At 46.6% G+C, this 72089-nt stretch overlaps 1 pseudogene; it reads left to right on the plus strand.

The window, feature by feature from the left end:
- Positions 1–15084: 15084 nt before the first annotated feature.
- Positions 15085–34545, plus strand: LOC141021880 (uncharacterized; annotated as a pseudogene).
- Positions 34546–72089: the final 37544 nt, after the last annotated feature.

Here is a 72089-nt window from a genome sequence, read left to right on the forward strand (position 1 = left end):
GGTGGACCGCCAGGTAGCGGAGGTTCGCGCAGACCTGAAGGGAAGGTATGACTTGAAGTTGAAGCTCGCAGGTACGGAGGATGCGGGCAGGGCTGCTGCCCTCAGGCCCAGGTTGGACGAGGCTGAGAGGCGTGCGGAGGCCACGGCTGCCGCCCTGGTCACGGCGCAGGCGGACTTGGCCTCCGCCCGCGCCGAGCTGCTTTCTCTTCGGAAGCGGGTTGATGACGCCGAGGCCGTCGCACGGCAAAACAGGGAGGAAGTGCTCCAACGTCGGACGCCGGAGCGCGAGCATGCCCCTATGCTTCAGGATCTCCGGAACAGGGCTAATACCGCCCTGGGCTACATCTCCGACGAGAATGCACCTGCCCCCCATTCGAATGACTATGCCAGCCACCTGACCTTCTTCACCGACCTGGTGACGCGCCTGGAAACCCGGTCTGACAGGGCTCGCCGGCTCGTGGAGGAGAGAAGTCGGGGCCTGCTCGGGCGTGCGTTCTCTTGTGTCTTCATCCACCTCAGGAACACCTTCCCCGACTTCGACTTCGACGCCGCCATTGCCCCCGTACCGCAGGCCGTCCAGTGCAATCTGGCGCGGTGGGTGGAGGACAACGTGGATGCGCTGGTCAGAGCCTTTGCCTCTGATGACGACGCGGTGGTGGTCGCCGCAGATGAAGGCGACATGGTCGACGACGGTGACGGAGGCGTCGCCGAAGGCGGCGACGGTGCCGGCGAAGATGGCGACGACGCGAGTGACGCGTTCGAGGGCGATGTAGCGAGTGACATATCTGGTTGATCCCAAGTTCCCCTGTCGTTTTACCCTGTACGCAAAAACTCGGGCGTGGCCCTTGGAAAACTTGTAAGAGCATTTTGAGAGGGGGAGCCCCTCATGTAAGCAAGTTGCAGCCTTTACTTTCCTATGCAGTATTGAATTTGTGCCCTCGCGGACTCATGAGCCCAAGGGCGAGTTTCCCGTTGTGGTTTACCTTAGTCAACGCCGGCCTCGAGCTGGGTCACGAGGCTACGAGTTTCTGAGAATCCTGCGGAGCTTGTCGACCTGTCAGAAGGGGCCCCGCAAGAGGCAAGCGTCAGTTGCAGCGTTAGCACGCGCTCGGCGCACGTGTGCTTCGCGCAGTCCCGCTCGCGAGGGGCTCGTGAGGGGAAGGCGACGGACATGAGTCCTAGATAAAACGAAATCCAGAAAGCAAGAAACTGCTCGAACGAGAAGAGGCACCCCCCGCGCGTATCGACAAAAACTCGGCTTCAACTTAAATCCAGATCCAGAAAGCAAAGCTAGAGGAAGAGAGATCCAAAGCAAATGGCCACGTCCGGCACCTAGTCTAGTCTTCTGGTCTTCAAGTCTTCTCACCAGCGCGGAGCTAAGTGCTGCCACTAGGCGTGGGAGGGAGCCCCAGGGCCTGAGACCGGCACCCCTGAGACTCCGGGGCGTGTACATCCCCAACTCATTATTATGTGAGAGTGTCACGGGCGGCGAGCTTCACAGGCACTAGGCCTTCTTCACAGGTGCCGGCCTTGCTTCATATCGCCAGACGAGAGCCCCGCCTTGCGCCACCCTCGACCACCTTTGAGCCGACCGGCTACCAGGACGACACAAAGGGGGAAAAGGGGACGCCATCGGTGCCCTCGACGACCACGGGTCCTCTGCCGGGGGAAGGCTCGCCGGCACCTCCCCGGCAGAGGGCCTACCTCCGGGTGTCCCCTGGCTTCGCGCGCCGTGGGGAGGGGCCTAGCTCCCGACCCCTCTCCAGCAGCCCCCAATGTGATCCCCCTACTGGCAGGGAGGCCGCCGAGCTGGGGCCGCCAGCCGTTGTGGTGATCTGTTCCTCCTGCGAGTCATGGTTAGCGTAAACTTGCTCCCGAGGGATTAGGGGTACCCTGTAGTTGTCGTTGCACATGTGGTCGTGGTGGTTCCCCGGCGGCTCCTGGAAGGCCTCAACTCCCAGCGCCTCTTCTTCCCAACCTTCTCCGATGAACGAGCCAGGATCGTCCTCCCGTGCGTAATCCCGGTCCATCATGCGGGGCACGTAGGCTTCCGGGGCCGTCACCCCGAACACCTCGCCGTAGTGCCCCACACTCCATGTTGCCCGGCCCAGCGTGGCGTCCTGAGGATGATAGCGCGGCATCCCACTTGGGCCATGGGAGGCGACGCTTGTGCTCATGCTTGCCGCGGGCGGCATGGTGGCGGCAGAGCCCCCGGCGCCGCCGGCTGTGCTGGTGTTGATGAAGCCCCCTGGCACACCTGATGGCGCGTGGTTGCGGCGGGGCCCGCCGTGAGACCCTGTAGTGGCCTGAGGAGGAAGCTGATGACACAAGGGCAGTGCTCCCGACGCTGCTGCATCCAGCAGCTCGGCAACGGGTTTCAGCAGTGCATCCCGGCCGCTCTCGATCAGCCGGCACCGCAGCAGCTCTCGCGCCACCGTGAGCGCTGCTCGCATGTTTGCCTGCTCCCGCCGTGAATGCGGCGCCGTCGCTGCGGCGTGGCTTGCTGCCCTTGCAGTGGCTCGCACTTGCCGCGGGGTGAGGGTGGACGACGCTTGGCCGCGCCGCTCGCGCCCCGCAGCGTTGGATGGCGCTCGCGCCGCCTGGAGCGTGGGGTCGAGGGCTTCATGGGCAGGTGGCGCCGCCCGGGCCGGCCAGGTTGCCCAGCGGTCGGAGTCAGCCCTTGGGTCGCCGGACATCGTGGCCGCGGAGCATCGGCAAGTCAATTGGCGGAGAAGAAGCTCCGGCGCACCCCTACCTGGCGCGCCAAATGTCGGATGTGGGGTTCCGGCAAAACCCTTAAGGTTCGAACTCTGGGGTGCGCGCGAAGTCTTTCCATCCTACCGATCCACGCCCTAGCTCACTAAGATCTCGCGGACGAACTCGACGAACTCACAACACAGAAAGACACGAGATTTATACTGGTTCGAGCCACCGTTGTGGTGTAATACCCTACTCCAGTGTGGTGGTGGTGGATTGCCTCTTGGGCTGATGATGAACAGTATAAGGGGAAGAACAACCTCCTGAGGTTAAGGTGTTCTTGTGGCTAGGGTAGGCTCTCGATCAGATCAGATCAAGCTGAGATGCCCCTACTGTGGTGGCTAGTTCTACTTATATAGGCCCTGGTCCTCTCCCCAAATATTGAGCGGGAAGGGAGCCAACAACGATGGGCAAATTTGAAGGGGGACAGCTAGTACAAGCTATCCTGACAAAAGTGGTCTTCGCCTGCGAAAGGCTCTGGTGGTGACGCCGTCTTGGGCTCCACGATGACCTCCGTCTTGCCGTCCTTCTGGTCTTGGTCTCATTGCACCGATATGGCAACCTTTGCCCGATGCCTCGGTACTCCTCGCCTGCGCTTGCCTCCTTAGCACCAAAGAGGAAACAAGGACGTTGCGCGCGCTGGCGCCCGCCTGGTGCAGGTCGTCATGGCTCACGTCACGAAAGCCTCGTGAGGTTTTCCCCGCCTTGATATCTCTGTTCCTCATGAGCCTGCCTGACTAGGCCACTCTTGAGGAGGTCTTGTGTCGTCCACCTCGCGAGGCTTGGCCTCTCGCGAGGGTCTTGGATGCCTTGTTGATGAAGATGGGTCATACGACCCGCTAACTTAGCCACGCCGCGGGCCGCAGGCAGGCAAGTCTGGGGACCCCCGTTCCCAGAATGCCGACAGTAGATATTGGAGGTTATTGCATTGCAAAACAACATGCCAAATCATTGGCATCTCCGAGGTCGTGCCCTCATCAGTTGGTATAAGATTTCTGGGTTTATTACGGTGCAATTTTTTCCATCAATTTATTGGCATATATTCTAAAACTGCAATGAGGACACAATACTACTCGGACGATGAGATGTCACAATGTGAGAAGGACCCATTGCGTCCAGTTCCATGGCTTCAAATCTACACAAGAGTGATGGTGGGGCCAACTACTTGTGCTACAATGTTGGATCCGTCTTTGAAAATAAATTCGGTGAGTAAAACTTTGGTCGATGGGCTAAAGATGGCAACGATTGAACATCCAGAACCATATAGACTTTTGCGGCGAGGGAAATTTGTGGCAATAAAACATCAAGTAGAGGTGCATTTTCAAATTTCTGGACTTACGGATTCAGTTTTGTGTGATGTTCTTCCTTAACATATGTATACATGTAGCTTGATACTTGGTCAATCTTGGACAAAAAAGAGGGAGTTGCAGATTGATAAAAGTGTCCTTGGAGGAAATTAAAGTTTCTTTTGAAAAGGAAGATTGATGACCCACAAGTATAGGGGATTAATTTTAGCTCTTTTCGATAAGTAAGAGTGTCGAACCCAATGAGGAGCAGAAGGAAATGACAAGTAGTTTTCAGTAAGGTAATGTCTGCAAGTGCTGAAATTGTAAGTAGCGAGTAGTTTGATAGCAAGATAATTTGTAACGAGCAAGTAACGATAATAGTAACAAGTATGCAGCAAGGTAGCCCAATCCTTTTGAGGCAAAGGGCAGGCCAAAATGGTCTCTTATAATAAGCAAAGCGTTCTTGAGGGTACACGGGAATTTCCTCTAGTCACTTTCATCATGTTGGTTTGATTTGTGTTCGCTACTTTGATAATTTGATATGTGGGTGGACCGGTGCTTAGGTGTTGTTCTTACTTGAACAAACATCCTACTTATTATTAACCCTCCCGCAAGCATCCGCAACTACGAGAAAAGTATTAAGAATAAATTCTAACCATAGCATTAAACTCTAGGATCCAATCAGTCCCTTACGGAGTAGTGCATAAACTAGGGTTTAAGTTTCTGTCACTCTCGCAACCCACCATCTATTTACTACTCCACAATGCATTCCCTTAGGCCCAAATATGGTGAAGTGTCATGTAGTCTACGTTCACATGACACCACTAGGGGAATCACAACATACATACCATCAAAATATCGAGTACATATCAAATTCACATGATTACTTGCAACATGATTTCTCCCGTGACCTCAAGAACAAAAGTAACTACTCACAAATAATAAACATGCTCATGATCAGAGGGGTATTAATATGCATAATGGATCTTAACATATAATCTTCCACCAAATAAACCATATAATAATCAACTACAAGATGTAATCAACACTACTAGTCACCCCTTAGCAACAATCTATAGTTCCGGTAACAAGATTGAATACAAGAGATGAACTAGGGTTTGAGATGAGATGGTGCTAGTGAAGATGTTGATGGAAATTGCCCTCCCCAAGATGGGAGAGTTGTTGGTGATGATGATGACGATGATTTCCCCCTCCGGGAGGGAAGTTCCCCCGGCGGAATCGCTCCGCCGGAGGGCAAAAGTGCTCCTGCCCAAGTTCCGCCTCGAGACGGCGGTGCTTCGTCCCGAATGCCTCCTCCTTATTTTTTTAGGTCAAAACCACTTATATACCAAAAGATGGGCACCGGAGGTGGGCCGAGGAGGCCACAACCCACCAGGGCGCGCCAGGGTGGGGCGCGCCCAGGTGGGTTGTGCCCACCTGGTGGCTCCCCTCGGGTACTTATTGGCTCCAATATTTCTAATATATTCCATAAAAAATCTCCGTGAAGTTTCATCCCATTTGGAGTTGTGCAGAATAGGTGGCCTGACGTAGCTTTTTCAGGTCCAGATTTCCAGCTGCCGGAATTCTCCCTCTTGGTGTGTACCTTGCAAATTATGAGAGAAAAGGCATTAGAATTACTCCAAAAAGCATTATTATGGATAAAAACATTATAAATAACAGTAAGAAAACATGATGCAAAATGGACGTATCAACTCCCCCAAGCTTAGACCTCGCTTGTCCTCACGCGAAAACCGAAATCGAAAAACATGTCCACATGCTTTGAGAGAGAGAGGTGTCGATAAAAACAAAATACGGACATAGAAGCATCATGTTGATTATTATAACAGCAACAAAATTTAACATAGGACTTTTATCATAGAACTTGCATCATATACTTCCTATGAATAAGAATAGTTCATCACACAATCAAAGTATAAAGCAAAAACTCTATTAGAAACCAACAAACTATGTTCTCAGTCAACTTCACAACTACAATTCATCATCTTTTCTGGAAGAGTCACGTGTCGGAGCCTTTAAAGCAAGTCCACATGCTCAACCATCATATAGTCTTCTATGATTGCTAACACTCACCTCGTACCCATGAGCAAAACGTTTCAACCGGACACATAGAAAGATAGGGGCTTATAGTTTTGCCTCCCAACATATTCAACTGGACATATGTGCCTAGATCTTTCCTCACCGCTTGATGCTTGCCGAAAGGGAAAATAAAAAGGAATAGAGGGGAAACTTTGACTCTTTGCATAAAAGTAAATACATAAAAGTAAAAGATAGGCCCTTCACAGAGGGAAGCAGAGGTTGCCATGCGCTTATTTGTTTGCATGCTCAATCCCTTAGTGCAAGAGAACGTCACGTTGTATTGCCCCTTAAGACGACAACCTTTATTATGTAGTATGTCGCTTTTATTCTTTGTCATCCAAGTTCGTACAACGCTCAATTTTCTCTTACACTAAATGATCTTACATATTTAGAAGCAATTTTTATTGCCTTTTTGCACCAATGACAACTTACTTGAAGAATCATGTTCAATCCATAGGTAGGTATGGTGGACACTTGAAAAAGATTTGGGTTTAAGGGTTTTCGGATGCACAAGTAGTATCTCTACTTAGTACGGAATTTTTGGCTAGCAAAGATAGGGGGCAAGCACCACATGTTGAAGGATCTATGACAATATGACATCTATGTGAATATAAACAAACATAAACCATTAAGTTGTCTTCCTTGTCCAATGTCAACAATTTTGGCATATAATATTTTGATGAGGGCTCACAATCACAAAAGATTTCTAGGATAGTGTATTTATATGTGAATCTTCCCTTCCCTTACTAATTTTTTCATGAGTTGCATCATTGACTAATGCTATGTTTGTCAATCTCTAATAAAATTTTCTTACTTATACTTTTCCTTATGTGGTGCTATCACCTACCATAGGATTAGTATATGATCAAATTAATTCATTTCCTTTCTTTTATTTATTTCCTTTCTCTTTTTCTTTCTTTCTTATTTCTCTTTTTTTTTTCTTTATTTGCAACATGAAAGTAAAGACAGCAAAAACTCATACTAACTTTATTAGAAAATTTGCACACGATAACAATGATAGATCACTAAGCAATCTCTCAAAGAAGAAAGGATCGAACTAAACTTTATTTCATCTAATGCAAAAGATCGAAGTAAGATCAGTAAAAGCAAAAAGATAGTGGGATGATATGATACCGGGGCACCTCCCCCAAGCTTCGCGGAAGCCAAGGGGAGTGCCCATACCCGATACTCCATTCTCCTTTGGTGGTGAAGAAGATGGTGGTGGTGATGAAGAAGGTAATTTGCCCTTTGCTTCCTTCAGCTTCGTTTCGACCTTCATCAGCCAAGCACCTTCTTCCATGAGGTTGGAGGAGCAGGAAGACATGATGCTTAGCTTGATAAATCTGACCAAAAGTAGCAAGAAAAGAGAACAGAGGATTTTCTCCGCGATACGGTGGTTAACAGGTTCAGGAAGTATATATAGAATTTTTATTTTGCAAGACAAGCATATAGAAGAAAAACGGAGTACGAGAGGTGTCCCAGGTGGGTACAACCCACCTTGGCGCGCCAGGCTTGTATTGTGCTCACCAGGGGACACTTCCTGGTAGTTTCTTTATTTCCAAAATTTTGAAATATTCCAAAACTGATAAAAAATAATTTTGCAGATTTTTCGGAGTCCGTTTACTTACCGTATCACGTACCTCCTTATTTTGATGATTCTGGAGTGTTCCGGAAGGACTCTTTTATAAGTTCTTCCGGTGTCAAAGTTTGGATAATATTGCTTTCGACATTAATAGGCGTACATGAGATATAATGCTTTATTCGTTGCCCGTTGACAACCTTCAAAATTATTTATTTTGATGGCACCTGACCGGTAAACCTCCTCGATGACATATGGGCCTTCCCATTTCGAGAGGAGCTTCCCTGCAAAGAATCTCAAATGAGAGTTGTACAAAAGAACATATTCTCCGACTTTAAACTCATGTTTTTCAATTCTTTTGTCATGCCATCTTTTAACTTTTTATTTGAATAACTTTGCATTTTCATAAGCTTGGGATCTCCATTCATCTAACGAGCTTATATCAAATAACCTCTTTTCACCAGCAAGTTTGAAGTCATAGTTGAGTTCTTTAACTGCCCAATATGCTTTATGTTCTAACTCAAGAGGTAAATGACAAGCTTTTCCATAAACCATTTTATAAGGAGACATACCCATAGGATTTTTATATGCAGTTCTATAAGCCCAAAGTGCATCATCTAATTTCTTAGACCAATTCTTCCTAGACCTATTGACAGTCTTTTGCAAAATTAATTTTATTTCTCTATTGCTAAGTTCAACTTGACCACTAGACTAAGGATCATAGGGTGATGTAATTTTATGGTTAACATCATACTTAGTAAGCATCTTATGGAAAGCACCATGAATAAAGTGTGAACCACCATCAGTCATTAAATATCTAGGGACTCCAAACCTTGGGAAAATAACTTCCTTCAACATTTTGATAGAGGTGTTGTGATCAACACTACTAGTTGGAATAGCTTCTACCCATTTAGTAACATAATCAACATCAACCAAAATATGTGTATACCCATTAGAGGAAGGAAAAGGTCCCATGTAATCAAATCCCCAAACATCAAATGGTTCAACATCAAGAGAATAGTTCATAGGCCTTACCAATATTACCTATTCTTTGGCATTCATCACAAGATGAGACATACTTACGAGCATCCTTGAAGAGATTAGGCCAATAAAATCCAAATTGCAATACCTTGTGAGCAGTTCTATCTCCAGCATGATGCCCTCCATAAGGTTCTGAGAGACATTTCCATAGGATTTGTCCCTGTTCATGCTCAGGTACACAACGTCTAATAATACCGTCTACCCCTTCTTTATAAAGATGTGGGTCATCCCAAAAGTAAAGTCTTAAATCATAGAAGAATTTTTTCTTTTGTTGGTAAGTAAAGCTAGGTGGTAAATATTTAGCAACAATGTAATTAGCATAGTCAGCATACAAAGGAGTACCATTAGCAACATTTATTGCAGCTAACTGCTCATCAGGAAAACTATCATCAATAGGAAGTGGGTCATTAAGCACATTTTCAAGCCTAGACAAGTTATCAACTACGGGGTTCTCAGCTCCTTTTCTATCAATAATATGCAAATCAAATTCTTGTAACAAGAGAACCCAACGAATAAGTCTAGGTTTAGCATCTTTCTTTTCCATAAGATATTTAATAGCAGCATGGTCTGTGTGAACAGTTACTTTGGAATCAACAATATAAGGTCTAAACTTATCACAAGCAAACACCATTGCTAAGAATTCTTTTTCAGTGGTAGCATAATTTTTCTGAGCACTGTCTAGAGTTTTACTAGCATAATGAATAACATTAAATTTCTTATCAATTCTTTGTCCTAGAACAGACCAACAACATAATCACTGGCATCACACATAATTTCAAAAGGCAAGTTCCAATCAGGTGGTTGAACTATGGGTGCAGTGATTAAAGTTTTCTTTAGTGTTTCAAAGGCTTCAAGACAATCATCATCAAAGACAAAAGGAATATCCTTTTGCAAAAGATTAGTAAGAGGCCTAGAAATTTTAGAGAAGTCTTTGATAAATCTCCTATAGAAACCAGCATGACCTAAGAAACTACAAATACCTTTGATGTCCTTGGGACATGGCATTTTCTCAATTGCATCAACTTTAGCTTTATCCACTTCAATACCTTTCTCAGAAATTGTATGACCCAAGACAATGCCTTCCTTAACCATAAAGTGGCACTTCTCCCAATTCAAGACAAGATTTGTTTGTTCACATCTCTGCAAAACTCGATCAAGATTGCTTAAGAAATCATCAAAAGACTTCCCATAAACAGAGAAGTCATCCATGAAAACCTCAACAATCTTTTCACAAAGTCAGAGAATATAGCCATCATGCATCTTTGAAAGGTAGCAGGTGCATTACATAAACCAAAAGGCATACGTCTATAAGCATATGTTCCAAAAGGACAAGTAAAGGTGGTCTTTTCTTGATCAGGTTGAGAAACAGGTATTTGTGAAAAACCAGAATATCCATCAAGGAAGCAAAAGTGTGTGTGCTTAGATAATCTTTCAAGCATTTGATCAATAAAAGGCGAAGAGTAATGATCTTTTCTGGTAGCTTTATTTAATTTTCTGAAATCAATTACCATTCTATAGCCTGTAACAATTCTTTGTGGAATAAGTTCATTCTTATCATTAGGAACAACAGTGATACCCCCTTTCTTAGGGACACAATGAACAGGGCTTACCCATCTACTATCAGCTATAGGATAGATTATACCTGCTTCCAGGAGTTTTAATATTTCCGTTCTTACCACCTCTTTCATCTTCGGATTCAACCGACTTTGGTGATCAACAACTGGTTTAGCATCAGGTTCCATATTAATTTTGTTCTGACATAGAGTGGGACTAATGCCCATTAAATCATCAAGAGTATATCCAATAGCAGCTCAGTGCTTCCTTAGAACCTTCAATAATCTTTCTTCTTCATGTTCTGAAAGGTTAGTACTAATAATAACAGGATATATCTTCTTTTCATCAAGATAAGCATATTTCAAAGTGTCTGGCAATTGTTTTAATTCAAACACAGGATCACCTTTAGGTGGAGGAGGACCTCCAAGAGTTTCAATAGGCAAATTGTGTTTAAGTAGAGGACGTTGTTCAAAGAAAATATTATCTATTTCATTTCTTTCATGCATATGTAAATCATTTTCATGGTCTAGCAAGTATTGTTCTGAAGGATCAGTAGGCGGCACAGCAATAGAAGCAAGACCAATTAATTCATCCTTACTAGGCAATTCTTTTTCATGATGGTTTCTACTAAACTTGGAAAAATTAAACTCATGAGACTCATCACCAAAGCTAACACCCACAGTTTGTTTCTGGCAATCTATCCTAGCATTAACTGTGTTCAAGAAAGGTCTACCAAAGATAATGGGACAGAAGTCATCTTGCGGGGTACCAAGAACAAGAAAATCAGTAGGATATTTTATTTTCCCACACAAGACTTCAACATCTCTAATAATCCCACAAGGTGATATGGTGTCTCTATTAGAAAGTTTAATAGTAACATCTATGTCTTCTAACTCTGTAGGTGCTATGTCTTCTCTAATCTCTTGATATAACGTGTAAGGAATAGCACTCACACTAGCACCCATGTCACATAAACCATGATAACAGTGATCTCCTATTTTAACTGAAATGACAGGCACGCCAACAACTGGTCTATGTTTATCTTTTCATCAGGTTTAGCAATTCTAGCAGCTTCTTTGCAGAAGTAAATAACATGCCCATCCACATCTTCTTCTAAGAGATCTTTAACCATAGCAATATTATGTTCAATTCTAATTTGTTCATCTGGTATAGGTGTTCTAATAGAGCTTTTGTTAACCACAGTTGAAACCTTAGCATGATCCTTTATCCTAACAGGAAAAGGGGATTTCTCAATATAAGCAGTAGGAACAACTGGATCAACATTATAGAGAATAGTTTCTTCTTTAACTGGTACCGATTCTTTAATAGGTGGGTGATATTTAAGCCATCCCTCTTTAGGGAGTTCAACATGAGTAGCAAATGATTCACAAAAGAAGCTACTATCTCAGAGGCAAGTCCATATTTAGTGCTAAACTTTTGAAAAGCATCGGCATCCATAAAAGATTTAACACAATCATACTTAAGCTTTATACCTGACTCTTTACCTTCGTCGAGTTCCCAATCTTCAGAGTTGCCTTTAATTCTTTCCAGAAGATCCCACCGGAATTCAATAGTTTTCTTCATAAAAGAACCAGCACAAGAAGTATCCAGCATGGTTTGATCATTACGAGAAAGCCGAGCATAAAAGTTCTGAATAATAATTTCTCTTGAGAGCTCATGGTTGGGGCATGAATATAACATTGGCTTAAGCCTCCCCCAAGCTAGAGCGATACTTTCTCCTTCACGAGGCCAAAAATTATATATATAATTCCGACCACGATGAACTAGATGCATAGGATTTTTTTTGGTGAAACTCCAATTTTAAACGATTCCAATTCCACGATCCAATATCATCACATAGCCTATACCATGCCAATGCTTTTCCCTTCAAAGATAAAGGGAAAACCTTTTTCATAACTTCATCCCTGGGCAAACCTGCAACCTTAAACAATCCACAAATTTTTTCCACATGTATCAAGTGCATATTAGGATGTTTCGTTCCATCTCCTGCATAAGGATTAGCTAGCAGTTGTTCTATCATACCCGAAGGAATTTCATATTCAATATTTTCAGTAGGTGCAGTATGTTGAGGGGCAATTAATTGTGGTTCTGGACGAGGTGAAGATACCCTGAACAAACCCCTCAAAGGATTGTTTTCCATAGTAACAGGTGACAATAAATTTTAGCACACTATATAAATGTTTCCTTACCGAATTCCACTTACCAAAGGCGCTTCACTCCCCGGCAACGGCTCCAGAAAATAGCCTTGATGACCCACAAGTATAGGGGATCAACTGTAGCTCTTTTTGAAAAGTAAGAGTGTCAAACCCAACGAGGAGCAGAAGGAAATGACAAGTAGTTTTCAGTAAGGTAATGTCTGCAAGTGCTGAAATTGTAAGTAGCGAGTAGTTTGATAGCAAGATAATTTGTAACGAGCAAGTAACGATTATAGTAACAAGTATGCAGCAAGGTAGCCCAATCCTTTTGAGGAAAAGGACAGGCCAAAACGGTCTCTTATAATAAGCAAAGCGTTCTTGAGGGTACACGGGAATTTCCTCTAGTCACTTTCATCATGTTGGTTTGATTTGTGTTCGCTACTTTGATAATTTGGTATGTGGGTGGACCGGTGCTTAGGTGCTATTCTTACTTGAACAAACCTCCTACTTATGATTAACCCTCCCGCAAGCATCCGCAACTACGAGAAAAGTATTAAGAATAAATTCTAACCATAGCATTAAACTCTAGGATCCAATCGGTCCCTTACGGAGTAGTGCATAAACTAGGGTTTAAGTTTCTGTCACTCTCGCAACCCACCATCTATTTACTACTCCACAATGCATTCCCTTAGTCCCAAATATGGTGAAGTGTCATGTAGTCGACGTTCACATGACACCACTAAGGGAATCACAACATACATACCATCAAAATATCGAACACATATCAAATTCACATGATTACTTGCAACATGGTTTCTCCCGTGACCTCAAGAACAAAAGTAACTACTCAAAAATAATAAACATGCTCACGATCAGAGGGGTATTAATATGCATAATGGATCTGAACATATAATCTTCCAACAAATAAACCATATAGTAATCAACTACAAGATGTAATCAACACTACTAGTCACCCCTTAGCAACAATCTATAGTTCCGGTAACAAGACTGAATACAAGAGATGAACTAGGGTTTGAGATGAGATGGTGCTGGTGAAGATGTTGATGGAGATTGCCCTCCCAAGATGGGAGAGTTGTTGGTGATGATGATGACGATGATTTCCCCCTCCGGGAGGGAAGTTTCCCCGACGGAATCGCTCTGCCGGAGGGCAAAACTGCTCTTGTCCAAGTTCCGGCTCGAGACGGCGGCGCTTCGTCCCGAAAGCCTCCTCCTTATTTTTTCTAGGTCTAAACTACTTATATACCAAAAGATGGGCACCGGAGGTGGGCTGAGGAGGCCACAACCCACCAGGGCGCGCCAGGGGGGCCTGGCGCGCCCAGGTGGTTGTGCCCACCTGGTGGCTCCCCTCTGGTACTTATTGGCTCCAATATTTCTTATATATTCCATAAAAAATCTCCGTGAAGTTTCAGCCCATTTGGAGTTGTGCAGAATAGGTGGCCTGACATAGCTTTTTCAGGTCCAGAGATCTAGCTGCCGGAATTCTCCCTCTTGGTGTGTACCTTGCAAATTATGAGAGAAAAGGCATTAGAATTACTCCAAAAAGCATTATTATGGATAAAAACATTATAAACAAAAGTAAGAAAACATGATGCAAAATGGACGTATCAAAGATGAGCTTGTTTTGAATCATACCCGTGTGAATAATATTTGGAGGATCGTAAGAGGCGCGGCCATGCACATGTTGCACTTGATTCAAAGAAACAAGAGAGGATGTTCCTAGAAAAGAAAAGGCTGAGGCTATTCCCGTTATAACTAAAAATATTTCTACACACTAGGAGAACAAAGGGAAATCAGAAGTACCAACGAGTGGGTTGAATGTGCAATGCGTGAAGAGTGCATAGGCCCAAAAGTTCCCTCTCTGACCCACTTTTCTCTGTTTGGTAGACTGTATGAGCTCCTCGGGCATAGTCGAACCGATGCGAAAAAGGGCCTCAGCATAGCTGAGTCGAAGCACCCCACACAGGCCTACCGGGTTGGGCGAGGCTGAGACCGCACAGGGGAAACCCCCCCCGACCTGCTTTCTCTCGAACGACCCCCTCCCTACTCCCCTCGCGCGACCCCCTCACCCCTCCCCTCGCGCGACCCCATCTGACCTAGCCGCCAGCGCCCGCCCGCCGTCGGGCCCCTACTTCTTCAACCCCCCGCCACCGTGCTGAAGGAGTACCTCGCCGCTGCCCCACCCGTATGCCTGGCCAGTACTCCACTCGTCGCCAGCCCGCCCCTGCTCCTGGCCGGCCTCAACTCCCCGCCGCCACCATGCTGAAGGTAGCAGATCTGCCCGTTCCTTCCCTTCCCCCGCCTTCCTCCTCTGTTCCTTCCCCTACCCGTCCTTCCTGCCTTGGCTCCCGACCTTGAACAGGGAAGAGCTCTTGTTGATGTACATGGAAGAATAGGGAAGAGATCTGGTTGTTATACAGTGATTAAGCAATGCTTAATTGAAATATGACAAAATTTCTTATCATGCTTGTCATGGTGACAAAATTGCTTATCATAACAGGAATAGGAATTTATTGAACTATTTATCTTTTGTTCATTGCTTGTCATGCTGAAAAAATTATGGTGTGCTAAGTTTCCTTTTAATTGTTTTTATTGTCATAGATGGATGAATTGGCAAGAAAACGAAGGCAACTAATTGTGAGAGGAGCCGGTCTAGTGGCTGGATTGTATGCTTACATGATGGTCATGTTTAGAAGATCTAGGCAACAAACACCAAGGATAACCATGGGCAGCATGGTCGACCGTGACATATCGAGGGAGTCAAATTTGAGATACATTTATCACTCTAGTGACATAAATTGTTCAAATCAATTCAGAATGAGAAAAGCTCTATTTTTTGTTTGTGTACTATATTTAGAGAGAGAAATTTGTTGTTGGATAACATCCATACTTCTATCGAGGAACAAGTTGCCATGTTCCTTTACGTAGTTGGCCATAACCAAAGGTATAGGACACTACAACCTATCTTTAGAAGATCTATCGAAGTCATTAGTAGGCATTTTAAGGCAGTGCTTTATGCTATTGGGAAGTTGAGAGATGAGATGATTCGGCCTCCCTCCAACCATTGCCATCGTAAAATACAAGAAAGCACTCGCTTCAATCCATATTTCAAGGTAAATGTTTTATTCAAACAAAGACAAACAATTTATGGGACTTATGAATAATAACCATTTGTCTTTATTAATTAGGATTGTGTTGGAGCAATAGATGGGACTCATGTGCTTGCTAGAGTCCCAAAAGTATCTCAGCTGCCTTTAGGGTAGAAAGGAGGGGACTACCCAAAATGTGATGGCCGCGGTAGACTTTGATCTAAAGTTTACCTATGTACTTGCGGGTTGGGAGGGGTCAGCTCATGATGCCCTTATAGTTGCAAATGCATTGGAGAGGGAAGATGGGTTGAAAGTTCCTACAGGTAATAAATTAGAGCCTACTACCTAAGTATATTAATATTTCTTCTACCCATAGCTAATAGTTGCTTGTTCATAGGAAAATTCTTCCTTGTTGATGCGGGGTATGCTATGAGGCCGGGTTTTCTTCCACCATACCGTGGCACGAGGTACCACTTGAAAGAGTATGGCCGAGGGAACTGAAGGAAATATGCCCTAGAGGCAATAATAAAGTTGTTATTTATATTTCCTTATATCATGATAAATATTTATTATTCATGCTAGAATTGTATTAACCGGAAACTTAGTACATGTGTGAATACATAGACAAACAGAGTGTCCCTAGTATGCCTCTACTAGACTAGCTCGTTAATCATAGATGGTTAAAGTTTCCTAGCCATAGACATGTGTTGTCATTTGATGAACGGGATCACATCATTAGAGAATGATGTGATGGACAAGACCCATCCGTTAGCTTAGCACTATGATCGTTTAGTTTATTGCTATTGCTTTCTTCATGACTTATACATGTTCCTAAGACTATGAGATTATGCAACTCCCGAATACCAGAGGAACACTTAGTGTGCTATCAAACGTCACAATGTAACTGGGTGATTATAAAGATGCTCTACAGGTGTCTCCGAAGGTGTTTGTTGAGTTGGCATAGATCGAGATTAGGATTTGTCACTCCGATTGTCGGAGAGGTATCTCTGGGCCCTCTTGGTAATGCACATCACTATAAGCCTTGCTAGCAATGTGACTAATGAGTTAGTTGCGGCATGATGCATTATGAAACGAGTAAAGAGACTTGCCGGTAACGAGATTGAACTTGGTATGTTGATACCGACGATCGAATCTCGGGCAAGTAACACACCGATGACAAAGGGAACAACGTATGTTGTTATGCGGTTTGACCGATAAAGATCTTCGTAGAATATGTAGGAGCCAATATGAGCATCCAGGTTCCGCTATTGGTTATTGACCGGAGATGTGTCTCGCTCATGTCTACATAGTTCTCGAACCCGTAGGGTCTGCACGCTTAACGTTCGATGACGATTTGTATATGAGTTATGTGATTTGATGTACCGAAGTTCGTTCGGAGTCCCGGATGAGATCAGGGACATGACGAGAAATCTCGAAATGGTCGAGACATAAAAATTCATATATTGGAAGGCTACATTCGAACACCTGAATGGTTCGGGTCGTTTCGGATAAAGTTTCGGAGTACCGGGTGTCACCGGAACCCCCCGGGAAGTTATTGGGCCTCATGGGCCTTAGTGGAGAAGAGAGAGGGCCGGCCAGGAGGTGGCGCGCGCCCCCTTCCCCCAATCCGAATTGGACAAGGGGAGGGGGCGGTGCCCCCGTCCTTCCTTCTCTCCTCCTCCTCCTTCCCCCCTTCTCCCACTTGGAATAGGAAAGAGGGGGGGGGGGGGGCGAATCCTACTTGGAGTAGGACTCCCCCCCTTGGGCGCGCCACCCTTGGCCGGCCTCCTCCTCCCTCCCTCCTTTATATACGTGGGGAGGGGGGCACCCTAGGACACACAAGTTGATCTTTTAGCCGTGTGCGGTGCCCCCTCCACAGAAACACACCTCGGTCATATCGTCGTAGTGCTTAGGCGAAGCCCTGCGCCGGTAAATTCATCATCACCGTCGCCACGCCGTCGTGCTGGCGGAAATCTCCCTCGGCCTCAACTGGATCAAGAGTACGAGGGACGTCATCGAGCTGAACGTGTGCTGAACACAGAGGTGCCGTACGTTCGGTTCTAGGATCGGTCGGATCGTGAAGACGTACGACTACATCAACCGCGTTGATAAACGCTTCCGCTTTCGGTCTACGAGGGTACGTGGACACACTCTCCCTGCTCGTTTCTATGCTTCTCCTAGATAGATCTTGCGTGATCATAGGATTTTTTTGAAATACTACGTTCCCCAACAGTGGCATCCGAGTCAGGGCTATGCGTAGATGTTATATGCACGAGTAGAACACAAAGAGTTGTGGACGATAATAGTCATACTGCTTACCAGCATGTCATACTTTGATTCGGCGGTATTATTGGTTGAACCGTCCCAAACCTACATTACATGACCGCGTTCATGAGACTGGTTCTAGTAGATATGATCAACATAGTGATGTTCACCATCGAAAACTACTCCATCTCACGTGATGATCGGACATGGTTTAGTTGATATGGATCACGTGATCACTTAGATGATTTAAGGGATGTCTATCTAAGTGGGAGTTCTTAAGTAATATGATTGATTGGACTTTAATTTATCATGAACTTAAAACCTGATAGTATTTTGCATGTCTATGTTGTTGTAGATAAATGGCCCGTGCTACTATTCTGTTGAATTTTAATGCGTTCCTAGAGAAAGCTAAGTCGAAAGATGATGGTAGCAACTACACGGACTGGGTCCGTAACTTGAGGATTATCCTCATTGCTGCACAGATGAATTACGTCCTCGAAGCACCGCTAGGTGCCAAACCCGCCGCGGGAGCAACGCCGGACGTTATGAACGCCTGGTAGAGCAAAGCTGATGACTACTTGATAGTTCAGTGTGCCATGCTTTACGGCTTAGAACCGGGACTTCAACGATGTTTTGAATGTCATGGAGCATATGAGATGTTCCAGGAGTTGTAGTTAATATTTCAAGCAAATGCCTGGATTGAGAGATATGAAGTCTCCAATAAGTTCTACACCTGCAAAATGGAGGAGAATAGTTCTGTCAGTGAACATATACTGAGAATGTCTGGGTACCACAACCACTTGACTCAACTGGGAGTTAATCTTCCAGTTGATAGTGTCATTGACAGAGTTCTTCAATCACTGCCACCAAGCTACAAAATCTTCGTGATGAACTATAATACGCAATGGATGGATAAGGCAATTCCCGAGCTATTCGCAATGCTAAAGGCTGCGGAGGTAGAAATCAAGAAGGAGAACAAGACCACTAGTTTCAAGAAAAAGGGTAAAGGGAAGAAGGGGAACTTCAAAAAGAACGGCAAGCAAGTTGCTACTCAAGTGAAGAAGCCCAAGTCTGGACCTAAGCCTGAGACTGAGTGCTTCTACTGCAAAGGGACTGGTCACTGGAAGCGGAACTGCCCCAAGTATTTGGCGGATAAGAAGGATGGCAAAGTGAAAGGTATATTTGTTATACATGTTATTTATGTGTACCTTACTAATGCTTGTAGTAGCACCTTGGTATTTGATACTGGTTTTGTTGGTCATATTTGCAACTTGAAATAGGGGCTACGGATTAAGCGAAGATTGGCTAAGGACGAGGTGACGATGCGCGTGGGAAATGGTTCCAAAGTCGATGTGATCACCGTCCGCACGCTACCTCTACATCTACCTTCGGGATTAGTTTTAGACCTGAATAATTGTTATTTGGTGCCAGCGTTAATCATGAACATTATATCTGGATCTTGTTTGATGCGAGACGGTTATTCATTTAAATCCGAGAATAATGGTTGTTCTATTTATATGAGTAATATCTTTTATGGTCATGCACCCTTGATGAGTGGTCTATTTTTATTGAATCTCGATAGTAGTGATACACATATTCATAGTATCGAAGCCAAAAGATATAAGTTTAAATAATGATAGTGCAACTTATTTTTGGCACTGCCGCTTAGGTCATATTGGTGTAAAGCGCATGAAGAAACTCCATGCTGATGGGCTTTTGGAATCACTTGATTATGAATCACTTGATGCTTGTGAACCATGCCTCATGGGCAAGATGACTAAGACTCCGTTCTCCGGAACAATGGAGCGAGCAACGGACTTATTGGAAATTATACATACTGATGTATGCGGTTCGATGAGTGTTAATGCTCGGAGCGGGTATCGCTATTTTCTAACCTTCACAGATGATTTGAGCAGATATGGGTATATCTACTTGATGAAACATAAGTCTGAAACATTTGAAAAGTTCAAAGAATTTCAGAGTGAAGTGAAAAATCATCGTAACAAGAAAATAAAGTTTCTATGATCTGATCGTGGAGGTGAATATTTGAGTTATGAGTTTGGTCTTCATTTGAAACAATGTGGAATAGTTTCGCAACTCACGCCACCTGGAACACCACAGCGTAATGGTGTGTCCAAACGTTGTAACCGCACTTTATTAGATATGGTGCGATGTATGATGTCTCTTACCGATTTACCGCTATCGTTTTGGGGTTATGCTTTAGATACGGCTGCATTCACGTTAAATAGGGCACCATCTAAATCCGTTGAGACGACACCATATCAACTGTGGTTTGGCAAGAAACCCAAGTTGTCGTTTCTTAAAGTTTGGGGCTGCGATGCTTATGTGAAAAAGCTTCAACCTGATAAGCTCAAACCCAAATCAGACAAATGTGTCTTCATAGGATACCCAAAAGAAACTGTTGGGTACACCTTCTATCACAGATCCGAAGGCAAGCTATTCGTTGCTAAGAAGGGATCCTTTCTAGAGAAGGAGTTTCTCTCGAAAGAAGTGAGTGGGAGGAAAGTAGAACTTGATGAGGTAATTGTAACTTCTCTCGAATTGGAAAGTAGTTCATCACAGAAATCAGTTCCGGTGATTCCTACACCAATTAGTGAGGAAGCTAATGATGATGATCATGAAACTTCTGATCAAGTTACTACCGAACCTCGTAGGTCAACCAGAGTAAGATCCGCACCAGAGTGGTACGGTAATCCTGTTCTGGAGGTCATGTTACTTGACCATGACGTACCTACGAACTATGAGGAAGCGATGATGAGCCCAGATTCTGCAAAATGGCTTGAGGCCATGAAATCTGAGACGGGATCCATGTATGAGAACAAAGTATGGACTTTGGTTGACTTGCCCGATGATCGCCAAGCCATAGAGAATAAATGGATCTTCAAGAAGAAGACTGACGCTGACGGTAATGTTACTGTCTATAAAGCTCGACTTGTTGTGAAAGGTTTTCGACAAGTTCAAGGAGTTGACTACGATGAGACTTTCTCACCCATAGCGATGCTTAAGTCCGTCTAAATCATGTTAGCAATTGCTGCATTTTATGATTATGAAATTTGGCAAATGGATGTCAAAACTGCATTCCTTAATGGATATCTTAAAGAAGATTTGTATATGATGCAACCAGAAGGTTTTGTTGATCCAAAAGGTGCTAACAAAGTGTGCAAGCTCCAGCGATCCATTTATGTGCTGGTGCAAGCATCTCGGAGTTGGAACATATGCTTTGATAGTGTGATCAAAGCATATGGTTTTATATAGACTTTTGGAGAAGCCTGTATTTACAAGAAAGTGAGTGGGAGCTCTGTAGCATTTCTGATATTATATGTGGATGAAATATCATTGATCGGAAATGATACTGAATTTCTGAATGGAATAAAAGGATATTTGAATAAGAATTTTTCAATGAAAGACCTCGGTGAAGCTGCTTATATATTGGGCATCAAGATCTATATAGATAGATCAAGACGCTTAATTGGACTTTCACAAAGCACATACCTTGATAAAGTTTTGAAGAAGTTCAAAATGGATCAAGCAAAGAAAGGGTTCTTGCCTGTGTTACAAGGTGTGAAGTTGAGTCAGACTCAATGCCCGACCATTGCAGAAGATAGAGAGAAAATGAAAGTCATTCCCTATGCCTCCGCCATAGGTTCTATAATGTATGCAATGCTGTGTACCAGACCTGATGTGTGCCTTGCTATTAGTTTAGCAGGGAGGTACCAAAGTAGTCCAGGAGTGGATCACTGGACAGTGGCCAAGAACATCCTGAAATACCTGAAAATGACTAAGGATATGTTTCTCATTTATGGAGGTGACAAAGAGCTCATCGTAAATGGTTACGTCGATGCAAGCTTTGACACAAATCCAGATGAATCTAAGTCACAAACCGGATACGTATTTATATTGAATGGTGGAGCTGTAAGTTAGTGCAGTTCCAAGCAGAGCGTCGTGGCGGGATCTACGTGTGAAGCGGAGTACATAGCTGCTTCGGAAGCAGCAAATGAAGGAGTCTGGATGAAGGAGTTCATATCCGATCTAGGTGTCATACTAGTGTATCGGGTCCAATGAAAATCTTTTGTGACAATACTGGTGCAGTTGCCTTGGTAAAGGAATCCAGATTTCACAAGAGAACCAAGCACATCAAGAGACGCTTCAATTCCATCCGCGATCAAGTCAAGGAGGGAGACATAGAGATTTGCAAGATACATACGGATCTGAATGTTGCAGACCCGTTGACTAAGCCTCTCTCACGAGCAAAATATGATCAACACCAAGACTCCATGGGTGTTAGAATCATTATTGTGTAATCTAGATTATTGACTCTAGTGCAAGTGGGAGGCTGAAGGAAATATTCCCTAGAGGCAATAATAAAGTTGTTATTTATATTTCCTTATATCATGATAAATGTTTATTATTCATACTAGAATGGTATTAACCGGAAACTCAGTACATGTGTAAATACATAGACAAACAGAGTGTCCCTAGTATGCCTCTACTAGACTAGCTCGTTAATCAAAGATGGTTAAAGTTTCCTAGCCATAGACATGTGTTGTCATTTGATGAACGGGATCACATCATTAAAGAATGATGTGATGGACAAGACCCATCCGTTAGCTTAGCACTATGATCGTTTAGTTTATTGCTATTGCTTTCTTCATGACCTATACATGTTCCTATGACTATGAGATTATGCAACTCCCGAATACCATAGGAACACTTAGTGTGCTATAAAACGTCACAACGTAACTGGGTGATTATAAAGATGCTCTACAGGTGTCTCCGAAGGTGTTTGTTGATTTGGCATAGATCGAGAATAGGATTTGTCACTCTTATTGTCGGAGAGGTATCTTTGGGCCCTCTCGGTAATGCACATCACTATAAGCTTGCAAGCAATGTGACTAATGAGTTAGTTGCGGGATGATGCATTACGGAACGAGTAAAGAGACTAGCCAGTAACGAGATTGAACTAGGTATGTTGATACCGACGATCGAATCTCACGCAAGTAACATACCGATGACAAAGGGAACAACGTATGTTGTTATGCGGTTTGACCGATAAAGATCTTCGTAGAATATGTAGGATCCAATATGAGCATCCAGGTTCCGCTATTGGTTATTGACCGGAGATGTGTCTCGGTCATGTCTACATAGTTCTCGAACCCATAGGGTCCGCACGCTTAACGTTTGATGACGATTTGTATTATGAGTTATGTGATTTGATGTACCAAAGTTCGTTCGGAGTCCCGGATGAGATCACGGACATAACGAGGAGTCTCAAAATAGTCGAGACATAAAGATTAATATATTGGAAGGCTACATTCGGACACCGGAATGCTTCGAGTCATTTCGGATAAAGTTTCGGAGTACCGGGGGTTACCGAAACCCCCCGGGAAGTTATTGGGCCTCATGGGCCTTAGTGGAGAAGAGAGAGGGCCGGCCAGGAGGTGGCGCACGCCCCCTTTCCCCAATCCGAATTGGAAAAGGGGAGGGGGCGACGCCCCCTCCTTCCTTCTTTCCTCCTCCTCCTTCCCCCCCTTCTCCCACTTGGAATAGGAAGGGGGGGGCGAATCCTACTTGGAGTAGGACTCCCCCCTTAGGCGAGCCACCCTTGGCTGGCCTCCTCCTCCCTCCCTCCTTTATATACGTGGGGAGGGGGCACCCTAGGACACACAAGTTGATCTTTTAGCCGTGTGCGGTGCCCCCCTCCACAGAAACACACCTCGGTCATATCGTCGTTGTACTTAGGCGAAGCCCTGCGCCGGTAACTTCATCATCACCGTCGCCACACCGTCGTGCTGACGGAACTCTCCCTCGGCCTCAACGGGATCAAGAGTACGTGGGACGTCATCGAGCTGAACGTGTGCTGAACACGGAGGTGCCGTACGTTCGGTGCTAGGATCGGTCGGATCATGAAGACGTACGACTACATCAACCGCGTTGATAAACGCTTCCGCTTTCGGTCTACGAGGGTACGTGGAGACACTCTCCCTGCTCGTTGCTATGCTTCTCCTAGATAGATCTTGCGTGATCGTAGGATTTTTTTGAAATACTACGTTCCCCAACAGGAACCATCCTCAAAATGCCAAAGAGTTGTTCAACTTAAGACACTCTTCTTTGAGGACATCGGTTGAGAGGGCTTTTGTTGCGTACAAGAACCGTTGGAAGTTTGTCTACAACAAGGCATTCCATGGTTACAACACCCGAGTAAAAGTAGTGCTAGCTTGTGCAATTCTTCACAATTGCGTACTTCAATATGGTGAGGATGAATATTGTTGGGGATCGTAGCAGAATTTTAAAATTTCCCTATGCTCACCAAGATCCATCTATGGAGTATACTAGCAACGAGGGGAAAGGAGTGCATCTACATACCCTTGTAGATCGCGAGCGGAAGCGTTCCAATGAACGTGGTTGATGGAGTCGTACTCGCTGTGATTCAAATCACCGATGACCGAGTGCCGAACGGATGGCACCTCCGCGTTCAACACACGTACGGTGCAGCAACGTCTCCTCCTTCTTGATCCAGCAAGGGGAAGGAGAGGTTGATGGAGATCCAGCAGCACGACGGCGTGGTGGTGGATGTAGCGGGATCTCGGCAGGGCTTCCCCGAGCTTCTGCGAGAGGGAGAGGTGTAGCAGGGGAGGAGGGAGGCGCCCAAGGCTGTAATGTTGCTGCCCTCCCTCCCCCCTTTATATAGGCCCCCTGGGAGGGGGGGGGGCACCGGCCAAGACCCATCTACATGGGGGGGGGCGGCCAAGGGAGGGGGGGTGGCTTCCCCCCCAAGTCAAGTGGGGCGCCCCCCGCCCTAGGGTTTCCAACCCTAGGCGCAGGGGGGAGGCCCATGGGGGCGCCCCAGCCCACTAAGGGCTGGTTCCCTTCCCCTTTCAGCCCATGGGTCCCTCTGGGATAGGTGGCCCCACCCGGTGGACCCCCGGGACCCTTCCGGTGGTCCCGGTACAATACCGATAACCCCCGAAACTTTCCCGGTGGCCGAAACTGGACTTCCTATATATAATTCTTCACCTCCGGACCATTCCGGAACTCCTCGTGACGTCCAGGATCTCATCCGAGACTCCGAACAACTTTCGGGTTTCCGCATACTCATATCTCTACAACCCTAGCGTCACCGAACCTTAAGTGTGTAGACCCTACGGGTTCGGGAGACATGCAGACATGACCGAGACGCCTCTCCGGTCAATAACCAACAGCGGGATCTGGATACCCATGTTGGCTCCCACATGTTCCACGATGATCTCATCGGATGAACCACGATGTCGAGGATTCAATCAATCCCGTATACAATTCCCTTTGTCAATCGGTATGTTACTTGCCCGAGATTCGATCGTCGGTATCCCAATACCTTGTTCAATCTCATTACCGACAAGTCTCTTTACTCGTACCACAATGCATGATCCCGTGACTAACTCCTTAGTCACATTGAGCTCATTATGATGATGCATTACCGAGTGGGCCCAGAGATACCTCTCCGTCATACGGAGTGACAAATCCCAGTCTCGATCCGTGCCAACCCAACAGACACTTTCAGATATACCCGTAGTGTACCTTTATAGTCACCCAGTTACGTTGTGACGTTTGGTGCACCCAAAGTACTCCTACGGCATCCGGGAGTTGCACGATCTCATGGTCTAAGGAATAGATACTTGACATTGGAAAAGCTCTAGCAAACGAAACTACACGATCTTTTATGCTATGCTTAGGATTGGGTCTTGTCCATCACATCATTCTCCTAATGATGTGATCCCGTTATCATTGACATCCAAGGTCCATAGTCAGGAAACCATGACTATCTGTTGATCAACGAGCTAGTCAACTAGAGGCTTACTAGGGACACATTGTGGTCTATGTATTCACACATGTATTACGATTTCCGGATAACACAATTATAGCATGAACAATAGACAATTACCATGAACAAAGAAATATAATAATAACCATTTATTATTGCCTCTAGGGCATATTTCCAACAGTCTCCCACTTGCACTAGAGTCAATAATCTAGTTACATTGTGATGAATCGAACACCCATTGCGTCCTGGTGTTGATCATGTTTTGCTCTAGGGAGAGGTTTAGTCAACGGATCTGCTACATTCAGGTCCGTATGTACTTTACAAATATCTCTGTCTCCATTTTGAACACTTTCACGAATGGAGTTGAAGCGACGCTTGATATGCCTGGTCTTCCTGTGAAACCTAGGCTCCTTCGTAAGGGCAATAGCTCCAGTGTTGTCACAGAAGAGAGTCATCGGGCCCGACGCATTGGTAATCACCCCTAGGTCGGTAATGAACTCCTTCATCCAGACTGCTTCCTGTGCTGCCTCCGAGGCTGCCATGTATTCCGCTTCACATGTAGATCCCGCCACGACGCTTTGCTTGCAACTGCACCAGCTTACTGCTCCTCCATTCAAAATATACACGTATCCGGTTTGTGACTTCAAGTCATCCAGATCTGTGTCGAAGCTAGCGTCGACGTAACCCTTTACGACGAGCTCTTCGTCACCTCCATAGACGAGAAACATATCCTTAGTCCTCTTCAGGTACTTCAGGATATTCTTAACCGCTGTCCAGTGTTCCATGCCGGGATTACTTTGGTACCTTCCTACCAAACTTACGACAAGGTTTACATCAGGTCTGGTACACAACATGGCATACATAATAGACCCTATGGCCGAGGCATAGGGGATGACACTCATCTTTTCTCTATCTTTTGCCGTGGTCGGGCATTGAGCCGTGCTCAACTGCACACCTTGCAATACAGGCAAGAACCCCTTTTTGGACTGATCCATATTGAACTTCTTCAATATCTTGTCAAGGTATGTACTCTGTGAAAGACCAATGAGGCGTCTCGATCTATCTCTATAGATCTTGATGCCTAATATATAAGCAGCTTCTCCAAGGTCCTTCGTTGAAAAACACTTATTCAAATAGGCCTTTATACTTTCCAAGAATTCTATATCATTTCCCATCAATAATATGTCATCCACATATAATAAGAGAAATGCTACAGAGCTCCCACTCACTTTCTTGTAAACACAGGCTTCTCCATAAGTCTGTGTAAACCCAAACGCTTTGATCATCTCATCAAAGCGAATGTTCCAACTCCGAGATGCTTGCACCAGCCCATAGATTGAGCGCTGGAGCTTGCATAATTTGTTAGCATTCTTAGGATCGACAAAACCTTCCGGCTGCATCATATACAACTCTTCCTTAAGGAAGCCGTTAAGGAACGCGGTTTTGACGTCCATCTGCCATATCTCATAATCATAGTATGCGGCAATTGCTAACATGATTCGGACGGACTTCAGCTTCGCTACGGGTGAGAAAGTCTCATCGTAGTCAACCCCTTGAACTTGTCGATAACCCTTAGCGACAAGTCGAGCTTTATAGATGGTCACATTACCATCCGCGTCTGTCTTCTTCTTAAAGATCCATTTGTTTTCTATGGCTCGCCAATCATCGGGCAAGTCAGTCAAAGTCCATACTTCGTTTTCATACATGGATCCTATCTCGGATTTCATGGCTTCTAGCCATTTGTCAGAATCCGGGCCCGCCATCGCTTCTTCATAGTTCGAAGGTTCACCGTTGTCTAACAAAATGATTTCCAGGACAGGGTTACCGTACCACTCTGGTGCGGAACGTGTCCTTGTGGACCTACGAAGTTCAGTAGTAACTTGGTCTGAAGTTTCATGATCATCATCATTAACTTCCTCCCCAGTCGGTGTAGGCACCACAGGAACATCTTCCCGCGCTGCGCTACTTTCCGGTTCGGAAGGGGTGACTATCACCTCATCAAGTTCCACTTTCCTCCCACTTAATTCTTTCGAGAGAAACTCTTTCTCCAGAAAGGACCCGTTCTTGGCAACGAAGATCTTGCCTTCGGATCTGAGGTAGAAGGTGTACCCAATAGTTTCCTTAGGGTATCCTAAGAAGACGCATTTCTCCGACTTGGGTTCGAGCTTTTTAGGTTGAAGTTTCTTGACATAAGCATCGCATCCCCAAACTTTTAGAAACGACAGCTTAGGTTTCTTCCCAAACCATAATTCATACGGTGCCGTCTCAACGGATTTCGACGGAGCCCTATTTAAAGTGAATGCGGCAGTCTCTAAAGCATAGCCCCAAAATGAGAGCGGTAAATCGGTAAGAGACATCATAGATCGCACCATATCCAATAGAGTGCGATTACGACGTTCGGACACACCGTTTCGCTGAGGTGTTCCAGGCGGCGTGAGCTGTGAAACGATTCCAGATTTCCTTAAGTGCGCACCAAATTCGTGACTTAAATATTCTCCACCACGATCTGATCGTAAGAATTTTATTTTCCTGTCACGTTGATTCTCAACCTCACTCTGAAATTCCTTGAACTTTTCAAAGGTTTCAGACTTGTGTTTCATTAGGTAGACATACCCATATCTACTTAAGTCATCAGTGAGAGTGAGAACATAACGATATCCTCCGCGAGCCTCAACACTCATTGGACCGCACACATCGGTATGTATGATTTCCAATAAGTTGGTTGCTCGCTCCATTGTTCCGGAGAACGGAGTCTTGGTCATCTTACCCATGAGGCATGGTTCGCACGTGTCAAATGATTCATAATCAAGAGACTCCAAAAGTCCATCTGCATGGAGCTTCTTCATGCGCTTTACACCAATGTGACCAAGGCGGCAGTGCCACAAGTATGTGGGACTATCATTATCAACTTTACATCTTTTGGTATTCACACTATGAATATGTGTAACATCACGTTCGAGATTCATCAAGAATAAACCATTGACCAGCGGGGCATGACCATAAAACATATCTCTCAAATAAATAGAACAACCATTATTCTCGGATTTAAATGAGTAGCCATGTCGAATTAAACGAGATCCAGATACAATGTTCATGCTCAAAGCTGGCACTAAATAACAATTATTGAGGTTTAAAACTAATCCCGTAGGTAGATGCAGAGGTAGCGTGCCGACGGCGATCACATCGACCTTGGAACCATTCCCGACGCGCATCGTCACCTCATCCTTTGCCAGTCTCCGTTTATTCCGCAGTTCCTGTTTTGAGTTACAAATATGAGCAACCGCACCGGTATCAAATACCCAGGAGCTACTACGAGTACTGGTAAGGTACACATCAATTACATGTATATCACATATACCTTTGGTGTTGCCGGCCTTCTTGTCCGCTAAGTATTTGGGGCAGTTCCGCTTCCAGTGACCACTTCCCTTGCAATAAAAGCACTCAGTCTCAGGCTTGGGTCCATTCCTCGACTTCTTACCGGCAACTGGCTTACCGGGCGCGGCAACTCCCTTGCCGTCCTTCTTGAAGTTCTTCTTACCCTTGCCCTTCTTGAACTTAGTGGTTTTATTCACCATCAACACTTGATGTTCTTTTCTGATCTCCACCTCCGCTGATTTCAGCATTGAATATACCTCAGGAATGGTCTTTTCCATCCCTTGCATATTGAAGTTCATCACAAAGCTCTTGTAGCTTTTTGTAAGCGATTGAAGGATTCTGTCAATGACCGCGTCATCCGGGAGATTAACTCCCAGCTGAGACAAGCGGTTGTGCAACCCAGACATTCTGAGTATGTGCTCACTAACAGAACTATTCTCCTCCATTTTACAGCTGAAGAACTTGTCGGAGACTTCATATCTCTCGACCCGGGCATGAGCTTGGAAAATCATTTTCAGCTCCTCGAACATCTCATATGCTCCATGTTTCTCAAAACGCTTTTGGAGACCCAGTTCTAAGCTGTAAAGCATACCGCACTGAACGAGGGAGTAATCATCAGCACGTGATTGCCAAGTGTTCACAACGTCTTGGTTCTCTGGGATCGGTGCTTCACCTAGCGGTGCTTCTAAGACATAATCTTTCTTGGCAGCTGTGAGGATGATCCTCAGGTTCCGGACCCAGTCCGTATAGTTACTGCCATCATCTTTCATCTTGGTTTTCTCTAGGAACGCGTTGAAGTTGAGGACAACGTGGGCCATTTGATCTACAAGACATAGTGTAAAGATTTTAGACTAAGTTCATGATAATTAAGTTCATCTAATCAAATTACTCAATGAACTCCCACTCTGATAGACATCCCTCTAGTCATCTATGTGAAACATGATCCGAGTTAACTAGGCCGTGTCCGATCATCACGTGAGACGGACTAGTCAAGATCGGTGAACATCTCCATGTTGATCGTATCTTCTATACGACTCATGCTCGACCTTTCGGTCCTCTGTGTTCCGAGGCCATGTCTGTACATGCTAGGCTCGTCAAGTCAACCTAAGTGTATTGCGTGTGTTCCGAGGCCATGTCTGTACATGCTAGGCTCGTCAACACCCGTTGTATGCGAACGTTAGAATCTATCACACCCGATCATCACGTGGTGCTTCGAAACAACGAACCTTCGCAACGGTGCACAGTTAGGGGCAACACTTTCTTGAAATTATTATAAGGGATCATCTTACTTACTACCGTCGTTCTAAGCAAATAAGATGCAAAACATGATAAACATCACATGCAATCAAATAGTGACATGATATGGCCAATATCATTTGCTCCTTTGATCTCCATCTTCGGGGCACCATGATCATCTTCGTCACCGGCATGACACCATGATCTCCATCATTGTGTCTTCATGAAGTTGTCACGCCAACGATTACTTCTACTTCTATGGCTAACGCGTTTAGCAACAAAGTAAAGTAATTTACATGGCGTTATTCAATGACACGCAGGTCATAAAAAATAATAAAGACAACTCCTATGGCTCCTGCCGGTTGTCATACTCATCGACATGCAAGTCGTGATTCCTATTACAAGAATATGATCAATCTCATACATCACATATATCATTCATCACATCTTCTGGCCATATCACATCACATAGCACTTGCTGCAAAAACAAGTTAGACGTCCTCTAATTGTTGTTGCAAGTTTTTACGTGGCTTGTATAGGTTTCTAGCAAGAACGTTTCTTACCTACGTAAAACCACAACGTGATTTGCCAATTTCTATTTACCCTTCATAAGGACCCTTTTCATCGAATCCGTTCCGACTAAAGTAGGAGAGACAGACACCCGCTAGCCACCTTATGCAACTAGTGCATGTCAGTCGGTGGAACCTGTCTCACGTAAGCGTACGTGTAAGGTCGGTCCGGGCCGCTTCATCCCACAATACCGCCAAAACAAGATAAGACTAGTAGCGGCAAGAAGAATTGGCAACATCAACGCCCACAACTACTTTGTGTTCTACTCGTGCATAGTAACTACGCATAGGCCTGGCTCATGATGCCACTGTTGGGGATCGTAGCAGAATTTTAAAATTTTCCTACGCTCACCAAGATCCATCTATGGAGTATACTAGCAACGAGGGGAAAGGAGTGCATCTACATACCCTTGTAGATCGCGAGCGGAAGCGTTCCAATGAACGTGGTTGATGGAGTCGTACTCGCCGTGATTCAAATCACCGATGACCGAGTGCCGAACGGACGGCACCTCCGCGTTCAACACACGTACGGTGCAGCGACGTCTCCTCCTTCTTGATACATCAAGGGGAAGGAGAGGTTGATGGAGATCCAGCAGCACGACGACGTGGTGGTGGATGTAGCGGGATCTCGGCAGGGCTTCGCCGAGCTTCTGCGAGAGGGAGAGGTGTAGCAGGGGAGGAGGGAGGCGCCCAAGGCTGTAATGTTGCAGCCCTCCCTCCCCCCTTTATATAGGCCCCCTGGGAGGGGGGGGGGGCGCCGGCCAAGACCCATCTACATGGGGGGGGGGGGGCGGCCAAGGGAAGGGGGGTGGCTTCCCCCCCAAGTCAAGTGGGGCGCCCCCACCCTAGGGTTTCCAACCCTAGGCGCAGGGGGGAGGCCCACGAGGGCGCCCCAGCCCACTAAGGGCTGGTTCCCTTCCCCTTTCAGCCCATGGGGCCCTCCGGGATAGGTGGCCCCACCCGGTGGACCCCGGGACCCTTCCGGTGGTCCCGATACAATACCGATAACCCCCGAAACTTTCCCGGTGGCCGAAACTGGACTTCCTATATATAATTCTTCACCTTCGGACCATTCCGGAACTCCTCGTGACGTCCAGGATCTCATCCGGGACTCCGAACAACTTTCGGGTTTCTGCATACTCATATCTCTACAACCCTAGCGTCACCGAACCTTAAGTGTGTAGACCCTACGGGTTCGGGAGACATGCAGACATGACCGAGACGCCTCTCCGGTCAATAACCAACAGCGGGATCTGGATACCCATGTTGGCTCCCACATGTTCCACGATGATCTCATCGGATGAACCACGATGTCGAGGATTCAATCAATCTCGTATACAATTCCCTTTGTCAATCGGTATGTTACTTGCCCGAGATTCGATCGTCGGTATCCCAATACCTTGTTCAATCTCGTTACCGGCAAGTCTCTTTACTCGTACCGCAATGCATGATCCCGTGACTAACTCCTTAGTCACATTGAGCTCATTATGATGATGCATTACCGAGTGGGCCCAGAGATACCTCTCCGTCATACGGAGTGGCAAATCCCAGTCTCGATCCATGCCAACCCAACAGACACTTTCAGAGATACCCGTAGTGTACCTTTATAGTCACCCAGTTATGTTGTGACGTTTGGTGCACCCAAAGTACTCCTACGGCATCCGGGAGTTGCACGATATCATGGTCTAAGGAATAGATACTTGACATTGGAAAAGCTCTAGCAAACGAAACTACACGATCTTTTATGCTATGCTTAGGATTGGGTCTTGTCCATCACATCATTCTCCTAATGATGTGATCCCGTTATCATTGACATCCAATGTCCATAGTCAGGAAACCATGACTATCTGTTGATCAACGAGCTAGTCAACTAGAGGCTTACTAGGGACACGTTGTGGTCTATGTATTCACACATGTATTACGATTTCCGGATAACACAATTATAGCATGAACAATAAACAATTACCATGAACAAAGAAATATAATAATAACCATTTATTATTGCCTCTAGGGCATATTTCCAACAAATATTTCCCGACCGAGGAAACATGGGATCCGGAACCCAATGATGAAGATCCCAATGATATTGCCTATGACAATCATTCTTGGGCTCAAAAGTGAGATGAATTTGCAAATCATATGTTGGCGAATAGAGGTCTAGCAAACATTTGATGTATCATGTGTCTTGTAGTTGTAAAAGAATTTATGTGTGACTTGGTATTGTAAAACACATGATGTGCTATTTTATTTATGTGCTGGAATTCATTTTTAAGTGCTGGAATATCATTTTTATGTGCTGGAATATCATATTTATGTGCTGGAATTAATTTTTAAGTGCTGGAATATCATTTTTATGTGCCGGAATATCATATTTATGTGTTGGAATTCATTTTTATGAGCTGGAATATCATTTTAGGTGCTGGAATGTGTTTTTTATGTGCTGAAGTATGTTTTTGAGCTGCTGAAATATGTTTTCGAGCTGCTGGAATATCATTTTTATGTGTTGCGATGTGTTATTAACTTCTGGAATTTTTATGTTGTAGATGGATGATGAGGTGCTGGAGGTTCCAAGTGTTGGTGCTCTGCCCAAGAAGGCCCCCAAGGTCATGAATTGGACTCCGCCTATGTCGGCAATGATGTTGAAAGGTCTTTCAGAGGTGGCGGAAAGAGGTGCCAAGACTAACAAAGGATTCAAAGAGGCTGCAAAACTGAAAGTTGCAAAGTGTATATGTGCTTTTGTTGGTTATGACATGTCTATTACTCAAGTGCACAATCATATTCGCAAGTGGCGGAATAGGTGGACAAGGATTGTTTAGTTGAAGAGTTTAAGTGGGGCACTTTGGGATGATGACAAGAAGATGGTAGTTCTAGAAGAACAACACTATTTGGGCCACACTCAGGTATGCATGCACATTTATCAACCCTTTTTGTCTGCTGAAATGAGTTGTCTTATTGCTGAAACGGTGTTGGAATGAATTAGTTTTGCCGAAATGAATAGATTTTATAGCAGAAATGATGTTGTAGTCAATTACTTTTGTTGAACTGATGTTGGAATGAGTTACTTTTGGTCATATGATGATGCTTCATTGCTGAAATGATGTCTTTGTTAATTACTTACGTTCAAACAATGGTGTTGTAGGATCATCCAACAGATGCTGAACTTCTCAATTCCCCACTTGAGAACTACAACTATATGGAAAATTGCTTTGCTAATAAGCAAGCCACCGGGAATTATGCAATGGCCACCGGTGTGGCACTGGGAAACGCCTATTGTTGTGGAAGACAAAGATAAACCCAATGTCATGGAGGGGCATGGAACAACTGATGAGGTATTACAACATCTTCCTGGGTCTAGCTCTGTACTTCCAACTGCTAGTGCCACTCAGGACCCTTCACCTACTTCAAATAAGAAGAGAAAGAGGGCATCAGGTTTGACTGAGAAGGACACAATCCAGTGCAGCAACATGACTGATGCTATGCGTGAGATTGCAAGTGCTATCAACAACACTTGCCATGCTGAAACACACCCTGACTTGTACAAGGCTGTCATGGACCTTATTGTGTTTGATCAAAATGATCGCTTGGCTATTCTAGATTATCTCACAAAACATAAGGCAAAAAGCCTCGACTTTGTGAAGATGAATGATGAAGTCCATAAAGCATCGTTCAAACGTACCTTGAAAGCCAATCCTTATCTTCTTTGAGTTCGTGTTAGTCGGTGCCTGTCGAGACTACCTGTCGGGGATATACCCCGCGGTATGACCCGGCCGGAAGTATGACCCGGACGGACTTGGCGCTTCACCGTGACCCGCCGGAGGACTGGAGACTCACGGGTCTGGCGGCTCACTGTCAGACGACTCACGAGCCTGACGACTCACGGATGACCCCGACGGCGGGTCAGATAGAAGACTAGGCCCAAGGCCCAGATGGCCGGCTCATGTGATGGTGGGCCGGCTTAAGAAGAAAGGGATGACGAATATTTCCTTTACAAGGAAGCAAGACCCGGACTTGTAATTAACTTGTAAGAGAAGATAGACTAGTCCTAGTCCTACTAGGACTCCACATGTAACCCGCCCCTCCAACTTATATAAGGAGGGGCAGGGCTCCCCAAAGAGGGAGAGGCAAGAAGAAACAATCTCTAGGGCTAGACACAAAGAGCCGGTTTACCGGCGACACTCTCGTGATGATAATGAGACCTAGCCTCAAACAACATGTAGGGTTGTTACCGGATGATGTTTCCCGGGGCCCGAAGCTGTCTAAATCCTTGTCTTATGCGTTGATCCGCCCTGCGTCTCTCATCCCAATCAGCCCCTCTCAAGCTACTACATAGATGCGCTGGCCTCACGACTAAGTCCTTACACCTAGGACATCTGACGTGTTAATTCCACGACAGTTGGCGCCCACCGTGGGGCGTGCACACGGTGGTGTTGAGTTCTTGGAGGGATTTTTTCAGGGATCGAGAAGCTCGCGATAAGCCGGATGAAAAAGAGCCGGCGCAGAAGGTAACATCATCAACGATCAGTCAAAGCAAGATATACAAGATCTTAGATCAAGAAAATTAGGGCAGCGTTTATGCGCCAACACACGAGACCAGATGCGTATCTGCAGAAGGAAAATACAAGTCATCGGTTCAATCCGATTTGCAACGAAACCGAGGGTTGGACCCAGGCCTGATCATCGTATCAATGAAAGACAGACGTGACGAAAAGAATAGCCAAAATAAAGTCAATGGGATCTGTCCATGTACAGAACTGTGGGGTCGATGGCATCCAACCACACGGGAATTATTTAGCTTGGCACGGATTTCGAGCAAGTTCAGTGAATCTACCATATGAAGCTACTAGTACGATACGGATCGGACTTTCCTCAGCTTACTATATTGAGCAAATCAACAAGTTATTCCGATTCAGACGGCTGGACGGTCATCAATGGGAAGTCAGATCGGTCTTTTTGGTGTGTCATGGAAGGAAACTGAGATATCTCGCAAGTTTTTTGTTTTGGTTTCGTCGAGCTCGCCGATGCAGCCTGAGCCGGCGTCGTCTCCGCTGGCCTCGACCGAGCCGCCACCTCGCACTGCTACAGCTGCTGCCTTGGGCTGGGCCGTTCTTATGGCCGCTACTAAACTGAATCGGTTCCCGCCACGGGTCGCGAGTGTCATCGCCTGCCGCGGCCACGAGCCGGCCCACCTTATCGCTACGGCCAAAAAAAACTCAGGACGCCAGACAAAAACTCCAGATTTGACCGGTCATTGACTCCTCTCAGGAAGACCAAAAACAAAGCATCAACTGGTACACCATTGTCCACTATGACGTACGGAGGCACTAGTACAGAGTGTTAGTCCAAACTTTATTTTTTACCATCAGATATCACGGCCGCCAAGGCATATCACTAGTTGCAAAAAGTTGCTACACAGCAGAATACACCGATCTAAGCCGGATTGCTAGCGCGTTAAAAAAAGGGAATGGTCAAACTAGCCACGACCCGAAGGGAGAGTTGGTTGTGGGGCACAGACTTGCACTGTCTCCGAGCCGCAGGAGCAGGCTTCGGATCGCCGCAGGCCTCTTCAGCCGCAGAATACATCAGACGACTCGCCCGTCCGCCCTCGCGGCCGGTTCATGCGTCCACACCGGCTTACAACACCACGGACGACTCGCCCGTCCGCTTTCGCGGCCGACTCACCCGTCCGCACCGGTTTACAAACGCCACGGCCAACTCGTCCGTCCAACAAAAATACCAGGTGCTATCCTTTCTATGTATTTTGTCAGCACATATTAAATCATCCGAGTAAAACTACTTTGCCCTGTTGTATTTTGTATGCAGGGAAATTACCCGTCGCAAAGTGGCATTATACCGTGGAGATGGGGACATGCCAAACGTTATTTGGCACATGTGGTTGTCCTTACTCAACGGATTCCCGCACCGGCTTACAATGCCGCGGCCGACTCTCCCGCCCGCACCGGTTTACAGTGCTGCGGTTGACTCACCTGTGATTAACTTCATGGCGGATTACTTCCGGCCTAGACACATCAGGTGTTATTTCTCCTATGCATTTTCTTAGTATGCTTTAATTACTATGAGCACAACTACTCTGCTCTACGGTATTTTTGTATGCAGGAGAATTATCCATTACAAAGTGGTGTTATGCCACGGAGGCACGTTCGGCGGTACCGCGTGGCTTCACGGACTGGTGTGTCAAGGTCCGGATTACGTCAACGCGCCGGCCGACTCGCCCGTCCGCGCCGCATTGCAGCACCACAAACGACTCGCCCGCTCGCCCTCGCGACCGGTTCACGCGTCCGCATCGGCTCACAACGAGGAGGACAATTTGCTCGTCCGCACCGGCTTACAATGCCGCGGCCGATTCATCTGTCTGCTCCTGCGGCCGATTCACCCCCCGCGGCCGACTCGCCCGTCCGCACCAGCTTACAGTGCCGTGGCCAGCTCATCTTTTGCCCGGGCGAATCAGGTGATATTCATCCAAGTTTGTTCTTAACACATAGTATTTTTTCAAAGAGCAGCTTATCTTTGCCTTGGTCTGAGCTATTGTTGTTGCAGGACATGTGTTCACTACGTCAAAACAAACATGGTTGACTCGCTCGCGCCGGTTTAGAGCACCGCAGCCGGTTCATCTGTTTAAGCTGCCTCTGACGCCTCGAGTCGTCTGTTCCATCTGTCTATTGCGGCCGGGTCTACATCGACACACCAGGACTGCACCTGTCTGCGTGAGCGGATTATTGAATATGAGCAAGTCACTACTTGGGAAGCCCGGTTTTTTCTTCCAATAGTTTGGAGGAAAATTGTCATGTGTTATCAGCCGCCGTCGGCATTGGACAGCTCAATGGGCATGCGCACAAATCGCCGCCACTACAGTTTGGTTAACTTCAAAACATCCAGTTGGAAGGAACCATTGGCCGAGTTGCTGACACGGCTCATACGGGATCATTTATAACCCGCCGCAGTCACCTCAACCTTCTGTGGATACACATCGTGTTATCAACACCAATGATATACAAGTTATGCCGGTTTATATCACGGTCAAATATGAAGAATCTCAAGCCAACTCCTCGAGTCATCTTGAGACTCGGGGGCTACAATGACATGACTCGGGAACCCCGGGTCGTTGGAGGGAATGATAACCCGGTTCCGGAGGCTGCTACCATATTGATGAAACTTTAAAGGCCGTCAGAAAATTGCTGGTTCAAATAAAGATTCCGGTTTAAAATCCGGTTCAAGAGATATTTTTCTCCCGCAAAGTTTTGAAGCTCTCAAATCCGGTTCAAACATCCGGCTCAAGGTAAATTTGTATCTTATAAAGCTTTGAAGCTCTCAATATCCGGTTTACAAATTTCCGGTTCAAAAAGAGGTTATCTGTCGCAAAGTTCGAGTTCTCAGGAAAAATTAAAGGGACCAAAGAGAGTCTGTTACAAAGCACAACTCAAATATAGGTACCCTGCTTTAATGACCATTGGGAGCTGATCGTATTCGAATTTAGCTTAACCCTTTTTGGTGTGACCCTGATTGTATTCGAATCAGAGTCGTTAAATATTCTCATGATCACTAGGGGGCTTCCTGTTCAAACATAGGTCGTATTCGAACCAAAGAGAACATAGTTGTCGGTACCCTTTTGATTGACACACTGCCGAGCTCACTAGGGGGCTTCTTGATCGTATTCGAATCATAGCTCAACCCCTTTTGGGAACCGACGTGGATCATATTCGAATCAGCGTCGTTAAACAACTCTCAAGGTCATTTGGGGGCTTCCTGTTCAAACATAGGTCGTATTCGAACCAAAGAGAACATAGCTGTCGGTACCCTCTTGATCGGCAACGCCAAAGCCACCGGGGGCTATATGATCGTATTCGAATCTTAGCTTAACCCCTGTGGGACGGTTTTCTGATCGTATTCGAATCAGAAGCCTCAAAATTTTTGAAGTCTCTTTTTGCAAACAATTTTTGGATTTTATTTGAAGTTTTTTGCTCATATCTGAAGCATATATATATGTGGTTTCTATTTAAACCCGGCTTGATTTTCGATGATAAGTCGCCGGCTTATGACAATCATCATCTATGTGGAAGCATTGGCTTCTAAGGATTGGGTTATCACACTTATTACACAGGTATCATAAGCCGGCAGTACAATTTAATATCACAGGTATGATATTGTTTATACATGATTATGTTTAAACTGGCCCTGGCTATGGACTTTAAGCCGCCGGTATGTTTTGAATTGCGCCATTGGAATCATGCGCGTATCAAAGATTGGGTTATCAACCTTATTGTGCAGGTCATATAAACCGACAACGCAAATTCAATATCACAAGTATGATATTATAGTTATATTTCAAAGTTATGATTCATAACAGGTTTATCTGTGACTCCTTTTTTACACATCAGTGGTCATATGTAAGATATTATGACCCGCCCTGCGGTAAACCGCCAAGGGTTCTTGTGATCTACTTGTGTGCAGGATAAGACTACATTTGGGTAGTTACCCGCCCGGGCGTTTGACATTAAGTCGCCAGGGCATATGTTGTTTAAACTCTGTGCAGGATTTGCAGAACTATGACTTATATAAATATTTAAGTCCAAGCTCATCATTAAAATTGATGCTTCAAAATGATTATGCGTTCTGGATTTTCTCAAGGGATATAGGCCACCGGATTACAAAAATTCCGGCTTATAAGGGAATGCGCATTAAGTCGTCATCGGCCAAGAGCCGCCAGGTATTTAAACTCTGGATTTACTTGTCAACCGATGAGGTATTCAAATCTTTAATAGCCAAAACTGGCTGGATTTTCATAATGATATTGAATGATTGAGGTTTTTATACCGGATTATATTATTCAAATCTTGAATAGCCGTCATGGCTGGATTTCTATTGTGATTATCAATAACCAGTGTTATGATTGAGGTTTTCAAAGTTGCTTTAGCGCAACGGCTATTATTTTTATCAATGGATATGATTTATTCTACAATGAAAGGAATAGTCCCGAGTCGCTGCAGGCTTACAACCCGGCACTTGGGGGCTACATTATTCAAATTGATATTACATCAAATATGCAAGTCCCATGTCACGGCCAGCATGCACCATGGCACTTGGGGGCTAATGCAAAGTCATTTTTTGCTCACCTCATTGAAGACCCGACTCATCACATCGTAATGAGCCGGCCCTTGGGGGCTACACGTTACTGCTCAAATTTACATCATCATATTTACAAAGTCCCTGCTCATTATTACATAATGACCCGACACTTGGGGGCTAATGTATATTGCTCTCTGCTGAAGACAATTCTAGGATGACCCGGCTACACTACTATGACTATAGCCGACTCATGGGGGCTACACAACTGGATTTTATTTAAAGCCATGGTGATAAGTTCCGGATTATTCATGCTGATTAAACCGGCTCTTGGGGGCTACAGGTAATATGGATATAAGGGAGAAATATCTTCAAATTCTCAGTTTTGAGTAAATCAGATTGAACTGGTGTCTGCAAAAATCATAAACCGGCGTTGGCGACAATTATGACTTGGCATCATCTATTTATAACCCGGCAATTTTGGTACTCATAAACCGGCAAGTTTTATATCTTTAAGCCGGCTGAATATAAGTTGAATATTTGAAGACCATATTTTTGTCAAGTCAGAGTATTGAAAGCCGACTCAAGTGGATTATCTTTTACAATATTTCTCAACAAGAGACCAATGTCAGCAAATTGACTCTGAAGCTGGCCTGTTGACCCGGATTTTCAAAGGAAGTATCTAGATTTTTTGCATTGGTAAAATTTGAACATATCTGCTAAAGAGATTTGCTATGAGATTATGGACACATATCAAGAAGGAAGATGACAAGGACTTAAGGATGATCAAGTGCCGGCTTACAAAGAATATTTAACCCGGAACACAACCTGTCAAATTTGTTCTTGTGTTTATATTGCAGATTAGTTTAACATGTATAAATCCAAATTAAACTGGGGGCTAATGTCGGGGATATACCCCGCGGTATGACCCGGCCGGACTTGGCACTTCACCGTGACCCGCCGGAGGACTGGAGACTCACGGGTCTGGCGGCTCACTGTCAGACGACTCACGAGCCTGACGACTCGCGGATGACCCCGACGGCGGGTCAGATAGAAGACTAGGCCCAAGGCCCAGATGGCCGGCTCATGTGATGGTGGGCCGGCTTAAGAAGAAAGGGATGACGAATATTTCCTTTACAAGGAAGCAAGACCCGGACTTGTAATTAACTTGTAAGAGAAGATAGACTAGTCCTAGTCCTACTAGGACTCCACATGTAACCCGCCCCTCCAACTTATATAAGGAGGGGCAGGGCTCCCCAAAGAGGGAGAGATAAGAAGAAACAATCTCTAGGGCTAGACACAAAGAGCCGGTTTACCGGCGACACTCTCGTGATGATAATCAGACCTAGCCTCAAATAGCATGTAGGGTTGTTACCAGATGATGTTTCCCGGCGCCCGAAGCTGTCTAAATCCTTGTCTTGTGCGTTGATCTGCCCTGCGTCTCTCATCTCAATCAACCCCTCTCAAACTACCACATAGATGCGCCGGCCTCACGACTAAGTCCTTACACCTAGGACATCTGACGTGTTAATTCCACGACACTACCCCTTTTTGTAGTGACTATTATATAGTGTATTTCGAATGAGGTTATGTAATGTGAATCTACTGATGCAGTACTAGAAATTATGGTTATTATGGCTAATTAATATGAACCTAGTGATGCACTGCTACAATTCAGGCTTACTATGTCTTATGTTAATTGTTAAAAAAAATTCTTCACATTATCATCATTCAGATTATGTTGGCATAGTAATGTTTTATTCTTGAATTGTTTAAATTATCTCATCAAACATATGGCAAAATATTCGTTCATGCAACATACCTCATGCAATCTACCAAACACTATCTCAGCACACCATGTCTTCTCTGATGCAGGCTACCAAACACAGTTGTAGGATCGAAAGTATGTCTAGAGGGGGGGTGATTAGACTACTTGACCAAATAAAAATCTAGCCTTTTCCCAATTTTAAGTCTTGGAAGATTTTAGCAACTTAGAACAAGTCAAGCAATCAACCCATACATGCAAGTCTAAGAGCATAGCAGTGGAATGTAAAACATTGCATATGAAGGTACAGGGAGGAGTTTGGACGGAGCAAACGCAATGTAGACGCGGAGATTTTTTCCCATGGTTCCGATAGGTGGTGCTATTGTACATGCACATTGATGGAGACTTCAACCCACGAAGGGTAACGGTTGCGCGAGTCCACGGAGGGCTCCACCCACGAAGGGTCCACGAGGAAGCAACCTTGTCTATCCTACCATGGCCATCGCCCACGTAGGACTTGCCTCGCTAGGGTAGATCTTCATGAAGTAGGCGATCTCCTTGCCCGTACAAACTCCTTGGTTCAACTCCACAATCTTGACGGAGGCTCCCAAGTAACACCTAACCAATCTAGGAGACACCACTCTCCAAAAGGTAATAGATGGTGTGTTGATGATGAACTCCTTGCTCTTGTGCTTCAAATGATAGTCTCTCCAACACTCAACTCTCTCTCAAAGATTTGGATTTGGTGGAAAGATGATTTGAGTGGAAAGCAACTTGGGGAAGGCTAGAGATCAAGATTCTTGTGGTTGGAATGGAATATCTTGGTCTCAACACATGAGTAGGTGGTTCTCTCTCAGAAAATGTATGCTGGAAGTGTAGGCACATTCTGATGGCTCTCTCCACGTATGAAGAGGGAGTGGAGGGGCATATATAGCCTCCACACAAAATCTAACCGTTACACACAATTTACCAAACTCGGTGGAACCGAATAAGAAAACTCGGTTAGACCGATTCAGTTCATAATGTGACCGTTAGGATTTTCGGTGGGACCGACATGTCAACTCAGTAGGAACAATTTCATTAGGGTTAGGGCATAACATAATCTCGGTGAGACCGATCACATAAACTCGGGGGGACTGATTTCTGTAATAGGCAAACAGAGAGTTGGTCAGGCAAACTCGGTGGGACGGAATCGCTCATTTCGGTGAGACCAAAACGTTACGAAAAGGAAACAGAGAGTTTGCATTGCGAACTCAGTGGGACCGATCGCTCATCTCGGTTGGACCAAAACGTTACGAAGGGAAACAAAGAGTTTGCAATCCCATCTCGGTGAGACCGAGATCCCTATCGGTGAGACCGAAGTGACTAGGGTTTCTGGCAATGGCTATGTCAAGTGAACTCGGTGGCGCCGGATAGATCAAATCGGTAGGGCCGAGTTTGACTTCTGGTTTGGGACAGATGTGGATATGAGAAAGTGGTTGAGGGCTTTGGAGCATATCACTAAGCATTTTGAGCAAGCAAGCCATTAAGCAACACCCCATCCCCTTTTAATAGTATTGGATTTTCCTATGGACTCAATGTGATCTTAGATCACTAAAATAAAAATGTAGAGTCTTGAGCTTGAGCCAATTTGTATCCTTAGCATTTTGAGGGGTCCACGTTCCTAATCCATGCCATGCCAAACATTGAACTTTCTGAAATGATCATCTCGAAATAGCATTAGTTCAATGAGCTATATGTTGTTAGTAACTACCAAAACCACCCAGGGATAGTTGCGTTTTCAAGCTCCCCCTTTTTGGTAATTGATGACAACATATAGATAAAAGCTTGGACAAATGATAATAAGATTGAAATACATCGTCACTTTGAGAAGTATGTGATAAGCAAGAGCTCCCCCTAAATTTGTGCATTATTTAAAATTTGCTTGTGAATGCAAATGCACAATCGATTAGGATCATGGGTTACTCTTCCATGTCACATACATCTTGGTGGAGCGCTCAAAATGATAGAAATTAAAAACATGCACTCATCACCAAGCAAAGTGAATGATCATATATGAGATATAAAGATAATATCATCCAAGCAAACATTAAAGTTGAATATGATCAAACACGTGATCATACAAGTATCTTACACAGACACAAAGAGTATCAAACGATCACACATAGAAGTGTCAAGCAAATAGCAAAAGAGACAAAGAAGCAAAACACTCTCTCTCGAAGCCTATGATCTATACATTTCTCCCCCTTTGGAAACAAGTTACCAAAAAGTTTGAAAATTCATAGTGCTATGCGCCTCTCTAGGATTGGTCTTCGGGAGGTGGTGTTGAGAGGACTCCAAGGACGAAGTCATCAGTGGATGTTTTTGGAGCCGGTGGAGTGGCAACTGGAGGTGGCACTGAAGCTGTTGCTGCTGGTGCTGAAGTAGTTGCTCTAGTGTCAGCCATTGGCACTGCAGCAGACCTCCGACCTCTAGGCACTCTTTGAGAAGCATCTGTGGTAGCCTGCCCTTGCTTCTCCTCTGCTTCCTCCTGGAGCTGCTCAACAACTGTCTGCATCTCTGTTACTTTAAGATCAAGATCGTAGAACTTGGTCTCAATGATCCTCTCCAAGCTCTCCTGATTTTGAGTCAGGGTGGCCAAGCCCTTCTCAATCCTCAAAGTTTCTTGAATCAGATATGCAAGCTGATCTTGTTTTGACTTCAGAAGTACTTGAGATGCCTCCTCAACACTTGGCATCTTTGCAGCCTTCTCAGCCTTTGCCTTATCTCTCTTCTCTTGTGCTTGCACATATGTGGGATCATCCTCATTCATCACCACAGTGTTATCCTCAAATTCTGGTCTCAAAGGTAAATGCTCCTTGTCCAACAAATAGGTGTCTGTGCCCATCTTGGAGTTGATGAGCACCTAAATATGTGGAGCATACCCACAAGATCTCTTCTGATCTGCAGATATCCTCTTGATTCTTTCAACAATCAGGCTCATGACCTTGAATTTCTGAGGTACATCAAATATTTGCAGCAAGCTGATTGAATGACCTCTGATCATCTTGTGATCTCCAGATTTGGGCAACAATGTATGCCTCAAGATTGTGTTGATTTTTGCTAGACCAGACAACAAGTAATGTACAGATCCAAATCTATGTGTATCCAATGCTTTGTCTGGGATCTCTTTGTACATGTTTGCCATAGAGTTGTGGTCTTTCTTCTTCTTGGAATAGACATCCAAATCATCTTCATGCTCTTCAGGGACCTTTATCAGCTTTTCCCACTCATCAACAGTTGACTGGTACCTTGTACCCTCAGACATCCATACAATTCTACCATCTGGATAAAAATGAGCAGTGGAGTAGAATTGCATGATGAGTTCATCATTCCATTTTGTCAGCTTCTGACCTACAAACTTGTCAACACCACATGCTTTGAAACTTTCATGTACACCTGGAAAATAGTCTTCATTCTCATCAATGTAATCCCAGTCAGCCCACTTCATATCACAGACTATAGGCTTCTTGTCAAGCAGAATGGTTTCATAGAAATCTTGTTGTTCTTTGGTGTGGAACCTATAGTCCACAGTAGTCATCCTTCTCACAGCATAGGGGTCACTTTGTCTCCAAAGTCTAAGACCTGCATCTTTCCTGATCTTCATATCTTCTGCCACTGGATGGCTGTCATTGTGATCTGGAATCTTTGGTTTGAGTTTCCTTAGCACTTGGGCTTCAGCATCTTCTTCTTCCATTTCAGGCACTAGGGCCTTGTTCTTCTCTTCAGCTGGAATGTTCCTAGTGCTCCTCTTGGGTTTAGATGTCTTTTGAGATGGAACAATAGCTTTGGGGCAGTCTTGGGCTTTGAAGGGGCAGCCCTTGACTTAATAGTATCCCCATCAGTTTTTGGGACTTGGGTGCTGGTGCAGCATCCTATTCCTCCTCCTCCTCTTCTTCTTCTTCTTCTTTAGAATCTCTCACCATGGTTGATTTTCGAAGTACTTTTGCAGTTGTGGTTCTTGCCCTTTTCTTCTTCTTGTCAGCAGCCACATCATCATCTCACTGTTCTATAATGAACTGCATGGTTTCTCCTATTGGACTTTCCTTGGCTTGGATGTTGGCACTCTTTTGGCAGGAACCTTCTTGTGCATACCAGGTTTAGTTGCAGCAGCAGTTCCATATTCCTTCTTCATGAATTTGTTCTTGGAGCTAACTTCCTCCTCTGTAGCCACATAGTCCTCATCCTCAGAATCTGAGGTTCTCTTCTTCCTTGATCTAGTGGCTTCCTTGGGAAAATTGCTTGGAGTGCTCCTGCTGCCCTCATCATAGCTGCTTGAGGGACTAGTGCCCTCACTCATGTGCACTTGCTCTTCTGATTTGTTTTGGCTATCACTCTGGTCAGACATTCTGGCAAGCAAACTAACAGCAGACCTTGTGAATAGATATAGATGAGATAGAGTGGATGAGCATCACAAAGTGTAGAGTTTTTGCAAAACAGATGAGTCAAAAACTTAGATTTAGTTCTCCACAGAAAGCATTTCGGAGCTACCGATTTGTTAAACTCGATGACACTGAAGCAACTTTTGGAGTCTAAACTAGTGAACTCGGTCAGACTGAGACACAGTTCGGTGACTCCGAGATTGCTAAGGTTTCACTGAGAGTTGAATTCGGTCGCACCGATTTGCAACTTTCGGTCAGACCGAAAAGTGCAAGTGCAATGGCCTAAGCCAAATTGGTGAGACCGATTTCCACAACTCGGTCGGTCCGAGATGGGTCCAGCGGAAACCTAACCCTAAATTTTCGAATCAAACCTAACCTGAAGGAAGTTTTCTCTCAATAGATTGATCTCATACGTGGTAAAGAACATGGCATTGCACTGTGCTAAGAATCGGAGTAAGGAATTAGCACAAAAGATCGAACTCATAACCTAGTTCGGCGGTGAGTTCGCTGCGGTGACAACGGTGGGGTTGAATCCTGTTGACGGCGATGGAAACCAGTGGCGGGAGGTCGCTGGCGATGAGAAGACGATCTGGAGACTCGAGGCGGCAGAGCAGGACACGCGCGGGCTGAGAGTTTTTGAAGAAATTTCCAAAATCTCACCCGTGAGTATATATATCCTGACCCTGTCGGTGTGACCGAGTGGAACAACTCGGCGGCACCGAGATCCAGAATCGCAAGCGGTTACTGCAACTTGGTGTGACCGAAAAGTTCAAATCGGTTGCACCGAGATTGAAAACCTAGATCAACTCAGTGAACTCGGTTTGACCGAAAAGGATGAATCGGTCAGACCGAAATGCATAGAGAGGTTTTGGAAGTTTAAGTCTATGACAAACCGGGGAATCCGAGTGCTCCTCACACAGAGTGGTTCAAATCTGACTCGACCAAACTTTGTGATGTAGCATGAATAGAGTTTGAGATGAGAAAAGCATAGATAGCTAGAGGAAGTTCTTAGGCATTCTTGTCCATCCACTTGGCAAAAGAGAAAAAGCCAAACAATCAAAGCAACAAGTGGATGTCCTCGAATGAGTAAAATATGCAATCAACATGCTCACACAATAAAATGGCAAATGAAATATGTGAAAAAGCATGCACAAACACTCTAGCATCTATCAAGCAATTGGCGATGACTAGGTCGTCTATATATGAGTATATTGACTTAGGAGTCAAATGAGAACACTTGATCATAGGTCATACTCATCGTTTAAGCTCAAGTGGGGTTACCACTTTTACATAAAGCATTGTTGTGTTCACACCATTAGAGTTGCTTTAGCTCAATTGATTAGAGTAAAGCTCCCCCTAGATGTGATATCCCCCCTAAGAGGGATGAACTAACCTTGGGTTTTGTCGATGATGACTTCATGTAGATGTTGAAGATGTGGATTCTCAATGTTAATGTAGATCATTCAGAGCAATCCACTGGAGTGAGTTCCACTTTCAATACCTACACGGGTTAGTCCCACAAGGAACAAACAAGGATATCCATAGACATAGAGTGATGTTCACACAAAATGATGTCCATGAAAGCATTAGGTTACCTTGTCCCTTGTCTTACCAACAAGAGGGTTTGTGACTCCTTGAACTAGTGCAAGATGTGGAAGTTGTTTGCACTTGTCCTCGCCAAGATGACATGAGTGAAGTATGTTGGCGGAGTCACCCTCAAGAACTCTCTAGTTCTTCTTCTTCGGGATCCACATCATCTTGATGGGAATCCTTGGAGTGGTAGTCATACTTGATGAAGTAGAGCTTGAAGTAGTCTTGGGAACCCACTTGACCAAGGCCTTAGTAGCTTCTTCAAATGCATCAATCTCCTCTTAAAGCTCGTCCTTGCCTTTTTGCTTGTGGTCTTGTGGTGGGAGATCATCTTGAGCTTGTGTCCCTTGGAAAGAAGTAGGATCGTACTTCTCTTGTTGAGGAACAAACTTCATCTTGGGGTATTGATCTTCTTCCCACTCAACTCCATTCGCATTGAAGTTTCATTCAAAACCAATACCTTGATTCTTCCGGTTCCTTTCCTTGCTTGCGTACAATTTCCTCAAATTGCTTACTCCCGGCAAGGCTCTTGTAAACACCTTTCTCTATAATTCCCTTCAATAAGCTATTTTCTTGCTCAAGTGTAACTTGGCTAAGAGAATCATCAGTGGAATCAAGAGAACTACTAGAAGCAAAAACATTAGATTTAACATGATTATTGTTACTACTAGAAGAAGAATCTTTCTTACTCTTGTTGCTAGATTTAACTTGTGGCATGTAAGTTGACAAGATTAAACGCTTGGCAATGTAATAAGAACTTTTCTTGCAAAGATCATCATTAATTGCTTTTAAGAACCCATGCTCTTGCTCAAGGTTGAGCTTTTCAAAGTGTAGCTTCTCATGAGTCTTTAAAAGTTCTTGATGATCTTCCAAGGTAGTTTCATGAGCTAACTTAGGAGCGTTTAATTCTTTAGTTAGACGCTCAATATCCTTCTTATCATCATCATTCGTTTTATCTTGATTAGCATGATTAACAGCAAGTTCATCATAGTTTTCATAACTAGAGTTGTCAACAAGTAAATCATCATCACCTAGCAAATCATCTTCATCACTATTGAAATCAACATACTCGGGGTGTGATACCTTTGGGCCTTTAGCCATGAAGCATCTCCCAATTCCTTCATTTGGTGAGTCAAAAATGTCGTAGGAGTTGGTTGACACAAGTGCTAGACCGGCAACACCTTCATCTTGAGTATATTCGGAGTCGGAGTGATGGTCGGAGTCGGAGCCGGATACCCATTCACCAAAATGAGCTTGATGTCTTCGTTTTGTGTAGCTCCTTGATGACTTGTCCTTCCTTTTCGAATCCTTGCTTCTCCGAGAGGTTCTTCGTTCATAACGATCATCTCTACCCCTCCTTTCTCTTGGTGGTGATTCTTCTCTTCTACTTCTCCTTTTGGGTGAATCTTCTCTTCTTTTGTAGGGGGGCGTACACTCATTGGAGTAGTGTCCGGGTCTTCCACAATAGTAGAAATTACGCTCACGACTCCAAGATCTTTTGTCATTGTAGGACCTTGACTTGGAACTTCTTTCCTTGCTTCTACTCTTGTAGAACTTGTTGAAGTTCTTCAGCATTAGGCTCAATTCCTCATTGAAGGTTTGTTTCTCACTTGATGATGTAGGATCATCACATGAGGCTTTGTAAGGACCGGTTGACTTGTTGTGAAGCTCTTCCTTATCCTTGAGTGACATCTCATGAGCAACAATTCTTCCAATGACTTCCGTTGGCTTGAGATCTTTGTAATTGGGCATCATTTGGATAAATGTGCACACGGTATCATATTTTCCATCCAAGGCTCTTAGGATCTTCTTGATGATGAATCTATCGGTCATCTCCTCACTTCCTAAGCCGACAATCTCATTTGTGATGAGAGCAAGCCTAGAGTACATTTCAGCGACACCTACACCATCCTTCATTTTGAACTTGTCAAGTTGACTTTGAAGAACATCCAATTTGGATTCCTTGATGGAGTCGGTACCCTCGTGCATATCAATCAAAGTATCCCAAATTTCCTTGGCATTCTCAAGACGGCTGATTTTGTTGAATTCTTCGGGGCACAATCCGTTGAAGATGATATCGCAAGCTTGAGCATTGTATTGCAGCATCTTCAACTCTTCCGCGGTAGCTTCACGGTTCAGTTCTCTCCCATCAAAGAATTCACCTTGCAAGCCAATACACACAATAGCCCAAACGGCGGGGTTATGTCCAAGAATATGCATTTTCATCTTATGCTTCCAACTAGCAAATTAGTACCATCAAAGTAAGGACCTCTACGGTGGTAATTTCCCTTGCTAGACGCCATACTCTCCTAGGTTGTGAAACCAAGGCAATGATCACCAAAAACTATGGAATCAAGGTAAATGGAGAACAAAGCTCTGATACCACTTGTAGGATCGAAATTATGTCTAGAGGGGGGGGTGATTAGACTACTTGACCAAATAAAAATCTAGCCTTTTCCAAATTTTAAGTCTTGGCAGATTTTAGCAACTTAGAACAAGTCAAGCAATCAACCTACACATGCAAGTCTAAGACTATAGCAGCGGAATGTAAAACATTGCATATGAAGGTAAAGGGAGGAGTTTGGAGGGAGCAAACGCAATGTAGACGCGGAGATTTTTTTTCCGTGGTTTCGATACGTGGTGCTATCGTACATCCACATTGATGGAGACTTCAACCCACGAAGGGTAATGGTTGCGCGAGTCCACAGAGGGCTCCGTCCATGAAGGGTCCACGAAGAAGCAACCTTGTCTATCCCACCATGGCCATCGCCCATGAAGGACTTGCCTCACTAGGGTAGATCTTCATAAAGTAGGTGATCTCCTTGCCCATACAAACTCCTTGGTTCAACTCCACAATCTTGACGGAGGCTCCCAAGTAACACCTAACCAATCTAGGAGACACCACTCTCCAAAAGGTAATAGATGGTTAGTTGATGATGAACTCCTTGCTCTTGTGCTTCAAATGATAGTCTCCCCAACACTCAACTCTCTCTCTCACAGATTTGGATTTGGTGGAAAGATGATTTGAGTGGAAAGCAACTTGGGGAAGGCTGGAGATCAAGATTCTTATGGTTGGAATGGAATATCTTGGTCTCAACACATGAGTAGGTGGTTCTCTCTCAGAAAATGTATGCTGGAAGTGTAGGCACGTTCTGATGGCTCTCTCCACAAATGAAGAGGGAGTGGAGGGGTATATATAGCCTCCACACAAAATCTAACTGTTACACACAATTTACCAAACTTGGTGGGACCGAATAAGAAAACTCGGTCAGACCGATTCAGTTCATAATGTGACCGTTAGGCTTTTCGGTGGGACCAACATATCAACTCGGTGGGAACAGTTTCATTAGGGTTAGGGCATAACGTAATCTCGGTGAGACCGATCACATAAACTCGGTGGGACCGATTTCTGTAATAGGCAAACAGAGAGTTGGTCAGGCAAACTCGGTGGGACTGAATCGCTCATTTCGGTGAAACCGAAACATTACGAAAAGGAAACAGAGAGTTTGCATTGCGAACTCGGTGGGACCGATCGCTCATCTCGGTTGGACCGAAACGTTACGAAGGGAAACAGAGAGTTTGCAATCCCATCTCGGTGAGACCGAGATCCCTATCGGTGAGACCGAAGTGACTAGGGTTTCTGGCAGTGGCTATGTCAAGTGAACTCGGTGGCGCCGGATAGATCAAATCAGTTGGGCCGAGTTTGACTTTTGGTTTGGGACATATGTGGATATGAGAAAGTGGTTGAGGGCTTTGGAGCATATCACTAAGCATTTTGAGCAAGCAAGCCATTAAGCAACACCTAATCCCCTTTTAATAATATTGGCTTTTCCTATGGACTCAATGTGATCTTAGATCACTAAAATGAAAATGTAGAGTCTTGAGCTTGAGCCTATTTGTGTCCTTAGCATTTTGAGGGGTCCATGTTCCTAACCCATGCCATGCCAAACATTGAACTTTCCGAAATGATCATCTCGAAATAGCATTAGTTCAATGAGCTATATGTTGTTAGTAATTACCAAAACCACCCAGGAATAGTTGCACTTTCAACAGTCTCTACTCAGCATGCATCAGTACATACATTGCTGCCAAACAGCTGCAGTTGCATGTACTCAGCATTTCTAGACTAAGCATGTCTCAACGGGGAACAACTATGCTAGGGTGGGAATAGCTACCAAACACACCCTTAAGAGGGTATATGGTGGAGTTGGCATGATAGTGGACAAAGGTCAGCGCACGAGTTTATTTCAAACTCAGTGTGACATTAAGGGTACCACATGCAAGATAATAATTGATGGGGTTAGCTACACTAATGGCATCAACAAGACGTTGGTGGACAAGCTTGGTTTGTACACATGGCGATATGATGAACCATATTATTTGGAGTGGTTGAACAATTCTAGGCAACTCAAAATTATGCGTAAGGTATGTGTACCATTTTTGGTTGCACAATATATTGATGAGGTGGGATTTGATGTTTTGCCGTTGGAAGTTTGCAGTTTTCTACTAGGACAACCTTGGCAGTATGACCGCAGTGTGTGTAAGTGCATCTAGTGCCATGTAACGCCCACGATGCGGCTATATCTCCCACGTGTCGAGGCACGACTTAGAGGCATAATCACATTGCGGTTTTGTCGCAAGAAGGGTCATCTTCACACAATCCCATGTAATGAACAAGAATGGGATAACGAGAGTTGGCTTACAATCGCCACTTCACACAATACATAAATATAATTCATACATCATCCAAAATTACACACATAGACCGACTACGGTCAAGATCCAAATGAAAAATAAGATAACCCCAAATGCTAGATCCCCGATCGTCCCAACTGGGCTCCACTACTGATCATCAGGAAAAGACACATAGTAAGGACCACGTTCCTCATCGAACTCCCACTTGAGGTCGATCCCATCATCTGCACTGGCATCGTCGGCACCTGTCACTGTTTTGGTAGATTCTGTGAGTCACGGGGACTCAGCAATCTCACACCCGCGAGATCAAGACTATTTAAGCTTATAGGAAAGGATGGTGTAAAGAGGTGGAGCTGCAGCAGGCACTAAGCATATATAGTGGCTAACATACGCAAAAGAGAGCGAGAAGAGAAGCAACGGAACGGTCGTCATCTAGTAATGACCAAGAAGTGATCCCGAACTCCTACTTACGTCATGCATAACTCGAACCGTGTTCACTTCCCGGACTCCGCCGAGAAGAGACCATCACGGATACACACCCGGTTGATGTATTTTAATTAAGTCAAGTGACAAGTTCTCTACAACCGGACATTAACAAATTCCCATCTGCCTCATAACCGCGGGCATGGCTTTCAAAAGATAATACCCTGCAGGGGTGTCCCAACTTAGCCCATCATAAGCTCTCACGGTCAACGAAGGATAAACCTTCTCCCGGAAAGACCCGACCAGTCTCGGAATCCCGGTTTACAAGACATTTCGACAATGGTAAAACAAGACCAGCAAAGCCGCCCGATGTGCCGACAAATCCCGATAGGAGCTGCACATATCTCGTTCTCAAGGCACAACAGATGAGCCAGACGTCGGGTTAGCATAGACCCTGGTTGCCCAGGGGGCGCCGGACATCGCTCGGTTTGGGCCAGCACTCGAAGGAGCACTGGTCCGGGGGTTTAAAATAAAGATGACCCTCGGGCTCGCGAAAACCCGGGGGAAAAGGGCTTAGGTGGCAAATGGTAAAACCAAAGTTGGGCCTTGCTGGAGGAGTTTTATTCAAAGCGAACTGTCAAGGGGGTCCCATAAATCACCCAACCGCGTAAGGAACGCAAACTCAAGGAACATAATACCGGTATGACGGAAACTAGGGCGGCAAGAGTGGAACAAAACACCAAGCAGAAGGCCGAGCCTTCCACCCTTTACCAAAAATATATATATATATATATATATATATATATATATATATATATATAAATGCATTAATATAATAAGAGATATTGTGATATCCCAACATATCTGTCGTGGAATTGTCACGGCAGATGTCCTCAAGCTAGGACTTAGTCGTGGAACCATCGCCGCTAGGAAGCTTGAAGGGGTTTAACGGGACAAGGAACACGAGGGTTTATACTGGTTCGGCCCCTTACGGTGAAGGTAAAAGCCTACGTCCAGTTGAGGTGATATTGATTAGGGTTTCGATGACCAGGGAGCTTAATTGCTATGCCTGGCTCTCGATGAGATCTTTCTTGTCCCTAAACCGCTGCCGGGTCGTCCCTTTATATAGGGAGGCTGACGCCCAGCAGCTCTCAGAGTCCTGACCGGCTCATAAGAGTGTCCGGCTCGGATTCTCAATTATTCTTGCCTTACACTACAAGTTCTACCATAATAATGATTGTAACTACGGGCCTTAAGCCATATCCGGGTCTTAAGCCCATCTTTGGCCCACCGTCTTCAAGCTTGGTGCCGGGCTTCTGGTGGTGACCATTATGAATAACCCGGCCCCTTCTGGCGGGTGACTCTAAGGTCTATATCCTCAACATTAGGCCCCAGATTGATTTGAGCCGGCTCATGTCAATCTTCAATCCTTTTGACAGAAAAATCTCCGGCTTACACTTGTGTGAAGGCCATAACCCGACGTGACGTCATCCTCTGGACTCCGGGTAATCCGCCGTGACGTCATCTTCCATTAAATCCGTTTTTACTCCACCAGATCCGCAACGGATCTTATCTTTACTGCCATCCCGAAAATCGAGGCGTTTCATGGGGAGATAACCACGCCGTGGTCTCCTCATTTCTCGCGCCTACTTATGAGCTCGCCCTTATAAATAGCCCGGCCCGTCGGTCCTTCAGCCACTCGTCTTCCTCCTCACGCCACTGTTCCTCCGCTCGAGCTCCGTTGCTGTCGCCGCCGCGGGTCTCCTTGTCCTCACCAACTCCGGCCGCTGCATCAACCTGTTGTGTCCAGAGAAAACGGCAGCGACCTCCGCAACTCACCAGCACCTGTAAGTCCTGGCTACCCCGTAGAACAGATCTGCAGTAGGGTTCGTCCTGTTCGTCCGTGTTCGTCGCCGTCGCCCACAAGCTCTGGTAGTTTTCATTTTTACTACCCTTTTTTGATCTTAGCCTTGTATAGAACCACTGCGGTAGCTGTTTAGCACCCATTTCACATGCAAGTAGCCCTCTTTTTACTGCATAAGAGCCTTGTTCGAGCCCAAGAACTTCTCCTGCGTCTGTTTTTAGGTCTAGAAACTTTCCTTTTGACCGATCATTTTGATCCAAATTATTTACTGGCATGTGTGAAACCTGTTTTCACCACACTTAGTAAAAAACTGCACTTGTTGAGTCATGGCGGTTTACAATTCCGGTTTAAAGAAACCACGCGCCGTAGGACCTCCCAGCTCAAAAGAGATCATGCGCCATAGAATTTTCCGGCTCATCTGTGATAAGGCCGTAGACAATCGAATTACTCTCAATACCTCGGGCAGCTTAAATAACCTGATGCACCTAGATATATGTCATTAGTCCCCTCCATAAGCCGCCACTTTAACATTGAACTGTAAATTTCCTCCGGCTTATAATTAAACCGGCCATTTCCTTTTATCATAGGCTGCCGACTTTCACCATGCCTCCCAAAGCTCCTAAAGCCTCCATCACTTGCAATTGGATGAAGTCCAATGTCACCAACGAGACTTTAGCGGATTTTGTCAAGTCAGGCTACCTGCCTAAGAAAGATGTCATGTCCTACCGTGCCCCTGACCCGTCAGAAGAGAGACCACAGCCAAAGGACGGGGAGGTAGTGATTTTTGCGGATCATATGAGCCGGGGCTTCGCACCGCCTGGCTCAAAGTTCTTCAGGGATGTACTGAATTTCTTTGACTTGCGGCCACAAGATATAGGACCCAACTCGGTGTCCAACATATGCAATTTCCAAGTGTTCTGCGAGGTTTATCTTGGAGAAGAGCCCAGCCTGCTACTCTTCAGAGAGCTCTTCTACCTGAACCGCCAGAACGAGAGCGCCAACGGGCCAAGTTTGGAACTTGGCGGAATCTCCATTCAGCGACGGAGAGACTGCCTTTTCCCTTATGCCGAGCCGCCGAGTCACCCCAAGGACTGGAACCAGACGTGGTTCTATTGCCAAGACACGTCGCCGGCTGACGAGAGCCCGCTGCCCTGCTTTCGCCCTTCACGTCTGGAGCCAATTCACCCTCTGTCTGACAAGTTAACTCAGGCGGAGCGCCAACCTCTGCTCCCCACCATCAACAAGATCAAGGCTCTCCTGGGCAATGGTCTCAATGGAATTGACCTAGTCCGAGTCTGGATCTCCTGGCGGGTGATCCCATTGAGCCGCCGCCCCGGCTTAATGTGCGAGTACACGGGCCGCAAGGATGACCCCCAGAGACACAGCCGCAACGATCTTCCTGAAGATGTTGCTGAGGACATGATCAAGGCTCTTTTGAACGAGAGCCTGGCAGACTGCGGGAGGACCGGGTTAGCCCCCTTCTGCAAGACTAACCTAGCCCCAGTGGTAAGCCGCTGATCTGAACATCTTATCTTCTTCTGTAGATAACTTTCATCTGAATCTTTTAAGAAATCATCATTGTATTTTTTAGGCTGATGACAAATTCTGGAGGGTCAAATATGACCATGAGGCGGACAAGAAGGCCAGGAAGGCGAAGAAAGCCGCCAAGAAAGCCGCTCCCCGTAAGAAGGAAAGTAGGCCTACTGCTTCAGAGCTGATGCAATTAAGCGACAGCTCCGAGTCAGAGGTAACCCCTGAACCTGTAGACTCTGTTTATATCTGTTATTTATTTCTGTCCACCTTATCAATACTATGCATCAACAGGATGACACCGGCGCAAGTCACCCGGTGGTTGAAGAGGTAATGTCACTTTCCTCCGACTCAGAGCCCTTGCCAAGGCTGAAAGTCCGAAGGGTAACCCGGAAAGTAAGCTTTTCACATCCTTTAGCTTATCAAGATCCTCAATTTATTTTGAAGCGGCAGGTTCATGAAAGCCGGCGGCACACCCGGACCAACAAAGATACTGACCTCTCCTCCGGGTTACCTGACGCATCGAGGAAACGCCGGACCGAGGTGATCTCAAAGTTGTACCCTTTTCATCCTTTGGCAGGTGTTATACGTCAACCGCTCAACTCTTCTGACTCAAATTATCAGGAAACTTCCCCCTCTTCTGGCGACTCTATGCAGTCGAACCTGCCGGCTTTCAAGACCGTGCCCGGGTAATGATGATCATCTCATGTTGTACTTTGTCTTTACTTACACTTTTGTGCTTAACCTTTCTGTCCTTTCAGTGCCCAAGCAAAACTCAGCAAAAGGGCGAAGAAGAACAAGCCGGTCGATGAGCCGGACTTGCCTAAGCCGGAGGTAGCCGCTCAAGAACCGCCAGCTGCCTCTGCTCCTGAGGCCGCTGCTCCAACCAACAAGCCCATAGCAGAAGCTTCTGCTAACCCGGAGGCCTCCAGCTCGGCTCAACCAACAGATGACCCGGATGTGGTAATCACCCGGACGGAATTTGTTGAGCCGGGGAGACCTACTGCGCTGGCCAAGTGTTCTGCTAAGGGGGAGTTGCTACAGCCCCGCCGGGTTAATCTGGACCTCACCGACTACGCCAACCTGAGCATCGGAGAGCTCGTCTCCGGCTACGTCAGCCAAGTGCACAAGAGCCGGGATGCAGAGATCGGCATGGTGAACCAGATTCAGCAGAAGTCAGAGGTACCACTCTTCTTTCTTCTTGTTTACTGTATAGCTATCTTATTATTCTTACCATGCTCTAGCCCCCAAGTCTACGACTTATGATAGAATATGCTGTAGACTTAAGTTCCGGCTTACTCAATTGAACCGGCAATTTGTAGATAGAAACGTTCAATATGCATTAGCCCCCAAGTGCCAAGTGTCTTTGCTTGGAAAGCGCTTGGGACTTTTTAAAATTGTATAATAACTGTTCATCCTATAACCCGGAAATTATGTAGGCTGCTGGCAAGAAGTTTGAAGCTGACATCTCTGATCTCAAGACCCGTCTGAAGACGCAAGAAACTGAGACCCGGAAAGCAAATGCCAAATTTGTGTCCAGTATTGCTGCGCAAGAAAAGCTGAAGACGGACTTTGATGCTGAATGGAGAGCCTGGGCTGAAGAGAAGGCCACTCTGGTGAACCGGGCCGAACAGGCGGAGAAGGCTCTCTCAGAGAAGACCGCCGAACTCTCCGGCTTAAAGCGCCAAGTGTCCCAGATGGTTGCCGCAATCTTCAGTAAGTCATTTCACCGGCTTTCATCAAGTTTAGAATCTTTATATCTCATAACTCATCCTGGTCGGCGGCTTATCTTTATTCTGTTAAACAGGTCCCAGAAGCGCCAACCTCAACCAAAGCGTGGTAACCAAGCTGAAGGCCGTGTGCACCCTGGTGGAGCAACTCTACACCGGGTCACAGCGTGCTCTGGCTGTGGTAGCCCTATCCAACGAGGTGCCGACTCACCTGGCGGAAGTTCTTCGCCGGCTCGCCGTTCTTCCTCAACGCATCCAAGAGCTGCGACGGGCCTCTGCAAGAGCCGGAGCCATAGCGGCTCTAAGTCGGGCTAAGGCGTTCCTTCCAGAGCTAGACCCGGCGGACATCGCTCTGGGCTACCCCAGTTTGAAGGAAGACGGCACCGCCTTCGACCAGAAGGACTTCGCAGCTTGCGTGAAGATCGTACGCCCGGTGGCCACTCTGATTGGCAATGATATAGATCTTACTAAGTATCAGCCGGGTTACGATGCAGAGAATCAGATGATCCCCACTCCGCGCTATGAAGCCCTCAGCTTAATCCCGCCGACTCGCAAGCACACCTTCGCCCCGGAGATTGACCCGGCGGGGTTGATTGACGAGGAAGCTCAATTTGAAGCTCTGAGCGGCATCGACTGGAAGTCATCAACTTTCCAGGTCTTGGGAACAGCCGGAGGAGAAGAGAGGGATGAGCCGGAGACTTCAACCCAGCAAGCATCGTAACTCTGCTGGCGACTTATCAAACAATGCCTCCCCCTTTTGGACTCGATGAGTCTTGTAATAGAGTAGGACCAACACTTTGAGGGTGTTTGTTTCAAGGGACTTATTGGTTTAGGGACTTAAAAAAGTCCCTATAAGTCCCATCTAAACCAAACAGGAGGGACTTATAGGAACTTATTGGGGTCATTTGGGACTTATCAAAAAAGACTCTCAAGGAGGAACTTATTGGGACTTATCGATCTGGACGCACCTACCCCGCATCGCCCCGCACGAACCCCGCCCCGCTCGTTCCCCTCCTCCTCGCCTCGCTCCTTCCCTGCCTCGCCCCAATCGCCGCTGCTGCTCGTTCCCCTCCTCCTCGCCTCGCTCCTTCCCTGCCTCGCCCCAATCGCCGCCGCCGCCGGCACCCTCAATCGCCGTCGCCATGGCCGATGAGGAGGACGAGATCCCCTTCTTCTCTCAATTCCCCTCGTCTCAACAGACATCCGAAGGCTCATCCGCCGGTGCAAATCTCGGAAGGGGAATGGGTTTCTTGGATCTCAACAGCAACGTCGACGGCTTCCCGGAGTTGGGCTCGTACCAGCAACTCCTCTTCGACCAGTGTTTTATCAACTTATAAGTCCCTGTAAACAAACAGGCAGGGACTCGGGACTTATAAGTCGATGTAAACAAACAGGTAGGGACTTATGACTTATAAGTTAGGACTTAAAAAAGTCCTATGACTTATTAAACAAACAGGGCCTTTATCTTTGCCGTGCCATCGTGCACGCATAGAGTGCTGAACTCTATTGAAGTTGTCTCCTTTATATTTCTCCGGGTCGTAATCAATCATTTATTTTTCTTAAGCTCAAAATAGTTGCCTTCGACTATCCTGCATAGAAGGACAAATCACAAGTCTCTAGGCGGCTTACCACACTGAGAATCATAGGTTTTAGATATATAACCCGGAATATGAATCAAAAAAGACTGGTCCTCAATTATGTCCTTAATACAGCCGTAATAACACACTTAGCGGCCTGCAAGCATACTTCCGGTTTAGATAACCCGGGTAATAAGGTTGGTACCTCAATTCCGGTTTACCTGTCTTAATAACGCCCATTGTGTTCAACTAACACTGTAAATCAAAGTTAAACCGGCAAAGTGAGACCCGGCCGTACACACTTTGAAATAATCAGAAGAAACTTGCTATAAAGCAAAAGAACTTAGGGGCTTCCGGTTCGAATACGACCAGAGACCCGGCCCAAAGGGGTTATGCTAGGATTCGAATACGATCATATAGCCCCCAGTGGGTGTGGCGACGCCAATCAAGAGGGTACCGACAGCTATGTTCTCTTTGGTTCGAATACGACCCATGTTTGAACAGGAAGCCCCCAAGTGATTTTAAGAATTGTTTAACGACGCTGATTCGAATACGATCCACGTCGGTTCCCAAAGGGGTTAAACTAAGATTCAAATATGATCAAAGAAAACTCCCCAATGAGCTCGGCACTTTGCCAATCAAATGGGTATCGACAGCTATGTTCTCTTTGGTTCGAATACGACCTATGTTTGAACAGGAAGCCCCCAAGTGACCTTATTGCTTACGGCTAGATTCGAATACGATCATAAGCCGGATCCTCCTTCAAGTTATCATGTAATCTTGCAATGAAAACAACACGTGCACATTTGGAGGAGAAAAAAGGACATAAGTCCTGCTTTATTGCTTATCATAATATATACATGGCTTAGAGAAATATGTACATTATGAGAGCCGGTGGCTCAAGTGTAGTAAGGCCAAAGCTGAGCTATGTTCCACGGCCGACGGGTCTCTTCCTCCGACTTACGTGAATCTTTGTGCTCCCGAATGTCAATGAGGTAATATGACCCGTTGTGCAAATTCTTGCTGACCACAAATGGCCCTTCCCAAGGCGGGGATAGCTTGTGCGCATCTGTTTGATCTTGGATGAGCCGGAGCACCAGATCGCCTTCCTGGAAGACCCAGGATTTAACCTGGCGACTATGATAACGACGCAGGTCCTGTTGGTAAATTGCTGAGCGAGCTGCTGCCACATCACGCTGTTCGTCCAACAAGTCAAGAGCATCTTGGCGCGCCTGTTCATTATCCGCCTCAACGTAAGCCGCCACTCGAGGCGAGTCATGACGGACGTCACTGGGAGGACTGCTTCTGCCCCATAAACCATGAAGAAAGGCGTGAAACCTGTAGACCTGTTAGGAGTAGTGTTGATGCTCCATAACACGGAGGGCAACTCCTCCACCCAACAACCCGGCGTCCGTTGCAAAGGGACCAGAAGCCGGGGCTTGATACCCTTCAGAATCTCCTGATTAGCTCTCTCAGCTTGACCATGGGATTGAGGATGAGCCACTGAGGAGACATCAAGTCGGATATGCTCTCGTTGACAAAATTCTTCCATGGCGCCTTTGGAGAGATTGGTGCCATTGTCAGTTATAATGCTATGCGGAAAGCCAAAGCGAAAAATCACCTTTTTCATAAATTGAACCGCCGTGGCTGCATCACATTTGCTAACTGGCTCCGCTTCAACCCACTTGGTAAATTTGTCAACTGCCACCAAGAGGTGGGTCTTCTTATCTTTGGACCTTTTAAAAGGCCCAACCATATCAAGCCCCCAGACCGCAAAGGGCCAAGTAATTGGGATCATCCTCAGCTCCTGAGCCGGCACATGAGCCCGTCGCGAGAACCTTTGGCAACCATCACATTTACTGACCAAATCCTCCGCATCAGCATGAGCCATCAGCCAATAAAAATCATGACGAAAAGCCTTGGCCACAAGAGACTTTGAGCCGACATGATGGCCACAATCCCCTTCATGAATCTCGCGCAAGATCTCTTGACCCTCCTCAGGAGAGACACAACGCTGGAACGCTCCCGTAACACTGCGGTGATGCAACTCACCATTGATGACCACCATTGACTTAGACCGCCGGGTTATTTGTCTGGCCAACGTTTCATCCTCAGGCAACTCTCCCCGGGTCATGTAAGCCAAATAGGGCGCTGTCCAGTCCGGTATGATATGGAGAGCCGCCACCAGTCGTGCCTCCGGGTCAGGGACAGCCAAATCTTCTTCTGTAGGCAACTTAACAGAAGGGTTATACAGGACGTCCAGGAAAGTATTAGGCGGCACCGGTTTTCGCTGAGAGCCCAGCCGGCTTAAAGCATCAGCCGCCTCGTTCTTCCTGCGATCGATGTGCTCTACTTGGTAACCCTGAAAGTGCCCGGCAATGGCATCAATTTTGCGGCGATAAGCCGCCATGAGAGGGTCCTTGGAATCCCACTTTCCTGATACTTGTTGAGCCACCAAGTCTGAGTCGCCGAAGCACCTTACCCGGCTCAAGCTCATCTCTTTAGCCATCCGAAGACCATGGAGCAAGGCCTCGTACTCAGCCGCGTTGTTAGTGCAAGGGAACATCAACCGTAGCACATAATGGAACTTGTCAGCTTTATGGGAAGCCAACACGACTCCAGCCCCTGAGCCCTCCAATTGCCTGGACCCATCGAAGTGAATAGTCTAGTATGTGTTATCCGGCTTTTGCTCGGGCACTTGTGACTCTGTCCAATCGTTGATGAAATCCACCAAGGCCTGAGATTTAACAGCAGTGCGTGGCATGTATTTCAGACCATGAGGTCCAAGCTCTATAGCCCACTTAGCCACTCTCCCTGTGGCCTCTCTGTTTTGAATGATATCACCAAGAGGGGCAGAACTGACCACAGTGATAGGATGACCCTGGAAATAATGCTTAAGCTTCCGGCTCGCCATGAACACACCATAAACAAGCTTCTGCCAATGTGGATACCGCTGTTTGGATTCAATGAGCACTTCGCTGACATAATAAACCGGCCGCTGAACCGGATGCTCCTTACCCTCCTCCTTGCGCTCCACCACCATAGCCACACTGACGGCTCGTGTGTTCGCCGCCACATATAGTAATAAGGGCTCTTTATCAACCGGAGCAGCAAGGACTGGGGGCTCTGCCAGCTGCCTCTTCAAATCCTCAAAAGCAGTATTAGCTGCATCATTCCAGACAAAGTTATCAGTTTTCTTCATCAACTGATATAATGGCATGGCCTTCTCACCCAAACGGCTTATAAACCAGCTCAAAGCAGCGATGCGACCCGCCAAGCGCTGAACGTCATTTATACACGCCGGCTTAGACAGGGAGGTGATGGCCTTGATCTTTTCCGGGTTAGCTTCAATGCCTCTGTCAGAAACCAAGAAACCCAAGAGTTTGCCTGCAGGAACACCAAAAACACACTTGGCCGGGTTAAGCATCATCTTGTAAACCCAGAGATTATCAAAGGTTTCCCTTAAATCACCTATCAGGGTTTCCTCCTTTATGGACTTAACCACAATATCGTCCACATAAGCATGAACATTGCGCCCAATCTGGTTATGAAGACAGTTCTGCACACAACGCTGATAAGTCGCCTGTGCACACTTGAGTCCAAAGGGCATAGACACATATCAGAAGGCTCCAAAGGGAGTGATGAATGCCGTCTTCTCCTGGTCCTTAACTGCCATTTTAATCTGATGATATCTGGAATAAGCATCCAAGAAACTTAAGCGCGCACAACCTGCCGTAGCATGAATAATTTGATCAATACGGGGAAGGGCAAAAGGATCAGCCGGACACGCCTTGTTTAAGTCCGTGTAGTCCACACACATCCGCCAAGTGCCGTTCTTCTTGAGTACGAGCACCGGGTTAGCTAACCATTCTGGGTGAAAAACTTCAACAATAAACCCGGTCGCCAAGAGCCGGGCCACCTCTTCGCCAATAGCCTTCCGTCTCTCTTCATTAAACCGCCTAAGGAACTGCCTGACCGGCTTAAATTTCGGATCAACATTGAGAGTGTGCTCAGCGAGTTCTCTAGGTACACCTGGCATGTCTGACGGCTTCCATGCAAAAATGTCCCTATTCTCACGGATGAACTCGATGAGCGCGCTTTCCTATTTTGGATCCAAATTGGCACTGATGCTAAACTGCTGAGATGAATCTCCTGGAACGAAATCAACAAGTTTAGTCTCATCAGCCGACTTAAATTTCATTGCCGGCTCATGCTCCGTAGTCGGCTTTTTCAGAGAGGTCATATCTGTTGGGTCGACGTTGTCTTTGTAAAACTTGAACTCCTCTGTTGCACAAACAGATTATGCATAAGCTGCATCGCCTTCCTCACACTCCAGAGCCACCTTCCGGCTGCCGTGAACCGTAATGGTCCCATTGTGACCCGGCATCTTGAGCTGTAAGTACACATAACACGGCCGTGCCATGAACTTGGAGTAAGCCGGCCGCCCAAATATGGCATGGTACGGACTTCTTATCTTAACCACCTCAAAGGTCAATTTTTCCACCCTGTAGTTGTGCTCATCTCCAAAGGCCACTTCCAACTTGATCTTGCCGACTGGATAAGCCGACTTACCAGGTACCACACCGTGGAAAATAGTGTTGGACTGGCTGAGGTTCTTATCAATCAACCCCATACGACGGAACGTCTCATAATAGAGGATGTTGATGCTGCTGCCTCCATCCATGAGCACCTTAGTGAACTTATATCCTCCCACCTGAGGAGCCACCACTAAGGCCAAGTGGCCCGGGTTATCCACCCGGGGAGGGTGATCCTCCCTACTCCACACTATAGGCTGCTCAGACCACCCCAAGTAGCGTGGAACCGCCGGCTCAACAGCATTCACAGCCCTCTTATGAAGCTTCTGATCTCGCTTACACAGACTGGTGGTAAACACATGATACTGTCCATCGCTAAGCTGCTTTGGATTGGTCTGATAACCCCCCTGCTGCTGTTGATGACCCTGGCCAGACTGCTGATTAAAGCCCCCTTGACCGTTCTGAGGATTAGAATTTGAGCCGCCGCCCGGGCCATGAAAGCCGCCGGCGCCTGAGCCGCCGCCTGGGCCATTGTAATTCTTAAAGGCCTTCATGATTGCACAATCCTTCCATAGATGGGTAGCTGGCTTCTCTCTAGAGCCATGACTTGGACAAGGCTCATTCAACAGCTGCTCCAGCGTCGGGCCTGACCCGCCGGCTCGGGGAGGGGGCCTCCCCTTACGTCGCTGGTTATTACCTTGTGAGCTGGCGTTGGCTACAAACTCTAGGCTGCCATCGGTCTTGCGCTTGCCTCCTCCTTGGTTTCCCGGGTTATGCTGAGGACCCTTGCCATTGCCGTTCTTCTTTCCCTTCCCTGTCCTTTCATCATCTGAAGCGGGGTCCTTGGTACCATCAGAATCGGCGTACTTGACAAGAGCCACCATCAGTGTACCCATATCATTGCAGTCGCGCTTAAGCCGCCCGAGTTTCATCTTCAGGGGCACAAAACAACAATTCTGCTCCAACATTAAGACTGCAGAGCCGGCATCCATCTTATCCGAGGAATGTTTTATCTCCTTAACCCGGCGAACCCAATGTGTCGTAGACTCACCCTCCTGCTGCTTGCAGTTAGTCAAATCCACAATTGACATAGACTGCCTACAGGTATCCTTGAAGTTTTGGATGAACCGGGCCTTCAGCTCAGCCCAAGACCCAATGGAATTCGGTGGTAGCCCTTTCAACCAAGTGCGGGCAGTCCCATCTAACATCATGGTGAAGTACTTAGCCATGGCCGCTTCACTGACCTCTAGCAGTTCCATGGCCATCTCATAACTCTCGATCCAGGCTGCGGGTTGTAAGTCTGCCGTGTAATTAGGCACCTTCCTAGGGCCTTTGAAGTCCTTGGGTAGACGTTCATTGCGGATAGCTGGCACTAAACAAGGGACACCCCCAGTCCTGGTAGGGATACCCACGTCGACGGAAGTCGTCGGATAAGCCGGGGGAGTCTGGTAAGCCGTCAATTGAGGCACCTGCTCCGCCTCTTGCCGCGCTCTGTCTTGGTCTGCTGCGTGAAAGGCTCCGTTATGAGCCGGGCCATGGCCAGGGGGCGGGTCATGGCGTCGGACGTTACTTGAGCCGGTCGCTGAGACCATGTGTCTACTGTAATTCGGGCTCCGGCCTGGATGAGGGGTCGAGTGGATCCTGTCCCGGCTGTAGGAGTACGCCTCTTGCTGCGCCAGTGCTGTCTGAAGGAGTTCCCTGACCCGGCGGGTTTCAATAGCCGTCGGAGAGTCACCGTCAATTGGGAGAGCCGCCAGCCGTGCTGCCGCGGCGACCATGTTCTCCAGCGGGTTAGCATAATGACCCGGTGGTATTGGCACGTACTGAGGCGGGGCAGGGTGCACCTGGGGAGGCCCCATTACTTGCGGCTGAATAGGGGTCCCAGACCCGGGCACTATGATCCCTGGCGGGTTACTAGACCCTGCACCTGACGTGTTGAAGAGGTTTCGTGGGTCGTAAACCAGAGGGAGTCGAGATTGGGCCTTTTGATGCCTCCTTCTCAGGACCTCATTGGACGAGTTTTGATCCATCGTGAGCCGGAAGGACTGCGCCTGAATCAACTGGGTTTGGGCGTCGAGAGCCGCCCTCTCCGCCGCCATCCTGATCCCTTCCGCTGCCAGATCCTCCTTAGCTTTCACTAGATCTAACTTTAACTGTGCCACCTCCGCATCATGCTGAGCTTGATCCGCCGGGTCAACCGCGGCGGTTAACAGGGCCGTCATCTTGTCCGTGAGATCCATTAGCACCTGAGCTGGCGAGGGCACCGGGTTTCCCGCTCCAGCAGCAGGGTTCTCAACAGGCTGCGCACCGGCCATGAAGATTCCAACCCGGCTTGGCGGCTCAAACGGGTCCGGAATACTGTCACCATCGGAACAACCCATGAGCCTGCCATCTTGAATATGATACAACGAGTTTGACTCATCGGTGGACGACTCGCCGTCAGAGCCGGCGGCCGTCTTATCACCAGATCCAGATCGATCAGAGAGCTCTCCATGAATACATCCCACAAAAGCATGCTTTAAGGCGGGCCGGGCCCGGGCGGGTTGTGCACGCTGAGCTGTCTCGATGAGATCGGCGCAGAGATCCGGCTCAGGGCCCGGCTCACCAATCTTGCCAATGAAAACATGAATTCCGCCGAAGGGGACCCGGTACCCGTACTCAATTGAGCCGGCGTCGGGGCCCCAGTTTGTATCGTCGATGTAGAGGCTGCCGCGACGACTCTTGGTCATCCGGCCCACAGCGTATCCCTTGAGCCCTTCGAAGCTGCCCTTCAAGAACTCAAATCCACCGTGCGCTGGCCCCACGGTGGGCTCCAACTGTCGTGGAATTGTCACGGCAGATGTCCTCAAGCTAGGACTTAGTCGTGGAACCATCGCCGCTAGGAAGCTTGAAGGGGTTTAACGGGACAAGGAACACGAGGGTTTATACTGGTTCGGCCCCTTACGGTGAAGGTAAAAGCCTACGTCCAGTTGAGGTGATATTGATTAGGGTTTCGATGACCAGGGAGCTTAATTTCTATGCCTGGCTCTCGATGAGATCTTTCTTGTCCCTAAACCGCTGCCGGGTCGTCCCTTTATATAGGGAGGCTGACGCCCAGCAGCTCTCAGAGTCCCGACCGGCTCATAAGAGTGTCCGGCTCGGACTCTCAATTATTCTTGCCTTACACTACAAGTTCTACCATAATAATGATTGTAACTACGGGCCTTAACCCATATCCGGGTCTTAAGCCCATCTTTGGCCCACCGTCTTCAAGCTTGGCGCCGGGCTTCTGGTGGTGACCATTATGAATAACCCGGCCCCTTCTGGCGGGTGACTCTAAGGTTTATATCCTCAACAATATCCATATTCCAACATGGAACCAACTTCAACTTCACCTGCAACTAGCAACGCTATAAGAAGGGCTGAGCAAAAGCGGTAACTTAGCCAAACAACGGTTTGCTAGGAAAGGATGGTTAGGGGCTGACATGGCAAAATGGGAGGCATGATATAGCAAGTGGTAGGTAGCGCGGCAAGGCAATAGAACGAACAACTAGCAAAGCAAAGATAGAAGTGATTTCGAGGGGTGGTCATCTTGCCTGCAAGGTTCTCAGAGTTGTCGAAAGCTTGATCCTCGTAAGCGTACTCAATAGGTTCCTCGTCCATGAACTCGTCTCCTGGCTCTACCCAAAACAAGAACACAAGCAACGGAACCACAATCAATCACGGGGAATGCACAAGCAACATGATGCAAAACATGAATGATATGCAAGATATGATATGCGATGCATATGCGTGCTCCGGAAGGAAAATGATGAACAAGGCAGTAACTTGGCAAACCAAGCATGCCACTGGAAAGATGAGATAATTTCGGTCAAAATCGATATAAAGATCACCGGAAACGGATGCACGGTTTGCAAATGGCAAGCAAAACGAGAATGACACGAATCTGCGATTAACAGCATGATAGCACTTAGAATGCAACAAGTAACAATGCTACAGTACTCCAACATAGCAACAAAGCATATGACAGTAATCTACAGGAGATGCTTGAGAAAAGATGAACACTGAGCTACGGCTAGATCACACCACAACAGGTTCAAACAAGCATGGCAAAAGTGCAAAAGATAACAGGTTCACAGACTTGGTACGGAGACCGGAGGCGGGCGGCGACCGGAGGGAGGAGAGGTGGAGGAGGCGACGGCGTGGAGCGGAGAAGGCGCCGGCGGGCGGCGGAGGGCGGCTCCGGCGCGGCGGGCACGCCGGCGGCGGCGGCGGCGGCGGAGAGGCGCGGCGGCGCCGGCGCCGGAGGGGACGGGCGCGGGCTCCCGCGCTGGAGGAGGACGGCGGCGGCGCGCGGGCGGGCGCCGTGGGCTCGGGGGCCGGATGCGGGCTCGTGGGCCGCGGCGTACGGCGGCGGCGGGCTGCCACATGGCGGCCCCTGGTTGGTCGCGGGCGGCGGCGGAGAAACATCCGGCGCCGGGCGGACGTGTCCGGCACGCGGAGGGAGATGGCTAGGGTTTGGACTGCGGGAGGATTTCGGGAGAGACACTAATTTATAGGTAGAGGGAGCTAGGAGAGTCCAAATGAGGTGCGGTTTTCGCCCACATGATCGTGATCAAACGACCTACAGCATGGAAGAGAGTTTGGTGGGTTTTGGGCTGTTTAGAGAGGGGGTTTTGCTGCACACACAAAAGGCATCTGCGGTTACCCGGTTAACCGTTGGAGTACCAAGCGACCTCCAAATGGAACGAAACTTGACCGGTGGCCTACCAGTGGTATACCCAAGGCCACTTGACAAGCCTCGGTCCATTCCGAGAACGTTCAACACCCGCTCACAAAAAGAAAACAAGAGGGGTGCGCCGGAGGAGATGGGAGCGCCGGATTGCAAAACGGACAACGGGGAAAATGCTCGGATGCATGAGACGAACACGTATGCAAAGGCAATGCACATGATGACATGATAGAGATGCATGACAAAAATAAAATGCAAAACAAAAGACAAAACCCGACCACGAAGGGAATATCATAACACATAGCCGAAAATGGCAAGAGTTGGAGTTACAAATATGGAAAGTTACATCCGGGGTGTTACAACACTCCACCACTACGAGAGGATCTCGTCCCGAGATCTAGGACTGAAAGAACTCCGGATATTCGGAACGGAGGTTGTCCTCGCGTTCCCAGGTGGCTTCTCGGTCGGAATGGTGCGACCACTTCACTTTTAGGAATTTGATTGACTTGTTGCGAGTCTTGCGCTCAGTTTCTTCAAGAATAGCAACGGGGTGCTCATGATAAGACAGATCTTCTTGGAGGTCAATCTCTTCGAAGTTGATAGTGCGCTCAGGCGTCTTGAAGCACTTGCGGAGCTGTGACACATGGAACACGTCATGCACGTTCGCGAAGTTGGATGGAAGCTCAAGTTGATAGGTGAAAGATCGTGGATGTCGCCTAGAGGGGGGGGGGTGAATAGGCGCTTTAAAATAATTATGATTTAGGCTTGAACAAATGCGGAATAAACCTAGCGGTTAATTTGACAAGCACAAAACCTACAACAACTAGGCTCACCTATGTGCACCAGCAACTTATGCTAAGCAAGATAAACAACTAAGTGATAGCAAGATATATGACAAGAAACAATATGGCTATCACAAAGTAAAGTGCATAAGTAAAGGGTTCGGGTAAGAGATAACCGAGACACGCGGAGACGCCGATGTATCCCGAAGTTCACACCCTTGCGGATGCTAATCTCCGTTTGGAGCGGTGTGGAGGCACAATGCTCCCCAAGAAGCCACTAGGGCCACCGTAATCTCCTCACGCCCTCGCACAATGCAAGATGCCGTGATTCCACTAAGGGACCCTTAAGGGCGGTCACCGAACCCGTACAAATGGCAACCCTTGGGGGCGGTCACCGAACCCGTACACTTTGGCAACCCTTGGGGGCGGTCATCGGAACCCGTCAAATTGCTCGGGGCGATCTCCACAACCTAATTGGAGACCCTGACGCTTGCCCGGAGCTTTACACCACAATGATTGAGCTCCGAACACCACCAACCGTCTAGGGCGCCCAAGCACCCAAGAGGAACAAGCTCAAGGGCACCAAGCACCCAAGAGTAATAAGCTTCTCAACTTGTAACTTCCACGTATCACCGTGAACTCAAACCGATGCACCAAATGCAATGGCAAGGGCACACGGAGTGCCCAAGTCCTTCTCTCTCAAATCCCACCGAAGCAACTAATGCTAGGGAGGAAAATGAGAGGAAGAACAAGAAGGAGAACACCAAGAACTCCAAGATCTAGATCCAATGGGTTCCCCTCACATAGAGGAGAAAGTGATTGGTGGAAATGTGGATCTAGATCTCCTCTCTCTTTTCCCTCGAAAACTAGCAAGAATCCATGGAGGGATTGAGAGTTAGCAAGCTCGAAGAAGGTCAACAATGGGGGAAGAACACGAGCTCAAGAGATAAGGTTCATTGGGGAAGAAGACCCCCTTTTATAGAAGGGGAAAAATCCAACCGTTATGTGCTCAGCCCGCACACGAGCGGTACGACCGCTCTGGCGGAAGAAGCAGGGAAAAGGAGCAACCAAACATGAACCTTGGGGTGGTAGTACCGCTTATAAGCGGTACTACCGCGCACCCCAGCGGTACTACCGCTGGAGGAGCAGAACACGGGACCAAAAATGCAGTAGCGGTACTACCGCCCGACCGGAGCGGTACTACCGCTTACAGGCGGTACTACCGCCCATCGGGGCGGTACTACCGCTTATAGGCGGAACTGCCGTGCCTTACTGCCGTGCAACTACTGCAAAACTCGACACGAAAAATGCAAGACCCAAAATCGAGGCAGTACCAGCGCGGAACCGTAGCCGTACTACCGCTTATGGCCATAGGCGGTACTACCGCTTTGGACAGCGGTACTACCGCTTGGGGCGATAAGCGGTACTGCCGCTCTGGCCGCGGTACTACCGCAGGGAGAAAACCAGAACTGCCATAACTTCTTCATATGAGCTCCGAATTGAGCAAACTCAAGCTTGTTGGATACAAGACGATGAGCAAACTCGCGAAGTTGGATGGAAGCTCAAGTTGATAGTAAGAAGAGGCAGGGGAGGTATGCCAACAAATAGAGGAGTGAAACCTCCAACCGAGAAGAACCGGCATAACCTCCAACATCGAAAACATCATAGAAGATGCGAGTGAACTCCGTTTTCGATGAACTCGAGCTTGTCATCAAGATGACCATAAGCTCCAAAACTCACAAAGAGAAGAACCAAACAAGAACCAACAAAGATGATGCAATGATGCAATGGTTTGAGCTCTCTATGAACGATACGATCAAGCTACTCATCGAGAGCCCCCCTTGATAGTACGGCAATCGATCCTATAACCCGGTCTCCCAACTACCATCATGAGACCGGTAAAATAGAAAACCTATCAAGAGCAAACCTTTGCCTTGCACATGGTCCACTTGAGCTAGATGATGACGATCTTGACTCCCTCAAGTTGGACCACCTTTCTTGGTTGTGTTGGCTCGATGAAGACTAGTTGATTGCTCCCCCATACTCCACTATGGGTGAGCCACTCTTCCGCACATCTTCACCAGTCCATTGTCACCACAATGGACGGCAAGCTTCAAGCAGTTGATCTCGTCATGATGCTTCACTTGAACTAGCACACCGCAACATCTTCACAAGTCCATTGTCGCCACAATGGACGGCAAGCTTCAAGCATTTGATCTCTTCATGATGCTTCACTTGAACTTGCACACCGCAACCTAACCCCACAAAGAACTCTCACGAAGATCATGGGTTAGTACACAAAGCGTAATTGACAATGCTTACCACACCATGGGATCGCTTGATCCCTCTCGGTACATCTTGTGCGCTTTGTGTGTTGATCAACTTGATTCACTCTTGACTTAGTCTTGATCAACCTTGACTCTTTCCAACTCTCTTCATTTGGATGATGTCTTGAAGGTAAACATGAATGATCACACAATCTTCTTCTTCAAGACATGCTTGCAATAAGCTCTACTCTCACATGACCAATCTTTGGATAATTCCTTA

The sequence above is a fragment of the Aegilops tauschii genome, chromosome 4 (genome assembly GCF_002575655.3).
Source record: "Aegilops tauschii subsp. strangulata cultivar AL8/78 chromosome 4, Aet v6.0, whole genome shotgun sequence".
NCBI classification, from domain to species: Eukaryota; Viridiplantae; Streptophyta; class Magnoliopsida; order Poales; family Poaceae; genus Aegilops; species Aegilops tauschii.